The 72,089-nt window shown below is 34.6% G+C and overlaps 2 protein-coding genes, 2 long non-coding RNA genes and 1 pseudogene across 12 annotated transcripts in view; 2 read left to right on the forward strand and 3 right to left on the reverse strand.

The window, feature by feature from the left end:
* The window catches only part of LOC111909134 (receptor-like protein kinase HERK 1), an 11,477-nt gene extending 7,934 nt beyond the window's left edge, over nucleotides 1-3,543 (reverse strand). The window contains exons 1-2 of the mRNA XM_023904921.2: nucleotides 3,390-3,543; nucleotides 1,847-2,779 (exon numbers count right to left, since the gene is read on the reverse strand). Coding sequence (XP_023760689.1) covers nucleotides 1,847-2,758 — 912 coding nt within the window. The 5' untranslated portion in view covers nucleotides 2,759-2,779; nucleotides 3,390-3,543. The remainder of the gene's footprint in view (nucleotides 1-1,846; nucleotides 2,780-3,389) is intronic.
* An 8,513-nt stretch (nucleotides 3,544-12,056) lies between these two features.
* On the reverse strand, nucleotides 12,057-13,264 carry LOC122196699 (uncharacterized). The gene is made up of 2 exons (XR_006188729.2): nucleotides 12,928-13,264; nucleotides 12,057-12,206 (listed from the first exon to the last, which is right to left on the reverse strand). It is a non-coding gene; the product is annotated as an uncharacterized LOC122196699 (long non-coding RNA).
* Nucleotides 13,265-27,057: 13,793 nt separating this feature from the next.
* LOC111909132 (uncharacterized) lies at nucleotides 27,058-35,502 on the reverse strand (annotated as a pseudogene).
* Nucleotides 35,503-38,086: 2,584 nt separating this feature from the next.
* LOC111881015 (uncharacterized) lies at nucleotides 38,087-44,345 on the forward strand. 3 transcript variants are annotated; one of them, XM_052768333.1, is made up of 8 exons: nucleotides 38,140-38,602; nucleotides 41,918-42,391; nucleotides 42,467-42,590; nucleotides 42,675-42,902; nucleotides 43,043-43,174; nucleotides 43,257-43,394; nucleotides 43,472-43,687; nucleotides 43,993-44,345. In XM_052768333.1, exons 3-8 carry the CDS (start codon nucleotides 42,573-42,575, stop codon nucleotides 44,131-44,133), a joined length of 873 nt encoding a protein of 290 aa, XP_052624293.1. In that variant the 5' UTR covers nucleotides 38,140-38,602; nucleotides 41,918-42,391; nucleotides 42,467-42,572; the 3' UTR covers nucleotides 44,134-44,345. The 3 variants fall into 3 exon arrangements, with proteins under 3 accessions (XP_052624292.1, XP_052624293.1, XP_052624294.1); XM_052768334.1 differs by lacking the exon at nucleotides 41,918-42,391; XM_052768332.1 differs by lacking the exons at nucleotides 41,918-42,391; nucleotides 42,467-42,590; nucleotides 42,675-42,902; ... (2 more) ...; nucleotides 43,472-43,687; nucleotides 43,993-44,345 and adding an exon at nucleotides 39,104-41,911 and having other exon boundaries at nucleotides 38,087-38,602.
* Nucleotides 44,346-48,040: 3,695 nt separating this feature from the next.
* On the forward strand, nucleotides 48,041-53,073 carry LOC111909131 (uncharacterized). 7 transcript variants are annotated; one of them, XR_002856092.3, is made up of 9 exons: nucleotides 48,064-48,418; nucleotides 48,547-49,030; nucleotides 49,174-49,209; nucleotides 49,311-49,698; nucleotides 49,884-49,986; nucleotides 50,228-50,294; nucleotides 52,137-52,353; nucleotides 52,606-52,761; nucleotides 52,858-53,073. It is a non-coding gene; the product is annotated as an uncharacterized LOC111909131 (long non-coding RNA). The 7 variants fall into 7 exon arrangements; XR_002856095.3 differs by having other exon boundaries at nucleotides 48,074-48,418; nucleotides 48,547-48,638; XR_002856089.3 differs by having other exon boundaries at nucleotides 48,061-48,418; nucleotides 49,174-49,698.
* Nucleotides 53,074-72,089: the final 19,016 nt, after the last annotated feature.

The raw sequence follows: 72,089 nt of genomic DNA on the forward strand, positions 1-72,089 counted from the left end.
GACTTGTTGTGAAAGGGTACACGCAAAAGTATGGTATGGATTATGAGGAGACGTTTTCTCCTGTTGCAAAAATGACGACTGCTCGCACCTTGATTGTAGTTTCTTCCATTCAGCAATGGAAGATTTATCAAATGGATGTCAAGAATGCTTTCTTGAATGGTGATCTTCATGAAGAAGTATACATGTCTCCTCCCCTGGTATTGCTCACCGACTAGGTGAAATTTGTCGACTTCGGAAGGCTCTATATGGCCTCAAACAAGCCCCTCGTGCTTGGTTTGAGAAATTTTCTATGGTGATTACTTCTCTTGGTTTTCAACCAAGTAACCATGATTCGACTCTATTTATTCGATGTACGAATGCAGGCCGGATTATTCTTTTCTTATATGTCGATGACATGATTATTACTGGTGATGGTCATGATGGTATAGAGTCTTTAAAGCGTGATTTGGCTCACTGTTTTGCTATGAAAAACTTGGGATTACTTCGTTATTTCTTGGGGATTGAAGTTGCTCAATCTCCAAAGGGTTATCTTTTATCTCAAACGAAGTATATTTAAGATTTGTTTGAACGTGCACGACTCACGGATAATCGAACAGTTGATACGCCTATAGAGAGTAATGCAAAGTACTCTCCAACTGATGGTGTCCCATTCTCAGATCCAAGTCTTTATCGTACCATTGTTGGGAGTTTGGTTTACTTGACTGTCACTAGACCGGATATTGCTCATGCAGTTCATGTGGTTAGCCAGTTTGTCACTGCTCCTACTACTGTTCATTGGGGAGTTGTTCTTCGTATTTTGAGATTTTACGTGGTACTCAGTTCCACACTCTTATGTTTCCTTCTTCATCCTCTCTTGAGTTGTGTGCTTATAGTGATGCAAATTGGGATAGTGATATTTATGATCGTAAGTCCACTACTGGGTATTATGTTTTTCTTGGAGATTCATTGATATCATGGAAAAGCAAGAAACAAGATGTTGTTTCTCGATCTTCTATAGAATTTGAGTATCGAGCCATGGCTATCGCCACTTGTGAGATTGTTTGGTTGAGATGGCTTCTTGCAGATATGCGCGTTCACATCTCTCAGCCTACCCCTTTGTATTGTGATAACGAGAGTGCGATAATGATTGCCAAGAATTCAGTGTTTCATGAGCGCACAAACCACATTGAGATTGACTGTCATTTCACACGTCATCATCTCCAGAAGGGCACTATCTCCCTTCCTTATGTTCCTTCCTCTTTGCAGATTGATGATATTCTTACAAAGCCGTTGACTGCTCCTCGATTCCATTTTCTGTCTGACAAACTCTCAATGCTTATTGTTGTTGCATTGTGAGTTTGAAGGGGGATGTTAGCCTAATAATATTTATTTTGTATTGGGTTTTATGATTGGGCCTTTTCGCTAGGAAACCCTAATTAGCTTGTCTATATATTATGTCTTTCCTTTTCATTGTATTTGTACTTCTCTTTGATAATAATATGAAACCCTAGCCGTTATATGTATTTCACTTGTTAGTTTACAGATAATTCTTGCAATTATAGAAGAAGCTAATTCTTTATTAATTTAAATTGATTCTTAATCTTTAATCTTCAATAAAATCAAGTTAAAGTTTACGATAAAACACAAAATTCTTCGAGAATGCTCTGTGCAATTTGAAAATGATTAAAAATCATATCAAAATTGAACTTAAAACGTGAGAAAAAGATTAGTCAAACCAATATGCTTAAAATCCGTTTTTCCTAATTTGATTTAAACCAAAATGTCCAATTTAACCTTTTGATGGTATCAAAATGCAAAAAAGGTAAGAGGGTTGTAAAAATGCAAGTTGAGAGGAAAAGCAATGTACTTGATGTTTGAGAGCACTTGCAAGCATTTTCACGACCAAAGCCATTGGTGGGCGTCGTGATGAGTCCTTTTCCAAACATTGATATGCTAGTTTTACAAACGTATCACGCGAATTCTGTTCCATTTGTTGCTTTAGCTTAAAATCAATAATCTCATCTATATTGTTTTCATGATAGCTTTTTACCAACTCCGCGAGATTTTTTCGCACATCCTTACAACTTAAATCAACACAAGGCCTTGAGCACAAAACTTCAAACAGTACGACGCCAAATGAGTAGACGTCTGATTCTTTCGTTAGTTCATTCTTCTCTATATAGTTTGGATCACAATAGCCAAGAGTGCCCACAGGATTGGAGAAAACAAACGTGTATTGTTGGTTGGCAGGGCCATGTTTTGACAAGCCAAAATCAGCAATTTTGGCATTCCAATTTTCGTCCAACAAGATATTGGCGCTTTTAATATCCCGGTGCAGGACTCTTTGTTGGGTCCCCTTGGGATCATGAAGGCACGCCAAGCCACGTGCAGCCCCAAGACATATCTTTAGACGTTTAATCCAAGTGAGGTTAGATTTATCTAGATGAAAATCAAGGCTTTTGTTTGATGCATATTCATACACAATGATCCTTTCTTCACCCTCATTACAAAATCCAAGGAGTGAGATTATATTTTCATGTTTATGACTGGTAAGCAACATGATCTCTCTCCAAAATGAAATATCTGCTTGCTCTTTGGAACGATCCAAGCGCTTTACGGCACCTATGGTAAGACGCTTAGAGTCAAGGAATTCTCCCCTATATACTTTCCCAAATCCACCTTCTGCGATATAGTTGTTATCAGCGAAGTTGTTGGTGGCAGTATTAATGATATCAAGTTTATATTTGTATTGATCAAAACAGTCCCTGAAAGAGGACATTGTGTTTGTGGTCAACTACACCTGTCAAAGAAAAGTAAACATATATTATTATAGGGACTGAAAGAAGATACAGATACATCTTTTATCGAAGAAAACACCATTAAATTGAAGTGTTGGGAATAGCTAATACTGCATCTATTGTTGCTAAGCAAGCTAGTGATGTATTATGCAAAACCATGAAAAGTATTCATCCATTTTCCAAATTTTGAGGATGAATTTGTACTTTCTCAAACACTACATCAAATTTCCATTTCAAGCAACATAAACTCCACATTTGGGGATAAGTTGGTACGCTTTGTTATACAAAGGTCACTTGAATTCTAAACATAAACAAGACTAATCAAATGATTCATCTCTATAGAGGACTTGTTTGGATCTGTATTGGAGGCAGAAGAGAGACCATATGTAGATATTTGAGCAAAACTAGAAGTAGACGAAAGAAAATTGATCCAAACATAATTTAAGGCAGAAAATTAGCTTTACACCATTGAAGACTATACAAGTTTGTATGTAAAGTAATCGACAAAGTCCAGGCCTTGGTGGATGAAACGTTAGGTTCTAATAGTTAGAAGCAAAATCACTTTATGTGGAAGGAAAATTTAATCCGGGAAGTTAACAGAGAAAAAGTTACCTGAGACTGATGAACGCAGACCTGAGAAAGTCGTCGAACAATAACAACGAACGGGGGAAGAATGTGAATGGGTTATGACGCGGTAAGATAAGAAAATGATGATGGGCTGTGCACTAAAAATGAATTATCCCTTCTTTTGAAAGCCTTTTGCATAAAAGAAAATGACAAAATTTAAAGTTATCAAAATATTAATTTTTTTCTTAATAATTGAGCTTTTTCAAAACTAGTGTTGTTTATAGAGGCGTTCTAAAATAGGTGTTTTTCAATTTTGTGATAATAATAGTTTTTTTTTTTTTCAGAAATTGGGTCCCATCTAACACTAATTTGAAAAAAAAAAAAAAAAAAGTACATACACCCTTCATTATTGGCCTTTTGCCATCTATTCGTTACTTTTTTTTTCATGGGAATATCATTTCTTTAATTAATCAGCCTTTTAAACTTTTGTCGTCCAAAAGTATCTCATATTTTAATATATCTATTTAGATATGTTGTACTGATTTTTGTGGCGGAGCCAGGATAAAAGTAAATGGTATCCTAACCGATGGTTCGGTTTCTCGGTTTTTCCGAACTCGATTTTGGGTTTAAACCCATACTCATTCGGATGTTTAAATTGCTGAGAATTGAGAAGCTTATGTTGCTTATATAACACATGTATATATGAGCTATCTTTCATGTTATGACAGATTTGGAACAATATTTGAATTTAAGAAACAAGTTGAAGGGATATTGGATAGAAACTAAAAAACAAAATAAAATACACTCATGTCAAGGCCAAGATTCGAAATAGGGATATCCAAGTTAAAACATTCAACACTTAGCGCTTGGACAACTAAGAATTTGTGTTTAATTTTCATAACATCATAATGTAATAGGTATAAAATCCGTATAATGCTATATAAAATCCTTTTAAATAGCTTCGAAAATAAAAGAAAAAAAATGTTAGAAAGGATATTCGAACTTGCAAATTTCAGAATAACACCCTATCGCGATACCCACCTGAGCCAACTAAAACTTTTTGTTTTTATTTCCCTAAACATATTTATATTAAGGACCGCAACATAAACGAAACCTTCCTGAAAAATTTATACTACTGAAAAAAGGGAGAATTTTGTATATGCCCTTCCTAAACAGCTAAATATCGTATTTGTCCGGACTAAACTCTAAATATCGTATTTGCCATTCCTAATGTTTTCTAATATCATATATATTCAAATCTACTTTTTTTTATTTTTTTATTGATTTATAATTTTTTTCATAATATTAAATCATTATAAATAAAATACATTATGAATGGACAATAATACCCTTCCTCCTAATCTCTAATACAACACACGATTCACAGCTTTATGGATCGATTCTGCCAAAAATCGTTTTCCCCCATACCTTCTTAAGTCACGATCGATCCTTCCCTTCCTTGAGGCTTCCGATATTTGCATCCAATCGCTACATCTAATCGATCGTTGATTCCAATTGGTGCTTCCCGTGTTATCGCATACACACACGATGACTGCAGCTTCCTTCCGTATCTAGCTTCCTTCTGATCATAGCACAATTCCTTCTTCCCCTTGTTGTCACACACTCACATCATTGAATCAGGTACTAGCGACTTCAACATATACCTATTTTCCATCTCTTTAATTTCATTTTTAGGGTTTTTAGTTTCAATTGTTCAAATTCTTTTTACAATCTGCTTTGTTATGTTGTATTTGATAGCTTAGTTATGTTGGATTTCAGGTACAATCGGTTTTAGTTAACTAAAAACTTTTAATTTCGCCTATAATCTTCAGCCTTATGAGATTAGGAGCTCGGTGATTGATCTTATTCAAAAGCATCGCATTCAACACTTGTGATTCTAGAGATACAGTCAACTACAAGCAGCAAGGTAATCAGGTTTTCATTCTATTTTTTTAAACTGATTAAATTGGTTGAAATGGTATATGTGTAAATAGTGTACTGAACACCAGCATTATAATTTTATAATTTTATATATTGCTGATGGTGGATGCTTACAGGTAAATACATTGTTATTTATGTAATGACCCGGGTTGTACTGTATCATGGTTGTGCTGAGATTTTTTAGGTACTTAATTAAATTATTCCAACTATATCTTTTTTATGGATTTTGTGTGACTATGAAGGATGTACATGGAATTATCAAAGACAATATTACTATGGATTCACACACACGTCCGAATGGTTTATGGGACACAATAATCAACATATCTAGAGGAGAAGTCTTCGGTGGCCAAAAGAAACTTATCCTGTTTCATGCAATCTTTGAAAATGTAGTGGATAGTTGTCACACCCCCGAACCAGACGGCGGAAACGTCCGGGGGCTGTCGTGACTCAATTGAATACCATAACATTGAATATATATGAAACATAACAACATTCGTCACCGTGCATCAATATATTACAACCAGCAGTGTTTACATGTCATACATTGTTTAAACATTACATTCCCAAAAATTAAATTGTTTGATTCATACATAAATAAACTGCAACCGTCACTGAATATGATTTCCCTTGACTCACTGGTTCCCTGAGAATACAAGTATTTTGAAAAACGTCAACATATGAAATGTTGGTGAGTTCATAAGTAGTGTTTGAAATCGAATGTTTGTATTGTTTGAAAAACCACCAGAAAATCCGATATTTTCTGAAAAGAAAAGCTTTTGAAAACGTTTGTGAAGATCCATAGGTATGCTTATTTGTTTCTATACTTGTAAAAAAATTGTTCATTGAAGACGTATGCCTTTCAAATCTGTATGTATTGAAAACCCTAGGAAAACCCGATGTTCTCCTAGTTCCTTGAGTTACATGAAGTTACGTTGAAACCATTGCATAGCGTATAGTGTCAGTCCCAGGCGACGTTGGAAGGTTCTCGAGCAGGATTATTTACTACAAACCCGCGTTACACAAACGCCCAGTTTATAGTTATACTAATGACTCCGAAGGCGTCGTCAGTACTAATCGCGTTATCCAATCGCCCTGACTAGGTGTAGTCCCACATCCGAAGAGAAAGAGGTCACGAAGACCCCGGTAACTCCATTAGCCGGTTGGGGATAAAATGTACGAGGGGTCCCCGACCCGCCTCGCATGAAATGTAGACTTTACTAGCAATACCAAAGGACCCTTGGGGACCGGTGGTATACAAGCCATTGAAAGTCTATTTACGTTGTGTCGGGTCGGTAAAACCCAACACTCCGTAAAAAAATGTCTTCGGGCCTTAAGATCAGGTCATTGGGCTAGCTAGGCTCAACGAACAAGATTTTACACTTGTGGGGCCCAAAGATGGTGCGTAGACGTCTGTGCACACTCGTATGTATATGTATAACCAAACGTTACTTGTATGAATCGCAGTGTCGTAGTGTTAGTAGTTGTAGAATTCTATTGGCTCGAGACCGAGCCAATTCGTTTAACAATGATTTTTGGTATTGTAATGTATTGTATTTCGTCGATAGCCGCGGTGCCATTGTTTGATCAATTTGTGTATATTGAATTAGCCTTGAAATATTTCTGTTCTCAGCCCCTCATTGTTTGTAAAATTTACATTTTCAACCCTTTTATTAAATACTTCCCGGTTTGGTCCTTGAACTAATTTTCTTGACATTTTAACACCAAAAATTATTGAAATTAATATTTTTCAGCATATTTTTCATAGAAAACAGTTTAAGTCCCTGAAAATGCAGTTTTCTCGGTTTTAATCCCTTCTTTTCGCAACTTTGACAATTTTGGCCCAAATTGGAAAATTTTTGCAACTTTGGTCCTTTTTAAATTTAAAAAGCATTTTAAACCTTTGAAAAGGACTTGGATCACTTATGGTCCACTGTTTTACAGAAAATCACAGTTTTGGCCCTCCAAAACAGAAAACTTCGCATAATGGGCCTCATTGGGCCGAAATTTCCATTTTTAGCCCATTAAGCTTGAAATTCATGTTTTTAATCCTCTAATTGAGTATAATTCCAGAAATAGTTTTATGGAAACTGTTTTGGCACACTTCATCCATCAGAATCTGTGAAATGTCAATTTGGGCCCTTAATTTTGTATTTTTCACATTTTTGGCCCAAAATTTGTGTTTTTAGCTTAAAGAAAATTGTTACTAAACCATTTAGCTATCTTTCTTGAAACACTTTGTATTTAGAAATATATTTGAAGCTAAAATCATTTAACACAAGATATATCTCGGTTTTGAGGGGTTTTATGGCTAGATCCAACATTAAAACACATAAAAGCATACATATAAGCATGGAAATCATACAAGGCATACAAACACATATAGATCTACACTTTCACTTGTATTCCCCCCCCCCCCCCCACAAAACTCATAAAAACAGAAAATAGGGGGTATGAAGCTCACCTTGGGGTGTTGATTCGGTTTTGCAAGGAAAAATGGAAGGAAAAATGAAGTGTTTTTGGCCTTAGCTCCCTTTGATGAAGATCTCGAGTTTGAGATGGTTCTAGGGTGCAAGATCACGATTTTTGCATGGATTAGGAAGAGATTTTTGATAAATAAGGAATACAAGTCATAGATCCAAGCAAAACCTTACCTTAGATGATGATTTTTGTGGGAAAACTTCCTTGAATGCTTCCTATTTTTCGAGATTTTGGAGAGGGAAGAAGGGAGTGTTCTTGAGTGAATCTAGAGAGGATTTGAGATATTTTTGTGGTGTGTATGTGTATATGGCCGAGAGTGAGAGAGAGAAGGGAAGAAGAGGTGATATTTGAGGTGATGTGCATGGAGAAATGAGATTAATGCATGGATATCCTATGGGTAAAGATGAGGTGTCATTTGCAAGTCAACTCTCTCTTGGATTTGGGCCTTGGGCCGAGAATGTGAAGGGAAAAAGGAAAAATTTGGGCTTTTGCCCCTAAGCCCACTATTAGAGTTAATCTTAGGTATGTTTTAAGCTTAAAAGAATGTTGTAGGATTTTTTTTTTTTTTTTTTATATTTTTATTGGACTAGTTTAAGTTATTCATGTATCAAGGCTTTTAATTCATTTCATTCTAGGCCCAAAATGTTGAAATAAATACATGTGGGTCCAATTAGGGCCCAATTAGGGTTCTAAGCCCATGATAGTCTATTTGGAAGCTTATTGGTCCACTTGGATCCAATAAGGAAGTTCTAGTCTAAAATAGACTTAACAAGAACTTCTAGGGTTTTCCAATTGTTTGATGACTACTTGTAGTACTTGTATGATGTATTTGATTGAAGTTTTTGATTCACATTAACTTGAATGTATAGATTACATAGCTCAAAATTTTCAGTTGTGACAATAGTACATGAAGCGTGAAGCGAAACTTTAAGAAATAGCATTGTACTTTGAGAAATTTATAATATATAGCATTGAACTTTCAAAATTTTGTAATAGTTAATAACAGTAGCTATATTTTTTTTATCTTTGTATGTTTTAATTGTAATATATACAATTTTGGTCCTTAAAGCATATATTTGGAATTAGTTACATTTTGGTCCCTGAACTTTAAATTTGCACCATATATACCAATTTGACAACAAATGCAAATCCATGAAAGAAAAACTAAAACAGAATATTTATATATGTCACGTACTAACAAAAAAATCCATCAATTCAACCCTAACTAAAAATATTTTCAACTTAAGCTAACAAAGATTTTCTAAAGGACCAACTAATTTCATGAGACTTTTCATGTAGAAACCGAAACTCCCGAACCACCACGCGATTTTGTATCCTTTCCACGTAACATTTTAGATGTGGATGTTTCACTTTGATCGAAACTTTGATGCTGGATTTTTACATGTCCTTTCACAGTGTCCATACTCTCCGCATCACGGACACTTGTGTCTTCTTTTAGACTCATCCGATGATTTTATTCTATTTTTTCTTGGCCGTCCAGGTGGGTGTTTGATAATAGGTGGATATATTTGTTCTCCATTCTTTTGTGCCCATTGATCCTATCCAGGCATCGAAACAATTTGAAAAGCATAAGCGACTTTAAAGTTCTCAATAGTGAAATATAGATTAACATATTTGTCCCAGTTAGCATCCCTTATATAATAAATAAAAGTCGTTGCATGTACACATGGTCAGCCCTGAACTTGCCACACTCGACAACTACATTTTGTTTCATCTAGGTTGACCTCCCAACATGTTGCCTTGTACTTCACTTCAACTTGATTCTCAGAACTTCTAGTAACTTCGTACTCTCCGAAGTTCTACATGAAAAATTATATATATATATATATATATATATATATATATATATATATATATATATATATATATATATATATATATATATTAGCCGTTTACCCGCGCTAGGCGACGGATACGAATAGTTTTTTCGATAGTTTGTTTTTTTTCAGAAAAAACTGATTAGTTTCAGTTCAGCAATTATTTTGTTTTAGGAAAATGACATATTAAAACTAAGACACGGTGTATTGGCAAAGTATCACTAAGCATTAGTTTCAATTTAACGATTCGTTTTCTTTTCAACGGACAATGTTTTCTTTAATGTATTCGTCTCTTTTGTGTATTTTGCAATGTGATCTCATATACTGATCCATTATGTCGAAAATTTTTCATTCTAATTCATGATAACATATTTCAAAATTCTAATGTGGTAACTCTGCGATACTAATGAGGCGAATTTGGGGGTGGGTAATACTTTCGTTTTGCTGATTATTTTCCTTTCAATAGGCATCAAATAGTTTTTTTGGTGAATACTCTCATTTCAACGATTAGTTTTCTTTGGCAAAAATGTTGTTTTCCAAATAACACAAAATAAATCGACAGTATATAAGCATTAGTTGGTATTTTATCAACATATTTGTCCTTAACGATTAATTTAAATATTAAACAAATAACTAATTTTCTAAACACCAACACCAATTAAAAAAATTAATTTTTTCACATGGTGCTACCATTTCTTTTACCTATCCATATTTAATCTAAATGCTATAGTTTTCAAGATTGAGATAATACATACAATAATTTTTTAAATGTACATTAATTTTCAAAAATTTTAAATATGCATTAATTTTTCAAATATACATATGCAGACTTCATCTTGGAACTCCTAACACAACTACCAAAAGCAATGATAAGTTTCAAAACACTAAACTTAAACTCAAACTCAAATCTCAATCTTTGCGAAAACAAATGAAAGTACAAATACAAAATGAATTTCTAAACACCAACCTTCACCCTAAAAACTCAAACTTCCATTATGTCTAAAAGAAATGAAATAAAAATACAAAGGCTTGAAAACAATAGTATTTTCATCAAAACAAAACTCGATCTGAATCTATGGTGGTACCAAAAAAAGGAATACAAATTTACTTTATTTGGGTCCAATTTGGATCTTAATTTTTTTTTAAAAAAAAAACATTTTAAAATTTAAATACCATCTTTCTTCTTTAGTTTTGTCATTGAAGAATCGAAACCTTCACGTAGCCGAGTGAGCAGAATTCTAGATCTGGTGATGGGTATGAAGAAGAACAATGAAGTTCATGGTGATGGGAATATGCCAAGGCAGGTATAAGTTCATGTTGGAACCATATTAGGTGCATTTATAAGATCTAGATGGCAGCAGGAGTTGGTTAGAACCTTATTAGTGGTAAGTTTGTAACAAAAGCCGATTATAATAAAATGAATTAAAAAGCAAGATGATATGATATATATAACCATATAAATAACAAAAAAGATTATCATATATATAACCATATAAATAACAAAAAAGAAAATTAGGAAGCAGGATAACACTTATAAATATCCAATGAAACATAGCATATTAAAAAAGGTTCACCATATACTTATTCCAATAAATTATGTCCCACTGTACAAAATGAAACCAAAACATCTTAAATGAGTAATTATCCTATTGGCTAAAATCAATAAAATGCATGTAATAATGTGATGCAATATAGAATGTATGGTCATAACATAACTAATTATACACACGATTTTAAATAACAGACGTGTAAGACCAGTACAGTTAAAGAAGAAGACCCAATCCTAATAAAATATAGAAACAAGTAAGGATAAGCATATGCCAAAATGGTATTAAAAGTGCTAATTTGGTATTCAAATTAAACACTGGAAATAACACGATGAATATGCAAAAATTAAACACACATCCTTAGTACTTACCCCAAAATATTTTCCTGAAGCACCATTGAGTTCCATGGAAATCATTGGCTACCATATCCTATGTTAGGGTTACATTGAGATATCCTACCACATCATGATGTGTAGGTGTTACCATTACATATTCAAAGCCTTAAATATCCTTTGAGCACTGAAAAACAAACACCATATCTTAATATCAATAATGATAATGTGCGCCATTGATGAACTCCAATTTAAATATAACTAAGAATTTTGATTTTTTATACTTTGGATCGGCCTAGAAACAGACAGGATCAGAGCAACACACTATATGGACTTCACGAGGAATAATATTGAAAGTTATTACGGTAGTGGTAAGCAACAGACGCTAATGGAATACTCCAACAGCATCATCTATCAAATTGAAGTGAAACTGAGTATGGAAAATTGAAAATCAAGACCACAAAGACCATCCAGAGACAATAGTATTCAAAATTTAGCTATTCAAAAAATAGTTCATACCAAATTGCATCTTTAAATATCCAGCAAAAAAGAAAAGGTAAAAAAACCAAAACCACAATCTAACCATAGATTTTACAAATTCAATTGTAAGATAAAATAATGTCACAATACCCTTAAAAGATGGAATAATCAGCAACTTGATACTTTTTTTAGGGATATTATGAATAAAAGTAGCTTTGTTATGTAGTCCACCCTTCGGGGTACCTGCAACACGTAATGTTCACATCAAATCACACAAAAATCAAATCAAATTAGGCCAAACAATCAAAAACATCAAAATTAATAACAAAAATATGTTATTATCGACAAAATACTTAAAACATTTGATTTGACTCCTTTGTGAAGAAAGCTTTTTAATAAACCATAATCAAGCAGTCAAGCACCAAGTCAAGGAATTGTACAGCTATGCACTTACACAAACAATTTTGAAACTACATAAAATAATGAAACCCGGTCTCTAGAAATAAGAATATAAAACAGTTAATGTTATAATTTCCCACTGATCCAAAAAAATTTAAGTTCTTGAAGACTAATCACAAATTTTCCTCGAAACATACGAAATTGAACCCTAACTATGTGTCCTGTCCAGAAAAGCATACTTGTCATTATCATGAACAAAAACAAATTTTAGGAGAGAGAGAGAGAGAGAGAGAGAGAGAGAGAGAGAGAGAAAGTGATGGATGAAGGCGATAACATTATAACCAAGGTTGCATCCCCAGATTTTGTTTCCTTTCACCAACATCATCAAGCACCCCCTTAATTCTCTATTGTTAATGAATGAAATCATAATAAAACATCAATGATCATAACCAAACTTTAAGATCAATAATATTTTGGGAGGAATTTGAATCTTATTTTTTATAAAATCGATAGTGAGGGAGCTATAACTTGATGTGCATTACCGAGAGGAGGGCAACATGAAAACCTGATTCAAGAATGGAGAGTACATATTAGGGGTTTTTGAGGTATTTCTTCCGATGTGATGGTGGTGTGTAGTGGTTGATGGCAGTGAGGACAACATTTTTTATGCCGATTTCGCTTTTCTTAGCCACCGCCCTTCCTAATATCCCAACCATTCTTGGTTCCTTGCACACACGAAGAGAAGATGTTTAGATGAGTGACCGAGAAAGGGAAATAAAATATCGATCATCGATTTCTAGAGAGGAAGGTAGTGTCAGTTCGATCTAGGGTTTTCGGCTCCCCTTCTTTCTCGTGTCGATACCCCTCTTCCAAATCCCAAACTCATATCTCATCTTCATATCAATCCACCTACAGCTTCGTTGGTTTTAATAAAAAAACCAATACAAAATGAAACCTAAAATCACAAAATATTAAAGAAAACATACCTATATTTTATGGATCTACCTTCAAATCTTTTAGAAAGCAACAAAGGTTGTAAGGAAGAAAAAATGGATCTGGCTTTGATGGGTTTGTGCAAGATCTAGGTATAGTGAAGAGAAAATATGAGAGGAATATGTTGGAGAGAGAAAAACCAAATGCAAATGAAGGATCAGAGGGAGACCGAAAGCTTGGGAACTGTAATGGAGGGGGGAGGGGTATAACATCCGAGAATTTCAAAAAATTTTGAAAAAATTACGAGCCAGAATTTAGTGCACTATGTTTTGTTCCGTCCCGCCACTCTTTCGTTGACTACTTAAATTTACATTGTTAGCTTAATAGGATTGTACATGGTGTTATAAGAGTTATACCTCTTAATTTCCAAGAAATAGGGAATATGTTTAATAATATAGTATATATATATATATATATATATATATATATATATATATATGTTATCGAAGTAAGAACTAAAATAAATAATATCATTCAATTGCATTATTTAACATGCTTACCTTAGCGATGCCATTGAGATGATTTTTAGCAATAGGAACCAATGTGTCATTCCATGTATTCACCAAATTTCTTTTCTTATCAAAGCGTTTCATAAACTTTTCATTAATTGCATCAAGGAGATCAAGCACGGGTTTATAGCACAATTTAACAATCCAAAAATTATACGTTTCTGAAATATTATTAGTGATCAATTGCATTATTTAACATGCTTACCTTCTACTCCATATTTTTTTGTGATTGGTATTTAGATATGCAATGACATCTTCATTTTATCACTAATTTCCTGCAATAATATGTCATTCTTGGTAGAACGGTAGGTTTTGGAAGCAACCTATAGTTTTTTGCTAAAGAAGTCCCCACGAAAGTGTTTCTTGAAGTTGCTATATAAGTGCCTCATACATTCTCTATGCTCAACATTAGGATAAACATTCATCATGGCTACTTCTAACCCTTTTTGCATGTCTGATGAGATAACAAGACCATTTGGCGTTCCAATTGCTTTTTTCAGCGAATCAAGAAACCATGTCCATGATTGTGTGTTTTCAAATTCAAGCACACAATATGCTATTGGAAAGATAGAGTTGTTACCGTCAATACTAGTTGTTGCGGCTAATACACCATTGAACTTTCCTTTTAAAAGACAAGCATCAAGACCAATATACGGACGACAACCAGCAACAAACCCTCTAGAACAAGCTGCTAAACAAATAAAAAACCTTTTGAAAAGTTTCTTTCCACCAACTATGTCAAATTCAATTTCAAAAATGCTTCCTTCATTCCTTCTTAATAGTTCTTCTTTAAATTCATCCATCTTCATGAAAGAGTCTTCCCACTTACCATACATGTCGGTATAAGCTTGATCTTTCCCACTAAAAGCTTTTAGGTATGACACATCAACATTGTAAGTTTTCATAATCCAATTTCTAAGCTCATATGGAGAGACCTCCCCATCAAATTTCAACTTGTCAGTAACTATATTAGCAATCCATCCTTGAGTGGCTCACTTATTGCCACCCTTGTTGCTGCGAGTGCAAGAATGTACTTCTACCATTTTCTTAACCTAAAAAAATGAAATAAACATAAATATATTTTTAATATGAAGCATGTTAATTATAACTTAAGGTATACACTTATTTCAAAGGTAAGTGCATCTTGTTTAATAGAAGCATGAATTCTCCACTCGCACTCTAGGTTTTCACATCTTGCTGTGAATCGTGTCGGGTCGCTTTTTTGAATGTAGTAGTTAAATACATTTATGACTGCAAAGTGGCTCAAAACTCTCCTAAAATCAACCACGTTTTCAAATTTTGAGCCGACTTCCATGCTTATACTATTCTTACTAGATGAGTAAACTACATCATCATCATTCATTTTATCATCTTCATTATCAGAACTGAGATTACTCTGATAGCTTTCTTCACTAGGACAAAGGTCTGCATCATACTTATCGTGTGGTTCATCTCTATTGGCACACAAATGGTTAGTATGATTATTGGAGCCAATTCTATGTTGTCACATAAATGGTTACTTGTTTCTTGCTTCCATACATGCTAAGCATAGCCATGAACTTTTCATCAAAATCAAGCATGATAAGGGATTTTTCTGGTGCATACTTGTCAACATAAAAAATAGAAATTTTTGGGTTGTTCTTTGATGAATAACGTTTTACCACTTCATCATGTAGTTGACTAAACTTATATAAAAATGTGTATATGTGGATACATTTTTGAGAGCCAAAGCAATATATTTTCCTACAATTATTCTTCATTAGCCAAAAGTAACCTCCATATTTCAATTTTAACTTGAACTTGGATGTTGGTATACGACTGAAATTGAAAATTAATTAGAGAAACAATCATAGAATTTAATAAATGTCTAATTGAATTAACATTAAGATATTCGCATAAACATACTCGATTATTGGAGACGTAGTCCTGCTCTCCCATATTGGTTTTGATGTGTCATGAAGGGTAGTATCTTCTGTTTGAGAATGATCTTCCGACATTAGTTGTATCGCCTCTAAAATATAATTTTAAGTCGGCGATAAGAAAAAAAAAATATAAAGGTATAAAAACACGACTACAAACATCAACATTGCATAACATTGACACAATAGCTAAGAGTAGCTGATTCATATATAAAGGTATAACATGATTTAGATATAAAGGTATAACAACATGACTACAATTAGTTTTCTTCATGATATAATGGAATCATTAGATAAATTAGACAAATTATATACAGATGCAATAATTTTAGGAACTGGTGAACAAATCAAACAACAACGTAATCAAAATTAGTTTTTAGGTTAGTCTCTTCCCATGAAGTCATGTTTTGACATAAATTAGTTTTCTAGTTAGTCTTTTATGTTTTGACATCAATTAGTTTTCTTCATGATATAATAGAATTATTGACAAATTAGACAAATTATATGGAAAACGAATTATGAAACTGATACAGGGACTTCAACAACTTTAGATTCTAGATGTGTAGGTGACATATTCATCAGTTGTAATCCCAAATTGAATGTTCAATTGACAAAAAAAAATCATAAAATCCTGATTACTGCAACTACAATAAGTCTAGGAATTGTTGAGCAAATCAAACAACAACATAATCAAAATTCTCTCGGAATCCCGACGGCAAGGCATAAGTGCCTCAACGGATCGATTCAGTTTTACGTGATTAAAGAAAAATAGTGTTTTATTGTCCGTTTTCCTTATAACTGTCATATCTTTTCCATTAAACTCCATTTTGGACTTTCTTTATATATTTGGAAACAGGGGAACATGTACTATAATATTTTAATGTTTGTTTTGTTCAAAACTGCTTAATGCAAAATTTCAGTTTTTCAAACACATTAATTATTGTGTCGTTAAAGCGGTTTGATTTGGTTGATGGTTTACACATTTGGAAGTAAAGTATCATTTGACATCATGTAATAATTGAAATAAAATTATTCATTTTACTTAAGATAAACTAAAACTTAATAAGTCAAGTTGCAACGAGATTCGCGGTTAAATGGCCGGTTATAATTTTTGCCCTAAATTCTGGGATGTCACAACAGCGGACTTTGAGGATGAAGTCTGATTCAAGTGGCGAAAAATTCTAACGTTTGATATTTTCCAAGGTATTTATTTTAATATAAGTTATTTAATTATTAAGAGTTGGGCCTTGGACCCTTTCATTGTTGCGTTTTCTTGAGCTTGGAAGGTCTTTTGAGTGCATTTTGGTGTGTTTTGTCTCATTTTCAAGGAAGATAAGGTTGGAGCAAGGTGGTGGTTCAATGATAAGCTCATAGATCCAGATTATCTACTCCATTTCTAGCTTGCACAAGGTATAAAGTCTTGATATTGATATTTAGAAGCTTAGATCTCCATGCTTTAGCTTTTGGACCCTTTTTGGTCCTATTGATGAATTTTTGTGGATTATTTTCATTTCTGAAGCTTAGAGTTTCTACTCTTGGTGTTCTTTGGGTCCTAGAGTCATAAAGTTGCCACCTTTGAAGCTTTAATCCAACCATGCATGAGTAATGGCCATTTTTATGGAAGTAGAATGTTATATTTTGAGTTTGGGCCCATTTGGGGCATGCAAAGCCACCAAGTTGATGACTTTATGGTTTAAGATGTTGCATATGACTTAGATCTATCATTCAGACTCTTGGACTTAAGTGGTTAAAAGATTATTGGAGAAATGACTTAATGGTGAGTACGTTGGGCGTACAAGCTCGCTCGCACAATGTACAACCCATGCAGCATGTACGCTTAGCGTATAGCTGAGTACGCTTTGCATACTCAAGTAGTTGGGCTTGGCGTTGTTTAGGCCTTGGTTTGGGCTACTTTCTTGGACTTTATTGCTTTGGGCCTTTTGGGCGATCTAGAATTAAGCTTTTGGATTAAGGAATCTTAGTGGGCTTTAGGGTAAGGCCTATTTGGGGATTTGGGCCCAATTTGGAAAACTGGGCCATAAGTGGGCATGTGTGGATCTATTGGTTTTGGGCCTTATTGGTGTATGGTTTTGGGCCTTAGTTTTGGTTCAAGCTAGGCTAGGGGTAAAATGGTCATTTTACCCCAAGTATGGATTATTGACTATAGTTTGGAACCCAAGTGTTGATTGTGTGTTATTTTATACTAATAGCCCGGGGAGTCGTTAGGGCAGCAGTTAGGGATTTCTGTTAGTGAGATTCAACATTCGAGGTGAGTTTCTTTACTAGGTTTAGCGGGTCTAAGGCACCAATTCCATCCCTTATTGATTGTGTTAGGATGCTAAGAGTATGTGTGACCCTTGCATGTGTTATGTGCTACTATGTATATCGGGCGGGGCTCGATGCTAGGCGAGGCCCGAGGACCAGATCATATGCTAGTGTGTATGATCATTATATGTGTTAGCATGATTATGTGATATTGATTGTAAGTGTATAACGGGCGAGGCCCAGTGACAGGGGAGGCCTGAGAATAATAGATCTGTATACCGAGCGGGGCTCGATGCCAGGCGGGCCAGATGTCGGGCGGGGGAGCAGTGTATGATTTATTATGTATGGTATGGGGCAGTTTGGGAGACTTACTAAGATTTGTGCTTACGGTTTTCAGTTTATGTTTCAAGTACTTCCAGTGGCAAAGGGAAGAGCTCGGGGTGACTACATTGCACACACTTTATGGATTCTGTTTATGGGACACACTCTGATTTTCTTGATGTTTGACATACTTATTTTTTTGGGTTGTATAAAAAATGATTTGAAATATTGTTTTCACTTGAATGAAAAATGAAAATTTTGGGTTATTTCATGAACCTAACTCCCAACATGCCCAACTATGTAGCTTGTCACATTTGCCACATCGGCTCCACCCCTATTGGCCCATGGTGCATGAAACGAAGGTCTTGGGCCTCTTAGCCTGGCCCACTGTTGTCTGCACCTGCTCTGGATTTTGCTTCGTCCGAAGCTCCCGCTCACGGGCCTTCTCCAGCATATCATTCAGAGTCTTGTACCCTGAAAAGCTCCAAACTTCGAGATGTCATTCCTCAACATGTCATGATATCTCGTCTTGTTCAGCTCATAATGCATAGCGTATTGTGGAACCAATAGAGCCCTCTCCCGTAATTTGGCGGTAATCTCCCCCACAATCTTATTAGTCTGGCGAAGGTCCTAGAACTCCATTGTCAACTGATGCACCTCGATCACTAGTGCACACTCCCTATGGAAAATCAAAACAAAATCCTCCTAATTCATGACTGCCACTGCTGCAGACCCTACAGCTCGGCTAACCTCATCCCACCAGTCACGTGCTCGGTCCCTCAGCAGGAAGGATGTGAATCTCACCTTTTCCCCCCTCAGGGAAAAAACTTGTCCGTTGAGCATTCTCCATGTCAGTGATCCAACGTCGGCTAGTGATGGAGTCCGTAGCCCCAAAGAGCTTAGGAGCTCCGCAAGCCCTGAACTCCCGAAACGAGATAGTCCGTGCTCCTATCTGACACGCATCAATCTCATCCCGGAAAGCCCTCACTTACTCCTCCATAATCTCCATGATACCATCCTTGATGGATGGTACCGAACATCACGGGGTGGCATCTAAGATGTCGCGAGTAACCTTGTCCACTATGAACTCTTGCAACCTCTCATCAATGGGTTCTGTGCTAGAGCCAGAACCAGAACATAAACCAGAACCTGATCCCGAACCTCCTCCTCGATTAACCATCACCATCCTCAAACTGAAACACAAACATATAAACAATCAACATATAATTTGAGGGAAGTCCCTCTAAACAAGTCTCCTTAGCGTCTCCAGGTCTACTCTTATCTCAAGTACAAATCATGTCCTTCTAGTAGTACAAACCCAATACTACCTTTCACACCTATATGTACCTTCCTCAAGAGCCTTCTTGATTCCTCTAAGTTAACACACTAGGACTATATACCAATCATATGCTAAACAACATACAGGTCCTATGCTTTCCTAGGAATCCTCAACCCCCACCACTCGCAGTACCTAGAGCCTCAATCAACATCGTTGGTTTCCTTATACATGCAAGTTATATACAAAATGGAATCACATAGACTGTCAAATGATGACTCTACCCTAAGTCTGCAACCAAAAAAGGAACATGAAATGAGGCTAAATCGATCATTATAGGGCTATACGATTCTAATCATATACAACTTTCAATGCATACACTTAGCAATTAACTGATGCAATATCAATCCCAAGTAATACATAGCATCCAATCCTCCTAGGCTATAAGGTATCACACAAATCAGGTAATACTATCATATGATTCCTAAAGGTATCCTTAGCCCTAATCTAGCATGCAATTATCATATTAAGCATATGAATCATAAAACATAGGTATGGGCAATTTAGGAACCACTTACTTGTGTTCGGCTGATTGCACACATGGCACCCCCTTTTGACGTATTAAAAGTCTTTTTAAAATTCAAATTCTTCTTCTTTTGAAAAGATTATCATTTCCTCAGTTTGAGTTCTGACATACCCGAGAGTATGCGCGAATCCTTCAAACCACGGCTCTGATACCAACTTGTAACGTCCCAAAAGCAGTGATAAAATTTTTCATTTTAAAATCAATAGTTTCAAACATCAAGTTGTTCCAAAACATTCACAATATACAATATCAAAATCATCAGAGTAAAACCGAGTCTAGTGTTGGGGTATATTTCAACCCAATAAACAAATATGGACCCCGCCGTAGGGCCTCGTCATAGGGTATATTTCAACACAATAAACAAATATGGGCCCCACCCTGGGGTATATTTCTACCTGAACATGTCATAATGGGCCTCGCCCTGGGCTGTATTTCAACCCGACATACAATAGTGGGCTATGCATGGGGTATATTTCAACCTAATCACACAAACAAACATATCATCTAGCAGCTAGCATTCTACATAACCGAATAATGGGTCGACATTAGTGCCTTCGACCCATGGATATAGTGAGGAGACTCACCTCACGAATAGACGAGAATAGCTACAACAACATGCTGCTTCGAAATCTGACTCTACCAGTCACGATTACATATAATAGTGACCAAAAGTTAGACTACATCTCAAAATACCTAAAATACCCCTAAGTCAAACTTTGTCAAAATCTTGGTGAAAGTCAAAAGTCAACTGAGTCAACCGGGTCAAATTAGTTGAGTATGCCCTCCACACGTACGTGGGGCGTACTGAGCATTAACTAGAAATTGAGGGGCTGACCACATACGCGCAATGTACCCTTTGGTATGCCTAGCGTACGCGTAGGCCATCCTCACATTCCATTAAGAGCTTAATCATTTAAGCTCTTTCATCCAATATCCATATTTAGCCCTCAATTGATGTCCTTAACCATAAAGTTTCCAACTATATGGTCTTGCATGGGCTATTAAGTCCTCAACATGAAAAACCCTAACTTCTTAGCTTATTAAGACAACCTAGACCATGCATGCAGTAAACTAGGGACCAAGATTGCATTTTCATGATTCTAAACACTTCAAGATATCTAAAAGGAAAGCCCAAATGGATTAGAGTAACCCATACTAAAATACATCAAGCTTATGGGACCAAAATGAACACAAATCATGGCTAGAGAAGATCTAAGTAAAATTTCATCAACATCAGAGCTTTTTACCTCCAAATGGTGCAAAATGGTGATGTGATCATGGATCCAAAGTGCTTCACTCTAATAAGATGTTCTCCTCTTCCTTCTTCCTTCTTCCTCCTTCAAGATCACCAAAATACACACTCAAGGCTCAAATATGCTCTAAAGTGGATTAGGGTTTGCAAGGGTCGATATGAGGGGTGGAGTCTGATGAACGAAAGGATTTTGGGGATATAAGGATGTTTAAATAGGGTCCAAACCCTAAAAATTAAGGTTTGCACCCTGACCACGTATGCCTAGTGTATGCCCAACGTACCTATACATGCCTCAAAAATTACAAAAATGCCTCTCGGGACTAAATTTGCAAACAATACACAAACCAAGGGTCAAAATGGAATACCTGGAAAAATGATATGTTACAATTATGCATGTTAGTATGTTTGTTGTGTGTGCGTGTGTGTGTGTGTGTGTATATATATATATATATATATATATATATATATATATATTGGGGGTAGGGGCGGGCGGGGGGGGGGGGGGGGGGGGGGGGGAGGGGGGGACTCACTAAGCTTTGTGCAAACTCACAAAGCCTTGTGTTTACTCAATTGTTTATTGTTACAGCTACCATTGGTTATCATGGGAAAGTGGAGGCGTGGTTGTACACATTCATCAGTAACAATGTAGATTCCACGTTTTAATATAACATGATTTACAAACGTAATTTGGAGCAAATGTTTTCTTAATACGGTTTATTTATAAAAATGAAAATTTTTGGTTGTGAAAATGAGACGTTACATTGTAAGTAACGAAATCCCCCAAAAAAACTAATGGTTGTATCACCAAATATACAAGAGGCTACACAAACATCATATTCATGTGGTAATCAGATGGACTAACATGACTCAAAATAAATTTTTTCATGAGTATTAATACATTTGACCACTCTTTTTAACACTTAGGCCACTCATTTTTAATTGTAAGTGACGAAATCCCACCAAAAAACCAATGGTTATGTCACCAAATATAAATAAGGCTACACAAACATCATATTTATATGGCAATTAGATGGACTAACGTCATTCAAAATACACTTCTTCATGACTTTTGAAACCATTTGGTCTCTCATTTTATGCCTTCCGCCACCCTTTTGAAATGGATACGGCTACTAACTCGCTAATTGAATGTATGTACTTTATGTCACTCGATCTTCGATTACACAAGTAGTGAAAACGAATGTGTGGTTGTATGCATACAATCACTCATTTGTCGTGTGACGGAAGCCCATTTTTGTACTAATGTTTATTTTCTGAATAAAGTCATCGTTTCATGTGTTCGACTCTTTACTTACTTTACTATAATACTATGAGACTAGGTATACTGTCTAATTGTGTTTTAGTTGGTAAAATTAGATAGGGTTGTAAATTTAAAGCCTTAGTGAATTTAAAACGCATCAGTATGAAAATTAAAATAAAGTACATTGCTATTGTGGTTGAAATGAAAAACATACCATATTTACTGCCTATATATGTTTGTCTTACCATTTTTAGATGCAAAAGTAACGAGAACAAGTTGAATGCATGGTTAAAACCTCCTAACAAACTCACATTGATATAAAAATGAGATGGAATGCAAACAACTTTTTTAAACATTTATGATTATATTTAACACTTTTAATGTATAGAAAAAATGCTTACTGTAATGCTTATTGGTTTGTGGTTGAATGTGAATATTATTATACAGTTAACGCATTCGATTTTTTTTTTTTTTGCATTTTGGGCAGAAAAAATTTGGATTTTTACGTTTTTATAATTTAGAAAAAAGATCATTATAGTGATGGGTTATGATGGAAATATTCATCACTAAAGACTGAAACTTTTTTTTTTGTAGGAAAGACTCTAATCCGGCCAGCCTAGCTTCGTTGTGATATATGTAGTAGGGGTGTTCGCGGTGTGGTTTATAGTTGAAACCACAAATCGCACCGCACATACGGTTTGAGTTTTTGGAAACCAGAAACCGCACCACAAAAGCTCTAAACCGCATTATGTGGTGCGGTTTCATGTGGGCGGTTTCTGAAGTTTGATAAGTTGTTTCAATTTATAACTTTGGTTGTTATTAATTACATTTAAACGCTTTCAAAATTTATTAATTATATTGCATACCATTTGAAAGACATAGATATTACAAACAAAAAAACCACATAATATTTTGCTAAGTTGTTGTGACTTTTGAAATTTGATATCATAGTCTTTTAAGTCATTAATTACCATATTTAACCATCGTGATATAGAATAAAGTTATTGGACAGTATAAAGTATTTGGTGATTGGAAACTTTGATATATATATATATATATATATATATATATATATATATATATATATATACTAGTTGTGAGACCCGTATGTTATACGGGTTGGATAAAAAAAATATACGAAGGTTTAAACAAAAATTTATTTAAATTTGAAATTTAAAATTTGAATTTAAAAGGAAACATATTAAATACTATATGAGTTGTAATATTGTAATTTATTGGTTATTTTCAATTAAGGCAATTATTAATTAATGTGTAAATATGATGTGTTAATTAAAAAAGATAAAAAAAAAATGAGAAAATGACAAATGGAAAAAACATTTATTCAAAAATACCATAAAATGACAAGTGTCAAAATTCATGAGAGATTGACATGTGTCAAAAAAACCTTTATTTATTAAAGAGGATATATATATATATATATATATATATATATATATATATATATATATATATATATATATATATATGGGATAATGACTTGAAAGGGTAACGAACTTTCGACTTTTTTCACATTTAGTCACTAAACTTTTTTTCGTTATCTATTTGCCATTTAACTATTGAAACTGTTCACATTTTACCCTTATGACCGACTGTTACCAGTCATAAGGGTAAAATGTGAACACTTTCAATAGTTTAGTGGCAAATAGATAACGAAAAAAAGTTTAGTGACTAAATATGAACAAAATCGAAAGTTGGTTTCCCTCTAAAAAGTTCAATAACTAAATGTGAACAAACTTCCTCTTGTATTATGTTTTAGCAAATTATTTATTTTTGTTAAATTGTAGCAACATTTGTTGATGAAGAAATCTATGAAATAAAAAAAAAAAACCCTGAAAATATATTTAAAAAAAAACAAAAAACCGAAACCGAAATAAAAAATCAATGGTTTGACATTTTCCAAAATAAAAAATCAAAATTTCCAATCTGATTTTGGTTTTACAAAAAAATGAACCATTCTCACTGATGTGAATTATGACCATTGGTTTGGCATGCGGAATTTGTGACATCCCATGAATACGTAGTTACAACATCGTCTGAACTCTTAATTCATAGTAAGGGGTTAGAGTATCATCGCATGAATACGTAGTTACAACATCGCCTGAACTCGTAATTCATCACCTACAGGTTATGGGCCTGCTGGTGTTTCCACTGGGTTGTCTAGAATAGTCTGTGGTCGCCATCTATACTCTGGTAGATGACTACATCGCCACATTGCCGGTTAAGGTTATGGTATCTACTTTCATCATACATCACTTATTCATCATCATCTATCTACCTAATTATCATCACCTTTCTATCACCACTTATCTCTCATCATTTTATTTCATCACACACCAACTATTTCATCTACCCATGTTTCATCCGCAACATATTTGTAGATATAAAATAAATATACCGTTTAAATCTTTTAAAACATGTATAAAATCGTTCATCCAGCATAGACAACAAGTATTCAAATAATATGCACACATAGCACGTAATTTATATAAAATACTTCATATCTATGTGTAAGATGAAAGTAACTATATATACCATAAAAATCTCATAAATGCTTCCTAACTTCAAACCCCAAGGTTTACTCTACTAAAACTTCATATTCTCGGCTCTCTGGACCTAGAAGGGTCCAGATTCCTAACTTCAAACCCCAAAGTTTACTCTACTAAAGCTTCATATTCTCGGCTCTCTGGACCTAGAAGGGTCCAGATCTATAACACAAACTTGCAAGAGGGGTTTGAGGCATTCAAAACCCCAAAGATGAAGTGATTCAAGCCCTAACCCCAAAATGGAATCTACACAATAGGGAAGGAAAGGGGTTCATTTTTGTACCTCAGAATGAAGCTCCTTGCTTCAATAACTTAGAATAATAACCTTCCTTGGTCCCTCTTGCTGGAACTCTTCTCCTTTCTTGCAAAATCACACCAAAAAGCTCAAGATAGCTCTTCCTCTCACTCTACACACTCAAGCTCGCTAGGGTTCTCACTTATGGGAAAGGTAGTCGCAATTGAAGGCCATAAGTGCCTTTAAATATGGCTCGAGCCCAAAGATTTAGGGTTTCTGCCAACAGCGCGGACTCGTCGAGTCGTCTCACCGACTCGTTGAGTCCATTCATTAATCCGAGTCATCAGTCGTGACCTTACTCGACGAGTTGAGGCGACAACTCGTCGAGTCTCTCTTCTTAACTCAAAAGAAAAATACTTAAATTTTGATACCTGGAAATCCGGATGTTACATTTTGTTTTTTTATTTCATAGATTTCTTGATCAACAAATGTTGCTACAATTAAACAAAAATAAATAATTTGCTAAAACATAATACAATAGGAAGTTTCTTCACATTTAGCCATTGAACTTTTTAGAGGGAAACAAACTTTTGATTTTGTTCACATTTAGTCACTAAACTTTTTTTCGTTATCTATTTGCCACTAAACTATTGAAACTGTTCACATTTTACCCTTATGGCCGGTAACAGTCGGTCATAAGGGTAAAATGTGAACAGTTTCAATAATTCAATGGCAAAAAGATAACGCAAAAAAGTTTAGTGACTAAATGTGAACAAAGTCAAAAGTTCGTTACCCTTTCAAGTCATTATCCCTATATATATATATATATATATATATATATATATATATATATATATATATATATATATATATATATATATATATATACGACGCGGTGCAGTTTTAACTGCGGTTTGGTAACTATAAACCGCAAACCGCACCGCATAGTGCGATTTGACAAAAATTACGAACCGGAAACCGCACCGCGGAATTCTAAACCGCATTTTGCGGTGCGGTTTGGTGCAGTGTGGGCGGTTTGTGCGGTTTAAGAGGTTTTTTATGTAGTATAAAATGAAATCAGGTCAAGCCCGGTCAAATATGGTCAGTCGGAAATAGTTAAATCGGGATCCAGGCACATTCGTCAAAAACCATGTTGATAATGATCCTAAAGTTTTTTGTGTTTGGTTCCGGGTCATCTATTAGTAATGTTTCCAATAAATGGGTTTAAGACTGTTTAAGATTTTTGTAAGGTTATTATATATATGTAGTAAAAATCAAAATCAGATCAAACTAGGTCAAAGATAGTTTGGAATAGTTAAACCAGGTAAAACCCTTTCCGCCGGTGATTTTCGGATGGAATATTCCACGGTAGTCTATCATAAAATCCGTCTATAAACAATTTGATGGATTTCCGACGAACAATGCCGTCGAATATGTTTTTTTCTAGAAGTTAATGAAGATTTAATTACAGAATAAATATCATTAATATAATAATAGAAGAAAGTTTTACATAGACATAACGGATAAACGAACAAATATCATTAATATAAAAATAGAACCAAATATTCAAAATATCACTAAAGGAATAACGATGATAAATGAAGGTTATAATTACGAGTAAGAATCATGAGACAGGATTATGCAATTTAGCTTGAAAAAAAATGTAGTAAGGAACTAAATTCTACAAAATCTAGAACTAAAATAAGACATCATGATCTGTAAATGCAACGAAAAAAATTGCATCATTATGATCTGATAAAAATTACTTTACTGCAATTAACCTATAGAAAAAAAAGGTTTTAGGTAATGTGGAGGATTTAAAAATAGACTTTACCTTTGATATCAGTGGTCTCCTTTGACCTCCTGCATAAGATATGAAAATATAAAGGTGGAAAATAGACATTAGTGACAACATTTCAGATGTACCTTAAGAATGATAAAAGCAACAAACATCAACATACCTATTCTTTATTCTTTATGAAGGAGTTGATGCCTTCCCCTGCATACAATGAGCCAACACTTGTTTCCATTTCTTTTAGCTCTGGGGTTGCCGAATTTCCCTTGGTGAAAATTCTTATTGCACCACATCTCTCGATTCTAAAAGTATTCAATAATGGCAAGGAAAAATCCTTATTTCCTAAGCAAAACCCCTTAAGACATGGAAGCTCATCAAGTATTAAGGACTTAAGATGTGGTAACATAATCTCATTCATTTTTCCTTGAGATATATCCTCTTCTTCTTTTACAATAACATTTTCTTCCTTAACGACTACCTCCAACTTGTTGCAGCAACTTATATGCAGCTCTTGGAGTTGTAATAGACTACCAATCATGGAACTAGTAAAAATGTGTTCCAACTTATGACAGTGAGAAACAGAAACTCTTGTTAGTTTTGGAAACTCAAATGTGATCCACCGATTACTCTTCCATATATACCTGAGATTTTGTAGAAACACCAACTCAACTTTTGTTAGGTTGGGAAGTGTCACGACAGTTTGTGAATCATCAGAACCACTAGTTTTCCCTTCCAATGCTTCGAATACCTCCTTTACCAACTTACAGTTCCATACATGAATCTCTTCCAGCTTTTGTATTTGCTGCAATGCATTGTATGGAATAATCTTTCTAATAGTCCCATTATCTTCTAGATGGATTTTGGTGTCATTAAGGAAAGATGAAGGGATATCTTTTGAAGTACCAGGGCTCGAGCTTGTACTTCTTTCACTCTGTAAAGGCCAAAATTTGAATACACAAGGCATATGTTAGTGGTAACATAGATCCTAGTTCCAACAGAATTATATACGTGGACTCATATCTTGATGAACAACTTATGCAAGTAAAGAAAGTCAAAACCATCTACATATATCTAACATATTCAAGTAAAGAAAAGAGAATCGTCTATAGAATCCCTCTGGTCGATAAAACTAGCAAAAAGTTTAAGATTTTTAATTATTGCAATCTATAAGCAAAAAATATGCTGTAACCTTTGCGCACAAGTAAACAGAAGAGGAAAGGAATAACGGGGGAACAAAGTAAAACTGGAAACTTGGGAGTAAAGAGACTAGCTGCCTAATCTTTATCTTGGTAATAATAATTGACTCCTATAATAATAAAAAAAAAAATTAAAAATAGCGTCACACATTTCTTCGAAAATAGAAATAGTGTTCAATACTAAAACAGAGGATAAAAAACAATATTATGGAGAGTTTCCTAATATGCCCTTCAGCCTTTATTCTAAATTACTCCAACACAATCGTGTCCATGTTCGTTAAAGGATTGATGGAGGATTTAGATTGGTAATTCAAACTGCCACAATTGAAATAATTCTACTGCTATAGGTTATACATCAATTTGAAATCTATTAGTGCCATGACATATACGAAAAAACAATTTTGTTTAATTTTCCTTTTCTTTTATGGCAAGGCCACCTAAAAATTATAACCCTTAGAGCTCATTATTCCACAAATGAATATATAAACATGCATCTGCCTTAGGCTATTTCTAAATAAAACCAAATAAATTACTTAGTGTTGTTCTAATGAAATTGGAAGACTATGTAGAAGATGACTCTAAATGAAGAGACAATAATCTTTAAAGATCATAAATAACTCCAACCAAAATATTTTGTTGGATTACTAATTGTTGACCTCATCAAATAAGTTATGTAAGGTTATTTCCCATTCACAATTGATTCAAGTGACAACCTAAAATTTTACAAAAACTATTGTGAATGTGTCATGCTTTTACTTAGCATGATTTCTTCATTAGATGACTGGAGAAAAATAAAAATTATACCTGATGAAAGTTAAGGTTGCATTGTTTAGTATCTTCGCCTAAGCTTGTTTGCATATACTTGAGCTTCGGAGCTGTTGACCAACCACGTGTGAACATTGTCATTTTTGGGCAATCACGAATTGTAACGTTGTCTAATATAGGCCACAAGAACTCATTTATCCCCAAGAAGAAACCTGCAAGGTATGGTAGATTAACCAATGATATTGACTTTAGACGAGGAAAGACCACAATATTAGACGTGGGGTTTTCTCCATTTTCTTCCCTCGCAATTACATCCATTCCATTGCAATTTTCCACTATTAACTCTTCAAGTTGTCCAAGGCTTTCTAGTGAGGAAAATGTGAATATATGTTCCACAAGGTCACAGTCTTTAATTTCCAGTATCTTCAGGTTGGGAAGTCGAAGAATAGTAACATTATTGAATTTTTTTATAGCACCATTTCCTTCATCAACGTGAGTTTCAAAGACCTCCGTCATCGAGTTGCAAGACTCTATTTTCAGTATTTGAAGCTTTTGCATTTTTCCTACCGCATAAGAAGGAATCACACTTGATAAGGCATCACAATCTACTATTGTTATCTCTCTAGAGAATTGGCATAAGGACCATGAAACACCATCCACCTGAGCAAAGTAAACCAAAAATTAAAGTGAACATTATAACTTACTTTTGAACAATACAAATAAGACAAATTACACGATTGGTCCCTGTTGCTGAGGATTGTTAAAATTACTTAATCTCTAGAATTAGTTAATTATGATCGTTATTATGTGTTAACTAATATCCTTGAAGCGTTGTGATGATTCAAATTATGTGAAGAACTCTTAATCCGATCATCATTTTTTTAAAATGAAGACAACCATTAATCTCCAAATGTTGCATCGAAGTCATATCTAGCCTAAAAAAAGATTTGACAAACATTGTTTTTTTTTTTTTTGAAATATGCATATATGGACATTTGAATGTTTATATATTTTCATATATGCACATTAATCTAATACCAACGTTTAAGAGAATCGCAACTTGAAAATTTAAAACCAACCTCGGAGGATTAATAGAAGGGTGAACATTTTCTAATTACAAATAAAAACCTTAGTACTAGATGGTATGATAGATAACATTCAAATGAATGACCCTATGTTATGCGTTAATTTGAATCACAATCGTGAATTTGCATAGTAAATGATGAGTCGATTGGGTGGTATAGAAATTACAACCTCTTGTATATCTACTGTCGTGCACTTTTCTAGAATAAGATAGATACTGAGAGAATATTGTAAAGATGAGCACCAATTAAGGAAGTTAATCAAGAAAATAATTACTTCAAGTTGTAGAACATATACCTTAGATTGATCCTTAGTACGCTGGGAACCACCACCACCAATATGATTGAGATTTCTTAGGCAAGCAAGAGTTAGAAAACCAAGAACAGGGAACAAAGTGGCGCTTGTGTGTGTAGATCTAGTATTTTCTTTTCCTTTGTCATCTCTATTTGAAACAACTTCTTCAATATCATCACAAATTGCTATCTTGAGATTCTTTAGGTTTGAAAGAAGTTTTGCCATGAGAGGTGAAAACAAGTACTTAATGCTTTTACATGAGCTCATGTGTATGGTTGTGAGGTTGTGGAATGATTCTTGTTGTTGAAGAATTAAAAAATTATTCCAATTACACTTCCACACATGACTCATGTTGTCCATATGCCTAATATCCAATTCCTCTAGGTAGGGAAGTAGTTGTTCATTATCATCAGTTGTTACTGATTCTATTGGCTCTATCTCAAACACCACCTCCACTTCTTTAAAATTCCACAACTTAAGTTGACGGAGGTTAGGAAATGAATATATATTAGATATGCAAGGACCAACTTTTGATGCTCCTTCATTTGATTTAATATTCTACACATATCCCCACAAGAAAGGTAATTAGTAACTTCAATTTTAAATGTGAGAAAGATTGTCTTGATTCTAAATAATGCTTCAAAAATTATCTGGAAACAATGAATATGGTCAACCAATTAGACATAGTTAGATTATTCCCCTGTGAACTTTTAATAATTAACATATAGGAAGGTTTCAATTCTCCATTCCTAGTAATAATTTTTTTGTATTTAATTAATAAGCTACTATTGGTTCTCTGCAACAATGCAAATAACTAAGATGTGAAAGCCATACCTCTTGCTCTTGTTTGATACTCTTCATCACTTCATTGTTTCTCCTAGTTTCCCCATCGTTATTTATCCATATCCCCTTGAGTTCCCTCAGATCAAAATTGGTGGTGACCGGTGTGAATATATTCCTGAAGCTCTTACATGTTGTTATCTCTATGTACTCAACACGGTGAAAGCCATCTATGAGGAGATGACGTTTCGATAAATTATTTACACCTTTTATACTCCATAACTCTCTTAGATTTCCTAATTGATTCGCTTGAATGCTTCTCAAGCTGCATTTGCTTTCTCCAATTCCACCATCACAGTCCATGTTGATGTTGAATAACACTTTAATGGAACCACATCTCTGTAGTTGAAGATCTTCAAGTTTACTCAGCAATGGCAAGGGATTGCACGGAAATAGATTCACAAGATTATCACAATCGGTTACTTCAATAGTTCTCAACAATGAAACATTAATTTTTTCAATAATACTTAATTCACAAGGCCATATCTCCTTCAAATTCTTCATATGACGAATATGTAGTTTCTCCAAATTAGGAATCACAACCTGCAAAATAGTCAAACTTTAGCCCTGTCAAATCAAATCACAAATATTTTTGTTGGGGAATTTCTCTAATTATTCAAATGAATGCAAAATTTTCTGGAAAAAATGTAACTGAAAAAGATTGTTTGAATTCTTTTTCACAAAATATAAAGTGTTTACCTCTTCCCTCAAGAAACAAGATGTTTCCGAATTATTCTTCGGAAATATGCTTGTGAATTTTGGAATGGTGGCAAGCCCCAACTCCACGAGTTGAGGTAACTGAATTATGTTGACATTACTGGAAAAGCCCGATAGATTTGGTAGACAAATCAAAGAAAGAAACTTCAACTTCGGGAATATAATTGTCTCTGCTCCACTACTCTCACTATGTATGAGTACTTCCATATTATTGCATGAGTAAACTTCGAGATGCTCAAGATTTTTCAAATCTTTTGCCACGCCAAGTGTGAAAAGGTGTTTCAACTTCACACACTCAGAAATGACAAGGACTCTTAAGTTGTGGAATGAAGAGAATCGAGAAGGATGTAAGGACGATTTCACATCAATATCTTCAAGATCATTCATATCATGCACACTTAAACAAAGCTCCTCTGTTTTCTCAAACAACTCATTCAGTCTAGTTCCCAATAGTTCTTCTTTTTTGATGGCCAACTTTAATGTGTTTTGGGACGAGTGTTTTCTTTTTCTGAATGCTCCTTTCAAAGAACGTCCCACTGAAATCTTGAATTGTTCAAGATTCTCGAACGAAATATTTTTTGGTTGAGAAGTATTCTGGAAGAACTCAAATTCTAATATAGAAACATGCTCTAATCGTTCTTCCATTTCATTGTAGTTATCACCCATGAAATTAATCTCCTTGCGGTCGTCAACCCTCAAAAAAAATGAATCTCTATCATCAACTCTCATATAAAGCTCTTCAAGTTTGACCAAATTTCGAAAGACACCATTACCTATACGGAGACCAACACAATTCGTCAAATCCATGAGCCTTAGCTTCTTTAGATTCCCAATTGTGGGAGGCAAAAATTCGATGGCAGAATTAGCAACACTGAGCACTTCAAGATTCAAAAGATTTCCAATAGAAGAGCAATCAAACATTAGTGAGCAGTGATGGAGATGAAGCACTCGAACATTGGAGCATTGAAGTAATGATGGAAGCTACGGATGTTTCATGTTATCATATGATATAACCTGAAGGTTTTCCATTTCTCCATAAAAGCCTTCAGGAAACCTCAGTGACTCCTCCCCTTCCATTAGTTTCAGGATTGAGAGGTTTGGAAACTTGAGATTTCCAGGAAACTCAGACATCCCTTTGCATGTTAACGAAATTCGTTTGCACAAGCTGCTCATGTCATTTGCAGTTGTAGGCCAGCTTGAGATATCACCATGGTTGACAATTGATGCATGCTCGACTTCAGAAAACATGTCCAAAACAAAAGCACGAACCAACTTGTGCATCTTGACAAACCCAACATCATCACTTTCGATCAACAAGTTGGCATGCATTAGCCGCTCAATGCACGTGTCCAACTTATTTCTTGCATGTCTCATAGTATACACTTTCTTAAATATTTTCAATCCCCATCCATACCTCACCAAGTCTTCGGTAGGAACATCAAAGCCTTCAGGAAACAAACCACAAAGCAAAAATATGGACTTTGTCTCCTGGTCTTCGATATTATTGTAGCTCATTTTTAAAACATCAGCCACAACATTGTCAGTGTCATGGTGCTCTAAACGAACAAGTGCATCTTGCCATTTATCCTTGCTTTTATTTCTAAGAGCATAGGCCATGTTTTTTATAGCAATGGGTAAACCACCACACTTCTCCACAATAGCTTCTGCTATCTTATTGAGCTCCTGATCAGCATCATAAGATATTTCTACATACCGTTGGAACAAACTATGTGCTTCCTCTTCTGTTAAGATGTTGATGTTGAGAATTGAACTAGCTCCCATCATATTGCATACATTTCTATTGCGTGATGTCAGCAAGACCTTGAAGTCGATACCTTGATTTGGCAAAGGACTTAAACCAAGATCATAGAGATTAACAGGCTCCCATACATCATCAAGAATTACTAGGAATTTCATATCACCTCCATCTGAGAGGACCTTAAAGTGTTCATTAAGCTTATGAGCTCTTGCAGTTTTAGTGTCTTCTTTTAGCTCTAAGCTGAGGTACTCTGCAATAGATTGCTGAATAGAAATGGGATCTGTTTTTACCCCTATAACTACCTCGATAACAAAATTGAACATTTTCTTATCTTTCACAACCTTCTTCAACCGTTGTGTCATTGTCGTCTTCCCCACTCCACCCATCCCCACTAAGGCTATCATGTGGGATTTGTTGTTTGGTCCGAGTGCTTTTAATGCATTCATGAAAATCTGCTCTCTTGATTTGAATTCATTGTGATCACTTGATGGGGTAGACGTGGATTCCTTCATGAAATCAACTTTTCCCAAAGGAACTGGCTCATCACTCCAAGCCATCAGAGATTGTTGTATTAAGAGACTTTCAATCTCCTCAATCATCTTGAAGGCTTTCCTTCCGAGCTGATGCCTAATCATTAGATTGAGAGAAATGCCAATGTCAATAGGAGTGGTATCCACCTTGGTTTTAATCTTTTTTACTTCTTCCAACCAACCCACGACTTCGGCTGGAACCTCAAGATGACTTCTTCTATTCCGATCCATGTGTTGTTCTACATCTATTCTTGCATCATTCAACTTCTTCATTTTGATATGCAACTCCTTCAAATATTTTTTGTAAGATATGAGGTAGGGGAGGTGTTTCGTGACTGGAACCATCCAAACAATAACAAACAGTAACAGAACCCCAAGTCCCATGAGAATCGGGTATGGGGGGAAGTAGGATGTTGGCCAGCCGATGTTTATGGTGATTGGAACCATGTCATCATGTTTAATCATGGCAGCATCCATTGCTCACTATTCTTAATTCTGTTAGCACCTACACATAAATCAACAAATAGCTAGACCGATGATGCAATCTGTACAAAGTGTGTACCTCATATAAAAATAATTTTGAAGATAATGTTTTGACAATCAAAATTAAAAGATAAATAAATAATGATTTTTACAGGTCATTTATGGAACAGTAAAAATATGATTCACTTTTGACAATTTTAAACATGATTATGGTAATAGAAATCAAGAAATAGGTTTTTCATTGCTTAATTATATAGAAACACCAAATTTTAATTAAGTTTTGGTGTGTGTGTGTGTGTGGATGGGGGTATTTTTATTGTGTTGCAACCTTGTTTTTTCTTTTGGAATGAAAAGTCGTTTTTTTGCAAATTACCTAAGTGCCTTTTTGATTGATTCTACTGCTTCGGAACAAATATGAGTGTTTTTGTACTACATTAACCTTAAAAAAGAGATGAATAAGCTAAATATCTACTAAGAGAATGTGAAATTGAATGAAATTGTAATAAAGAGGAAAACAATAAAGAAATTAAGATCAATTGCAAAGATTGATATTCAACACTGTCTTAATACTTTAAGCATCAAATTAGACAGATTAAACTCGTAATTACACTACTAGAAAACATGGTGTTTTCCTACGGAAAATAGCCACGGAAAATTTCCGTAGCTAATTAGCTACGGAATTGCTATGGATCAGCTACATAATGGGATGCCCTAGTTTGGTAACGGAATAGCTACGGAATAGCTTCGGAATAGCTACGGAAGCGGGTCCGTAGCTATTCCGTAGCTAATTAGCTACGTAATAGCTACGGAATACCTACAGATGCAAATTCGTAGCTATTCCGTAGCTAATTAGCTACGAAATGGCTACGGAATACCTACGGATACTAATTACCTACAGATTAGCTAAGTAGCTACGGATTAGCTACGAATTTTTCTTATTTTCATTTTTTCGGGCACTAAACGTCGTTTTTTTCGCTTCGTTTTTTTCACACCTCTACTATACATAATTATCTTTATTTTCACCAACATGTAGCTATTAATATCGTTCACAAAGTTGTGTGCCCTTTGGGATCAAGTACTTGTTTCACAGTTTAACATTGTAATGCATATACTTTTCATCAACTTGTGATGAATTATGTTTTTATATGTATATTTATACACATGAATGAGTTATGGTATATGTGTACGTGTATATGTGTATGTATATATACGTGTTTGTGAGATGTATGTGAACGTATTCATACGTATTATAGTGTTAAACCATTAAACGAACAATGGATCATGTATGTGCACGCGACTTTATCAATGATATTAATAGCTATAAGTTGGTGAAAATATAGATAATCGTATATAATAGAGGTGTGAAAAAAACGAAGCGAAAAAAACGACGTTTGGTGCCCGAAAAATCGAAAATAAGAAAAATCCGTAGCTAATTAGCTACGGATTAGCTACGGAATTCTAACGGAAAGCATATTCCGTAGCTATTCCGTAGGTAATTACCTACGGAATAGCTACGGAATATGCTTTCCGTTAGAATTCCGTAGCTAATCCGTAGCTAATTAGCTACGGATTAGCTACGGATTTTTCTTATTTTCGATTTTTCGGGCACCAATTGTCGTTTTTTTCGCTCCGTTTTTTTCACACCTCTACTGTACATGGCTATGTATATTTTAACCAACCTGTAACTACTAATATCGTTCATAAAGTCGTGTGCCCCTTCGGGATCAAGTACTCGTTTCATTGTTTAGCATTGTAATGTTTATACTTTTTACCAACTTGTGATGGATTATGTTTGTATATGTATATTTATATACATGAATGAGTTGTGGTATATGTGTACATGTATATGTGTATGTATATGTGTTTGTGAGATGTATGTGTACATATTCATAAACATTATAGTGTTAAACCATTTAACGAACAATAGATCATGTATGTGCACGTGACTTTATCAATGATGTTAATAGCTATAAGTTTGTGAAAATATAGATAATCGTATATAATAGAGGTGTGAAAAAAACGGAGCGAAAAAAACGACAATTGGTGCCCGAAAAATCGAAAATAAGAAAAATCCGTAGCTAATCCGTAGCTAATTAGCTACGGATTAGCTACGGAATTCTAACGGAAAGCATATTCCGTAGCTATTCCGTAGCTAATTAGCTACGGATTAGCTACGGATTTTTCTTATTTTCGATTTTTCGGGCACCAATTGTCGTTTTTTTCGCTCCGTTTTTTTCACACCTCTACTGTACATGGCTATCTATATTTTGACCAACTTGTAGCTATTAATATCGTTCATAAAGTCGTGTGCCCCTTCGCGATCAAGTACTCGTTTCATTGTTTAGCATTGTAATGTTTATACTTTTCACCAACTTGTGATGGATTATGTTTGTATATGTATATTTATATACATGAATGAGTTGTGGTATATGTGTACATGTATATGTGTTTGTGAGATGTATGTGTACATATTCATAAACATTATAGTGTTAAACCATTTAACGAACAATGGATCATGTATGTGCACGTGACTTTATCAATGATGTTAATAGCTATAAGTTTGTGAAAATATAGATAATCGTATATAATAGAGGTGTGAAAAAAACGGAGCGAAAAAAACGACGTTTGGTGCCCTAAAAATCGAAAATAAGAAAAATCCGTAGCTAATCCGTAGCTAATTAGCTACGGATTAGCTACGGAATTCTAACGGAAAGCATATTCCGTAGCTAATTACCTATGGAATAGCTACGGATTATGCTTTCCGTTAGAATTCCGTAGCTAATCCGTAGCTAATTATTTAATTTATACACGTATATTATTTTAATTGTTTGTTTGTGTGTTAACCACATTTTTAATTTTTTTTTGATATTATTATTATTATTGAAAAAAAATAATGAAAAAAATAATAATAATAGTGAAAAAAAAGTTTTAAGACTTGAATATTGAAAAGAAAATAATAATAATAATAATAATAATAATAAGCACACACATACATACGATATATAAAAAAAAAAGTTTTAAGACTTGATTATTAATAATAATAATAATAATAATAACAATAATCGAAAAAAGACAGTGCATAAAATTAATAGGAGACAAACTCAGCAAGGATGTGGCATTCCCGGCCAGATGGTAATTGTGCTGCTTAGTTACGTAGGAGACTCGAGTTCGATTCTTACCCCACCCGTGTTTTTCTTTATTTCTCCAGAAATAAATTAAAAGTAATTGGAGTCTAAACATTTAAGGAAGTGGCATACCCGGCCGGTTGGTAAGACCATTGGTTTGAGACTTGTGAGACTGGAGTTCGATTCCTGCTGCAACATAATTTTTTTTTTTTTTTTTTTTTTTTTTTTTTTGTTGCTGCTGCCGTCTATAACTTTTCTCCCATTTTTCTCCCCTTTTCCTGTCTTCCTTTTCCCCCCTTTTCTGTTTCTTCCCCATTCTCGCATCTCCTTACAAGAACAAAAAAAAAAAAAACCACGCTACAGCATCGCAACTCCCTCTCTCTCTCTCTCTGGTGGTCGACGCCCCTTCCTCCTGCACTTTTCCCGTCACCGCCGGTGCTTCTTCCTGCTGCGTTTTCCCGTCACCGAGCCAAAGGTAAACAGTAGTTTTTTTTTTTCTTTTTTGTTTCTTTTTAAAAATTACTTTGTTTTAGGTGTAATTTTGTTGAATGTGAGCTAGCAAGGTTGATTTTTTTTGTTGAATATGAGGTTTTAGGTTGATTTTTTTTGTTGAATGTGATGTTTTAGGTTGATTTTGGTGTTTAAGATTTGTTAAAATTACTTTCCCCTGCACTTTGTTGAATGTGTGGTTATAGATTTGTTAAATATGAAATATAGGTTGGATTTGAGGTTTTAGATTTGTTAAATATGATATATATGTTATATGAAAAATGTTAAGTTAATTTGTTAAATTTGTTAAAAATGTTAGTTAAATGTTTATATATGGAATTTTAGTTAATTTAAAATGCATATTATCATATTGATCATTTGTTGAAATGTTATGTATCGTTAGTCATACATATTAGATTAAATGGGATGTTACACTATTATATTGAAATGTTATGATTCTAATTAACATTTTTAAATGGAAATGTAGTTTTAGATCAAAATGTTGTCTAATAGAGAATGGATGTACACGAAGAGACTTGATAGTCGTCGTTTGTTTAATCCGCAATGGCCACATTATGTCAATTTGTTTTTGGATTTTGCTTACACGAACGCAACAAACATCCAACGTATTATTAGGGAAGGGGTGGAAGTTTTTGAAATTAGATGTCCGTGTGTGAAATGCAAAAATATTTACTACCACCCGAGAGAATCAGTTTTTAACCATCTTATTGCCCGAGGATTCATGAATGGTTATTCACTATGGTATTTACATGGCGAAAAATATCCAACACTAGAGATTGGTCAATGTTCAAACCCTGAAACGGGTCAACACATTGATAACGATTTTGGTGATTATCGTAGATACGAGGAGATGGTCATCGAAAGCATGCATCAACCCGAGGCTTCTTATTATCAACAAACACCACACAACCCAAATCTTGATGCCCAAAATTTTTATAAAATTTTGAAACAAGCGAGTGAACCTTTATGGGATGGGTGTACAAAAACTTCCACACTCGCCGCGACCATTAGATTATTGGACTGGAAATCACAATCTAATGTTTCAGACACGTCATTTGATAAACTACTTTCGATTGTTAAAGACATTCTACCATCTGGCGAGAAGCTTCCTAACAGCTTCTACGAGACCAAGAAAATGTTGAAGCCACTAAAATTGCCTTCAGAACGGATTCATGTGTGTATAAACCATTGCATGCTATTTAGGGGCCAATTTGCTGATCTGGATCAGTGTGTAGTATGTGGTGAAAATAGATACAAAGACAGAGGGAGGAAAGTTCCTCATTTGGTCTTGACTTACATGCCGATTGGACCGAGACTTCAAAGGCTCTTTTATTCAAGGAAGACAGCCAAACATTTAACTTGGCATGCAGATCATTCAATAGATCCAGAAAAGATGATACATCCCAGTGAAGGTAAAGCATGGAATCATTTTGACACAACATATCCTGATTTTGCAAATGAGACGCGCAACATTCGTCTCGGGTTGTGTACTGATGGGTTTAGTCCTAATAATTCAAATACAACTCCCTATTCATGTTGGCCGGTGTTTATCACTGTTTACAACCTACCCCCTTGGTTGGCTTTTAAACATCAGTACATACAACTTCCATTGATCATTCCTGGGAAGAAGAGTCCTGGACAAAATTTGGATGTTTTTTTACAACCTCTGGTGGAAGAGTTGAAGATGTTGTTCACAGATGGCATTGAAACTTATGATGCTCATCGAATGACCAATTTTCAAATGAAGGTTGTACTTCTATGGACAGTTAGTGACTTCCCTGCTTATGCAATGTTGTCCGGATGGAGCACTCATGGTAATTTAGCGTGCCCATATTGCATGCACCAAACAGAATCATTCCGGCTTGTCAACGGACAAAAACCGTGTTGGTTTGACTGTCATAGAAAACATCTACCCGAAAGACACGTATTTCGAAATGATACGGTTAATTTTTTAAAAGGCAAGAAAGTGAAAGGTCATGAAGTGCCTGTTCCGTACCCAACCGGAGAATATATTTGGGAGAAAATCCAACATTTTCCCACTGTATACAACGGTACACCCTATGGTCCAAATTATGCAAAACCACATGGTTTTGGTATTACACATAACTGGGTAAAGAAGAGCATCTTTTGGGAGCTTCCATATTGGCGTCACCTGTTGATCCGACACAACCTTGATTTGATGAAATGGTCATGAAAACAAATCCAAACGAATCAGTTTCAGATTTAAGAGATAAATACTTTGCTGAATGGTTTGAGGACAAAGTAAGTAGAAATAGTTAAATCATACTGATTATTACCAATGCATCATTAACCAATATAATGCGTATATTTTCACTGTAGGTAATGTATAAGACACCTGATGGAAGTGCTAGACACTTAGAAGTTATAGCTAATAAACCATCGAGACATGCTCATTACTATAATGGGTATTTTGTAAATGGTTATAAGTTTCACACTCAACAATACGGTGAGGGTCGTGTGACGAATAACTTTGGAGTATGTGTGAGAGGGGAGACGTATAATGCCGAACAAGAGTCAGACTACTATGGCATAGTGCAAGAGATCATAGAGATTAAGTATTATAGCAACGGACCCTCGACTGTTGTACTGTTTAATTGTATTTGGTTTGATAACAAAGACGGTGTAATAGTCAACAAAAACAAGTTGATTGATGTCAAATACAACTCTCGACTTCAAACTGACGACCCTTTTTGTTTGGCATCACAAGCAGAACAAGTGTTTTATACACCATACCCTTCAATGACAAGGGAGACTAAAGATAAGTGGGCAGTGATCAAGACAAAACCAAGAGGGGTATTTGAAGTTACCGAAGCTGAAATGGAAGCAGATGAAATCTTTCAGGATGAAGAACGATTTGAGTCACCCCTTACTGTAACTCGTGCAGAACGATTGTGCCTAGCCTCAACTACTAATACGTATGAGCAAATATCTGACGACGAGAATGAGAGAATTAGGTAGGAAGACGAAGAAGTGGAAGATTTTGAAATCGAAGATGATGAAAACGAGTTGTATTATTCAGAAGAAGAATTTGAAGATGAAGATGATGAGGACGGATGTTAGGAGAATTGTCTTTTTTTGATGATAAGAGCATTGTATTTGTTGATGTTAAGAGCATTGTCTTCTTTTTTAAAACCTTAAAATTAAATGTTGTTTTTTTAATGATTTTGGTTTGGACATATTGTTATTTTAAACATTTCTTTTGTCATAACTTATTAATCATATATTATATAACTGACCATTCTTGTTCTATTAAATGCAGCATGTCGGGTAATAGACGCAAGGATAAAGGACACAGTAACAACTCTTTTTCTGGTAGTGCGAGGCATAGGGTGGGGAGGGCATCCCCTAATTCTACCGAAGAGCCACGTATGGCTGATCCTTTAGCAGACTTGGCCGGGATTCTTCGCCGTCGGGCTCGAGAGACGGGTCAGATGCCCCAGGTCCCACATACGGATTATAGGCCTCAGCTCCCACCACAGACGGATTACAGACCTCAGTCCCCACAAATGTTTTTGAGGACAGGTGGTAATGATGGGTTTGAGGACTATTGTTTTGAGGGTGCAGATGCAGAGGCAACTTTTCGGTCACCACATACCCCACACACACCGATGGCACCGAACACGCCATTGACGCCGCATGGCTCCGCCTCTAGAGGCATTTCAGGAGGTCACGACTCGAATGCGAGTGATTTTCACGCCTCATCGTTGCCCCTCATCAGACGACATGGGGAAAAGTTAGTGTTTTCATCATTTAAAGCTTAATTTCTTGGTGTTATAATTATACTTATATAGTTTTTTCAATATTGTAGGTTTGGGGATCAAAAAATCCACAGCGCGTGTATTCATCTCTTTTGGGAGAATTTAGATCATCCGTGGGCCTAGTTCAGTGATATTCCAAATGAGGCTCTTCTACAGATGTTTTCGCGTTTCGGGGTAATATATTAAATACTTGTTATTATATCTTATACTCATTTATTTTTAGTTTGTATTTTTAAATTTACTTGTTATCTTTTACAGACAATGTATAGGTGGTATTCACAAGAGAATGAGAACATATTTGATGCATTCAAGTGTGTCCTCAAGGATAGATACAGAGATAGGATGAAAGGTATCAGGAAACAATCTGCCGACATGGCACGAAATGATGGGAAATCCCTCCCCCCAAAGTTTTGTAGCTACTATGATGGGATGCATAACTACCGCCCCGAACGCGTACCGGAGACTGTGTGGCAACGTTTGTGTGATGTAACGGATATGATACATTATTATTTTTTTGTTAAGTTTTTTATTTCTTATTATATTATTGTATTATATATATATATATATATATATATATATATATATATATATATATATATATATATATATATATATTCTTTTCACAGCATTGGTCCACAGAGAAGTGGCAAAAGAATTCAAAAATCGCTCAGCAGAACCGCAACACCGCAGATTCTAGTGGGTCAACAGCAAGACACACTGCGGGTAGTATAGGATTTGACCAGCACCGTAGGAAATTAGTAAGTATCACAATAATAAATTTTATTATTCTTATTTTGTTATAACACTAACTACATTAATTGTACGTTGACTTTTATGTAGGAAAAATTGATGGGTAAACCACCCACACAATATGATGTTTTCGTGCAGACGCATGGCACCGCCGAGTCAAAGAAAAAATATTTTGAGGGAAATCATGAAAATATTGAATATTGCTCGCAGACGGCCAAAGAAGCACTAGTAACTTATCTTTATCATTTATGTATATTGATTGTCTCATTTTTGTATATGACAATCATGTTTTTTGTAATTTGTAGGAGGGGTATCTGCATGGGTTGGTCAACAAATTTGGTGAAGATCCTTCAAATCGTAAGGATGATGTAGATGTATGGGAGGAAAGCCAACTTAGAAGAAAAGGAAAGAAGAAGGGTGCTATCTATGGGATAGGAGCATCAGATATACATTTTTTGGTTTTAGGGACTCCATCTTCCCAATCCACCCAGTCCACCCAGTCGGATAGCACACAACAAGAGGTATGTTGATAATACTAATTAAATTGATAATAAACAAAAATATGTTGCTAATATGGTTAAAAGCTAGGTAGTTTGGTGAGAATATTGATTAAATTGATAATAAACAAAAGTATGTTGCTATTATGGTTAAAGGTTATGTAGTTTGTTGATAATATTGATTAAATTGATAAAAATAAATATATGTTGCTATTATGGTTTAAAAGTTAAGTGTATTGCTATAATTATAAATTAAAATACATTCTTACAATAAACTAAAATAAATTGCTATTATTGTTTAAGTATTGAATTGTGTCACCATTTTTTAGGTTGATAGGTTGCGTGCACAAGTTTCTGTCATGGAACAACAACAACAAATGAAAGAACAAATGGAGATGGTTATGAGGATGATAAATATGTCTGGAAATCAACCCCATGGTCCCCCCGATAATCCACCCGAGGACAATTGATAAGTATTTTGGAACAATTGATAACTATTTTGGAACAATTGAATTTGTAAACACTTGTATTGTTTGCTTGTTTTGTTATGCCTAATTTGTATGGTACTTGAGACATTTGTATGGTATTTAAGACAATGGAATTGAATGTGTCAAAGTTGGTATTAGGGACATTTTTTGGTGTATTTTGGACAAATTGAATTGATATGGTATTTGACAAAAAATGGAAATTTTTAAATTTTTAAAATTTATTTTTTTTGATAAAATGAAATTAGCTACGGACTAGCTACGGAAATCCGTCGCTAAATAGGTCCGTAGGTATTCCGTAGGAAGAAAGTCAATTTTAGTCAAAATTGAGTTCTGTCGTTAATCCGTAGGAAATCCGTAGCTAAACAGTTCCGTAGCTATTCTGTAGGAAAACACTTGCGTAGGTAATCCGTAGCCATGCTATTCCGTAGCTATTCCGTAGGAACATACACCCGTTGGCAATCCGTAGGTATTCCGTAGCAATTACCGGCCGTAGCTATTCCGTAGGAACATACACCCGTTGGCAATCCGTAGGTATTCCGTAGCAATTACCGGCCGTAGCTATTCTGTAGGTATTATACCTACGGAAATATCCGTAGGTATTCAGTAGCTAGTCCGTAGCAATTCCGTAGGTAAAAATTTCCCACGGGCATTTATGCTACAGGACATTTTCCGTAGCAAATCCGTAGGTATCGCCTTATACCTACCGAATAGCTACGGATTGTGCCGTAGCTATTACCCTAGTTTTCTAGTAGTGTTACCAAGTTAATTTGGACAAAAAATGAAAACTAATTTGTTGATATTAGCTTGGTGCTTTTCAAACTGTAAAAATCACAAAACTAGTCTAATAATAACAAAAAGAGATCATAGGTTACTACTAAATATTAAAGTGAATGAACATTACAGATACTTGAGCGCTTGAACAAACTGAGGCGTTGGAACTTAACTAGTACTGAGAGCCTGAGCAAGACGAAAGCTCTTTAAACCACAAATTGAAGAAAAGATAAAATGTGTAGCACATTCTTTAACAAAATGCTCCACTGACAGTCGCTTTGTTCTTTGGGTCGCCCCCAGCTGTCTGCCATCTTTACTTTTCAATTATTCCAGCATCAACACTTTTTAGTATTTACTCTTTTTACCCTGCAAATAAAACAATTTCACCAATTCAATATAGAAAGTAAATATTTTTCTATTTTTGTTTTTATGCATCTTTTTAATTATATAAACTAATAATATATTAAATAATAAATATATTAAATTTCTTTCTTGACATTTACCATAATCTAACGAGCAGAAGGATGGATAAACGCAAAAGATAAAATAGTATTTCAATTTTTATCGAATACTTACTAACATTGGATCACAAGATAACCGATGTTGAAAGAGTCTATTAAACTTATTCATTTTATTTTTGTATTATTATAATAATCTTAAAAGTTTTTCAAAAGTTTAATCACAAAAAAGACATGTCGTTACTAAAACTCAACTCTATTTTATTTCTCAAAAAACTGTTACATTTTTATTTTTTCGATTTAGCCTTTACCTTTTCTTTTTGTCGATTTACCCCGTACATTTTTTCAGATAAAACTTCAACTTTATATTTTTATTATCTAAAAAAACTCTTACATCTTTATTATCTTGGAATATTCCTTGCATTCGGTTCCATAATTCCATTGCAGATTCTTTCAGCTTGATGGTGGGTTGGAGTAAAGCAATAGAGGTGGTCATGTAAATCCATTGGTGGAAGATTGCTCAACAACATTGTAAGTTCATATAATCACACAAGACGTGCAACAATCATCAGTTTAATTAAGAGTTATCTTTATTGACTTTTTTATGTTGGTCATAGTGAAAGAATGGTAAAAGTTGTTCCCATTGTTTTTTTATTACCAACTTAATCATCTCACTTAACTATATGATGTAGTTGAAGCATGTGCAATCTAAATTTGATATGTTAGAAGATCACAAGCCGCAACGATATAGGCGAGTTAAGCGGACTATTATTATTTATTAAAATTTCCTTTTTCTCAAGTATTATTTGTATTTTTTTTTTCATCAATATAATGGTGCTTAGATCTATTTGGAAGAAAGGGTCCAAGGATAGATAGTTTAAATTCTAAAATTAAAGAGCTTGATATGCAATTGTCCATAGAGAAAGAGGAATGCGGAAGGTATTTCATGGATCTTAGCCCATAATTTTTTTTACTAGAATCTTTTCGGCCACTTATTTTTTATTTCTTTTTACAAATTTTAGTTTTTATTTCAGAATTTTCTCCAAAATTAGGGAGTTTGTGAAGGCATATCATTGCCACTTATGGATACAAGATGAGCAGAAGAGGCATAGATCTATTTCCATTTTCTTATATTTTTTTTTCCCATCTACTGTTCTAATAATTGTTACAATATTTAGGTCATAATCTAGTCTTGAAAGACCTGGATCAGATTGGCTTTGATGCTAGAGCTGTTGCTATTGAAGAAAATATTAGCATCAATATATTTATTAAATGATGAAGAGACTTTAGGAAATTTCTTAATAAGCCGCAAATATGATAACAAGGGTTCCCCAAGAAAGAAGGAGATGTTTAGCAATCATTTAGTAGGCACATTGAAGGACCAATATAAGGATTCCCCTAGCAAGAAAAGGATAATGGTTTATGTTGAAAAATCAAAATAAGGTATATTTTATATAAAAAGAACATTTAAGGTTTATTAAATTCTCTTCTATTTGAGACAGTCTAATAAACTTATATTCTTTTGGTGCAATAGGAGAATGGGTTGGTAGTAGAAATATGAGATTTGAAGCTAAAAGGCCTATATCTATTTGAAATAGTTTAATAAAGTGATACTCTTTCGAGCTTCCTCTTATTATTGGATATATTTAGCACCTGTTAGTTGTTCTTAGATAATGATAACAAACTAATGGTTGATGTTACAAGACCAATATTATGAATTGGTAACTATTCTAAAAGTCACCGATTTTCATCCTCATGTAAAAAATCATGATTATGTTTTGATGTAAGAATTTTGAATTATTATTAATAAAAAAAATTATTACATTGTATTGTATAGTTTCATTGTTTGGTGCATTTGTAATAATAATAGGTGGGTAGTTCCTGTGACCATTAGATGAAAAATAGTTGCTATTTAAAAATAAATAAAAAAAAAAGTAAAACAAACAAATAAACAAACAAACTTTAGTGTATAGAAATAATTTTTAGGCACACTTATTGAACAAAATGTTTTATTACAACTACACTTTTTAGCAAAAATTAGAATAAAAATAAATTAATGTGGTCATTGGATAAACGATAGTCACTATCAAAAAACATGTGTGTCTAGAAAGACTTTATAGACACACAATTCGATAAAATGTTTAATTACAATAGCACTTTTGCCACATTTTTTTTTAAATCGATTTGATTAAAAACTCAATAAAAAACAATTTATGTGGCTAAATAATAACTATGACACACTAACAATAAATTCATGTGGCTGTTGGATGAACAATAGTCACGAGATAAAAATGATTGTGTGTCTACAAATCATTTATGAACACACTTATTTGACATAATGTTTGATTACAACGATACTTTTTCCACGTTTTTTTTTAAATCGATCTGACTAAAAACTCAATAAACAATATTTTTATGACTAAATAAAAGAAAATGGCACATTGAATATAATTTCATGTGGTCGTTACATGAACAATAATCACTATAAAAAAAACAAATATTTCTAGAAAAGTTTATAGTCACACTTAATGGATGGAATCCTTGATTACGACAAGAAATGGTGGTACCCTTTAGCCACTCTTTTCCAGTAACTACGACCACTATATTTCAATGTGTTTGTATGATACCTAAGATGACACGGCCTTTCATCTCACTTCACTACTAGAAACTTGAGTTTCAGCTACGGATTCAGAGAGGGATTAAATCTGTAGCAAAATTTAGGCTTATAGAGAGGGAATTACGAGAGATCTGCGATGGTTAAAAAAATTTTATTTATTTATTCAACATTTAGCATATTAGAGAGTGTTTAGCGAGGTATCAACTACAGATCTCACAAGTATTTATCGACGGACTCTTATCCCTCGGTAATCGGTGGAAAACGAAGGCATTTGGCGAGGGTTCAACGAGGGAAAAAAAAGATCGAGTTTTTGGCCATCTAGTACGTGTTTAGCGAGAGAATACCGACAGACCATATGCACGCTATGTTTTTAACATTGACGATCTCTCGCTGAAATTGATGCTCCAATTCCAAACTTCGTGTAAGTTTTCTTCCATCCCAAATCAGATTTGTCACTCCAATTGAACACGCTCTCACCCAAATCTGAAATTGACGACACTCTCGAGCTGCAGCTTGCTTAACCCAATCTCACCCTCTCTGTTCAAACAGATGACGACAAGAACGGACCATTGCAGCTTCCGATTTCGACAGCCTCCACAATTTTAAAATCTGAAATTATTCTTCTTTAACTTCCGATTCAGGTAAATCTCTTGATTTTATTTGCTTTAGTCATATATTAGGTTAGGTTTGATTTAGTTGCACAATATATTACGTTAGGGTTTAATTTCTCCATTTTCTTTCCTTTTTCAATCGTCATTCCTCCACACAATACAATGCCCCTGATATGCAAAGTTGTTAAAGCTGGAAAATCCCAAGGTGTTTTGGGCGTAATATTGCAAGCTCGAATCACAATGCTAGTTAGTGTGAAATGTTTGAGTGAATAAGAGGTAAATAGGAAAGGAGGCAGAAGAGGAACATGGACATTATGAGCATAGGCAGGGGCATTATTACTCTGATAGCCATTGGAGTCTTTCAAGTTCTGTTCCTCTCTGAATATACAACATATGGAATTCAATGAAATTAATGCACTTTGGTATGACCATAAAAAGCCTTCTGCTCTTACACTAGAGATATACACAGACACACAAGCACACACACACACATTAACTCTCCATTCATTGCCAATTTAAGGGCATTCATGTATACATAAAATCGACTATAAGGGTTCTCTAACAGGTTGCAGAGATTGAACAAGCTGAATAGAGGAGAAAGGTAGACAATAGACATAAGAAAATGTTACAAAATGTTACAGATACTACTTGTTAAGTTGTTTATGATTATGAGTGGAGCTTACATCTTCAATCGGAGTGCAGGCTTATCATTTGGTTGTTGTGCAACTTTTGTGGATAAAAGCTTTGCCATCTCTAACCCATTTGTGACAAACTCCAACATTTCTCTCATTAAACAAATACTAAAATACCCTTTTAACCCTACAATTACACAAGAAAAGTTTCAATTCCAATTCCTTCAATACCAACTCTTTAGACAAATTCCATTCCTTCCAAAAAAATATTAACTCTCTTACCATACCAATGCTGCAATCAACCTTCTTGTCCTTAACTCTCTTAGCCTTGTTCTTCCTTCTTTTCGGCTTCTCTTCGGCTTCAGTGTCATGTCATTCAAAGAGAGCTCCTCGGCATTATCCTCTTCAACAAACCTGTGCAAAAACTTGGGTCATTAATCACTCATATATACGATAATGTAAATTTCCATTATTTGGTTAATTAACCTTTTTTGATAGCTCATATTTTCTGTGTGTAAGCATGTTTCATTTCTGTAATTTGATAACTCATATTTTCTGTAAAACTTCATTTCCTTTCTGTATCTGTAATATAATAATTACTTTTTTTAACATCTCCCTAATTGCCCTGATTCTGTGGGACCAGTGAGCTTCTGAAAGGAGAATCAGAGGGACTTTTGAAACTTCCTACAGACATCGCATTGTTGGATGATCCTGCATTCCGCCCTTATGTTGAGCTCTATGCAAAGGTATATTGTGAACTTATTATTATTATAAAATAATAACCAAATGTGATGCCAAGTAAACTTTGATCTTTTATTCACCGGGTAGAAATTAGAGAGGTTCCTTCCACTGGAGACCTAAAAGTGCACACTAAACGTGCACTTTTAAAACAAAGCCATTCCCATTGCTTTAATTAAGTAGAGTTTTAATATAAAATGTTACGTTTTAATAGAATTTAGTTTTAAGCCATGTCATGGTTGTTTATAGGTTTGAATGAAAGGGTGATCCAAAGTTCCATCAGTGAAAAACAAGTGAAAAACAAGCTGAACAGCAGGTAATCTAACTCTTGTCCTTAGTTACTTTTTATGAAATCTATTATCATAGAAAACAACTATATTTTACATAATAGGGAATCATGTAAATTATAAATCAACATTATTAATTTATAATAGTTGCAAATTGTTTAGCTATATATGAGCCTTTTGGTAAAAAAAAAATATAACCATTTTTTGTATTGTTTAATAAACACCTGATATGATGTGTAGGTTGTAGATTTTGTCAAGAAACATATGTGCACATATACTCCTCTACTTGTAGGAAATTCAATTTATGTCGATTTTCTTTTCATTACCATGTCTCTTTTCATGTTCATTTTGTTTGCCCTGGTTTGCTTTTCTCTTTTCTGACCATTTTACCGCTGGTTTGCCTTTGTTTTATTAAAGAATCTTGAAGTGATATATGCTATGTTTTGTTTGCCACTGGTTTCATATTGTTTTGGATTTATATGGTAAAATGACGAATTTGCCCTAAATTTTGTACATTATGAAATACCAAGAAAATAAAGATTACCATAAAAATCTTCATACTTTACACCATATATCATAACATGCAAATTAATTCATAAACACTCTTTACACAACACGCACATACAATATTTTTGTCTTCAATGTCAATCTAAAGATATAACTATGTGTAGCATCCACTAATCACTCTTATTATATGCTAATATATTAATATTTTAAAATACATGTCATGAAAATTACAAAAAGAAAAAAAAAAAAAAGACGTCTGTTTCTCAGGCAAGCTTACTCCTCACTAGTCCTTTGAAGAAATCAAAAATATAAATACCACATGAATCTTTTTAGTTATTATCAGTTTCATATACTTCAAAAGTAACAATTCTTATTAAAAAAAAAAATTTAGAGTTAAAAAAGTAACAATTCTGATACCTATTATCAGTTTCATAGAACCCCTGCAATTAACAACTCAAATTATAAAGACTCCAAGTATGTTTATTGATATATTTTATAACACTTTTTAATAAAAAAAAAATGTCACTTAACAATTCTTGATTTGCTCACCTGAACAGTGACTACATTTTCTGTCGGCAAATCATGTTCTTGGTTTTTTTTCTTGAATAGTAACCCTCTGTCCACTGCACAAATTAAAACCATAATAAGGGAAATTACTTTTTTACCCTTTTTAACAAGAACAATAACTAATATACCTATGGAGCCATGTCTTGTAATATAGCTCCTCAAGGGGTTGGAATCATGCATTTTAAATTAAAAAAATAAAATAAAAACATGAATTTTGTTTTTTAAAATATAAAAAACAAATTAATACTCATCCTGGTGGATCAAAATATGGAAGAAATGCTCGAATTTATCAAAGACAGTTGATGTAATGTCTGCTCTTTGTAGTTTGTAATCAGAATTTAATTTTTGGAGCTCTGAATTCAAGGATGTTGTTGGCTTATTATTGTCAACATTCAATCCTACTCCTGCAATTGGAAAATTTTAACAAATTTTTTTAAAAAAAATTGAAATTTTATTCTAAAAGCTAAAAGTTTATCAATTACCAACACTAATATCGAATATCTTGGATTGATATGTTGATCCACACAAAATTCCTCCCACTTTAAGCCCATTTAAGTAAAGATCATTTGGCCATTTTATTCTAACATCAAGAGGAGGAATACCCTGATATTAATATTACAAAACACTTGTTAATATTATAAAATAACAAATTCATATTTAGAAATTACTTTCTCTCCCTTCCAGTTCTTGTTTATTCCAAAGGATTTATTGTCATCCACTGCTTCTTACTTGGTTGTAGTTAGTTTTTATCTAATCTCTATCTAAGTTTTGAATAGTAGTTATATATTTTGTTGTAGCTAGTCATTTTGTCAACACGTAGTGATAGAGACGGGATGTACAAAAGGTTAGATAATGGGTATCTTAGCACAACATATCATGCATCCCCTCTTGAATAATGAAACATGGTGTGATGTTTCCGGAGGAGTCAAGAAAGGAAGAATATATGGATTCGGATTTGTGTCTGATCCAGCGAGCTTTTTGGAAGGAACATCTAGTACAATAACATCCCAAGAGGTTCGTTTAATTTTGTACTTCATAAAAATTTCCTATCATAGCATTGTACTTACAAAGTTTCTTATCATGGCATTGTACTTACAAAGTTTCCTATCATGGTATTGTACTTACAAAGTTTCCTATCATGGCATTGTACTTACAAAGTTTCCTATCATGGCATTGTACTTACAAAGTTTCCTATCATGGCATTGTACTTACAAAGTTTCCTATAATGGCATTGTACTTACAAAGTTTTCTATCATTGTACTTTAGGTTGTCTATGAACGTGTACGAAACGAGATGCGTGGGGAAATGGATGCTAAAGCTGCAGCAATAGATGCCAAACAACAACAAATTGATGCAAAATATGAAGCAATGGAGAAGATGTTTGCAGCCTTGCAAAATATGATGGGAAATTGAAAATTAGAGGTAATATGATGTTAACCATTAGTATTTGATGTTTTTGAATGACTTGTTAACCTTTTGTGTTTGATACTTTTGATTGTTTTGAATAATGTTTTATAGGAATGAGAACCGAAGATTGAAGAGAGCAGCTAAAATGTTATTTTGAAATTATGTTTTGTGAAAACTCATTTCCCGATGCTTATTTTGAAGGTTAAACTTTTTTTTTATTTGTACCTATTTTGCATACTTTGGATTTCTTGGTGCTAGAATGTTATTTTGAAGTTAAACCTTTGGGAGTTTGATGTTATATGGATAGTTTTGGTTTTGGATGTTTTTTTGATAGTTTTGGTATTTTAATGTTTGGTTGTATGTTATTTGATGTTTTTTAGTATTAAAATTTGATGATTGTAGTATTTTTTTCTTTTAGAATCATAATAAAAAAATATATTAGAAGTTTGCGACGGATTGGTGAGAATAAAAAAAGTATTTTAATGCATCAATTTTGCGAGGGATTAGCTACGGAAAAAATATCATGTCTAAAGTTTGCGACAGATCAGCGACGGAACAAAAAAAAAGTCATGTATAAATTTTGCAAGGGATTAGCTAGGGAAAAAACCATGTCTAAAGTTTGCGACAGATTAGCGACGGAAAAAAAATATCAGTATATGAATTTTGCAAGGGATTTGCTACGGAAAAAAAAAATTGTTCACGGGAATTTGCGACAGAACAGTGACGTAATGGCTTTATCGAATTTTGTCGCTATGCCCTGAGTAAATGTATTGAGTGACATTTAGCGACGAATATTCTGTCGCTACATTTGTCGCAAGGAAAAACCTCTCCGTCGCTAAAACCCTCGCTGAGAAATTAGCCACCTATTAATTACCTATGGAGTGAATCCGTCGCTGATCCATCGCGAACAACATTTAGCGACGGAATAGCGACGGAATAGCGACGGATATTTCCGTCTCTAAAACCCATATTTCTAGTAGTGTCTTGAGCTAAAAAAAATAACGTGTGTCTAATGACATATGGTTACACTTTTGTGGTGTGGCCAATGTCGATTTTTGTACTAGTGTAGAAAGAATCTTTCTTTGCAAAGAAAAGTGCAATTTATCAATATCTCTACTTATTTTTAAGAGATTAGCGTAATCCGTTGAGGTATATATGCCTATTTAACATCCTTGAATGTCCATAAACTTTGGATTGTAGATGATAGTTGACTGATGTATTAATCTTGATATTGGGTATAATACTTTGTGCCCATATTCCGAAGACGTCGTATTACACCCACATCCTTTTTAAAGTGATTTTCAAAGCTCATTATATATGTAAGATTTTGGTCAAAAAAAACGTAAGTATTTTGTGACATGTATCTCACGTCCTAATTAAGATGTAATTGTGGTCAGCTAGCTAGTTCAAAACTAAACAGTGTTAGATGAAGACTTATGATGGATTATTTTTTTTTTTAAAGTTTGAACCTGTAGACAAGTGTTTTCCTTAACTTTCGTTTAAGTTTTGTCTATCCAAGTGTTTGTAGCGCCATCACTAATGAAATTTTTAGGAGTTCCCTGTGTATTTACATTATGTAGTTGTTTATATTTGAAAGTTTGTTGTTATTTCCATATATATCATGGCAAGAGTTTCTCTCGAGAATAATTACAAGATGCTTTATAAGCATTTTATCTCAGTATCATTTTATCTCAATATCGTTACAATTTTAACCTTATACGGATTTAGGTTGGCCAATCTTAACAAATTCTTAATGTCTAGTTTGCTATTGTAAGAGTAGATAATTACTAATTATTTATTAGAATTTGATTGCTAATAAATATTATAAACTCTTGTATTTAATTGGAAGATTATAATTTTATAAAAATAACATTTTCTAAGAAAGAAAACAACTAGTAACTTATCTTCTCTAATAAATAAAAGTTTTTTTTTTTTTTTGTCACTTGTCACACTCTCATTCATTTTGCTACATGTCATTTTGTGGTTATTTTAAATTAATTTTTATTCCATATGTAATTTTGTGGTTTTCCTATTTTATTAAATTCCATATGGTATTTAAATTTAATAATAAATGCATATTAATTTCATTAATGAACTTTCCTTATAATCTCAAAATTTTAAAATAAAATGTGATTAATTTGCTTTGATTATTTTATCTAAATGATTTGTTTAAATTTAAAAGAGAAAAAAAAAACACTTTAATTTTAGTAATTCAATATTTTTTCATTTTTCTTATAAATTCAAATTTCTTAAATGTTTATACATATTTAATTATTTTAAATACACCCATGTAATACATGGGGCTCACACCTAATAAGGCATGAATTTATAAGTTTTGTACATATTGGAACTATTAACATTCATTAATCACTACTACAAAAAGCTACCCGCAACATAGGACCCGGTTTCTCAAAATAACCGGGTTATATTATGTAGAAACCGGGTTTTATAAAAGGAAGAGTAACAAGACACGGTTTAAAGTACGAAACCGGGTTAAATGATTAAAATAAAAAATCAAGTTCCACACTACAACCGGGATTTTTCTCCAGAGAGTTATATCAACTGGTTCTATAACTACGACTGGGTTCTATTGCTATGGGATGCAAATTGTAGAGAGTCATATGACCCAACTTTCAACAACATTGTTTTTAACATATGACTAGGTATTGAGATACATTATTCAATGTTTTTTTCTGACAAATCATGAAACAAAATTAAAACTTTAAGCTTAAAGATAATTATAAAATTATTTCTGAGGATAACTAGTTAACTACCACAATTTTTTGAGATTATTTAGTTTATTGCTATTTATTCCTCCATTAACACATGATAAAGAAAGTTAGTAACATATATTGGTAGTGTTTGTAATAGAGTTGAACTCTTCAGTTAATTTATAATTGGTCATGTCCTCAACAATATTGATGTAAAGAAAAGATGATGTGTATTAGATCCCCTTCCAAACAAAACAACCAAGTAATACACCTTTTCCTTCCTTTGACTTAATTGTTTCCTCAAGTCGACCTTTAGCTTTTCTTATTTTACTTTCTGAAATTTTTACAGCCAACTTGCCAAGTTGCCAAGTAACTTGCTGATTACAATAAAATGTCAACAAATTTTGATTACTTCCAAATCTTCTTTTACTGCATTCTTCTTTTGTTTCTTTTAAAGCATTCTTTTACTACATCTTTTTCTCTACATCAAATTAAATTATTCCCCAATCAGTTTTCAAGAATCAAGATATTCAACAATGTTTTCAACAAGATCATCACAATTTGTAAGAATCAAAATACCAAATCAAGATATTCAACATAGTATTCATCAATAATCAACAAGTACTCATCAGAAATTCAAGAATCAGAATGGTTCAAGTAGTTTCAAAGTATTAATCATAAAATCAAAAAAGCAGATTTAAAGAAGTGGATTACAAATATTCTTCTTCCTTAAGTCTAAGTAAGTATCTTTAATCCTACTCCTGTTTGTATTAGAATAATAAACACATGATGTTATTAGTGAATTGTCAAATTAAGAAGAAAATAACTTTGCTTTAAAGAAAGAAACACTACACAGATAAACAACCACTGCTTCATCCCATACATTAGTTGAATATTTAGTCACAGGTTTTAGAATATTTTGGGATGGGGCACAAACTAAATAGTGGCTCATCAAAAAAGGAATTTAACTTTTGTTTAAAAATATATTAATTTTATTCATAAGTGTTCAATCTCATTTTTTTTTTCAAGTAGAACAATGTATTGTAACATATCAAAGGACTTGATCCCTGGTTCTTTGAATAAAATGGTCCAACCGAGCAATCTAACATGCACCGTAAAATGTTTCTACTTATACTTGGAAACAATGCTTATATAACTAGAACAGGGGTTAAAACTGATTTTCAAAAAGAGACAAAAATGTTTGAATGAAGACTGGAATTATTAGTTGTTTTAGATATGCAATTGTATGTGTATTAACAAGAACAGTACTTGAGTTATTCGGCTATGTAAGCAAGTTTCTTTTACATACAGTGAAAAAGAAATACTTAATAGAGATTTACAAATAAATATGATTGTTTATGTCAAGTAGTGACCTTTTACAAATGGGCATTCATTTATTGTTTCCTTCATTTTTTTAGAGTGTGCCATAAAACATCAAAAAAATTGCAAGTTACATTGTATAACCGAATATTAGGCTAAACACCAAAGCATCAAAAGAAAATTAAAATGCATGGACTAACCAATCATATTATACATGAGTTGGAGGTTTGAGATTTGTCTCATTTTAGGGAATAAAAGTAAAAATTAGATAATTATACATGCAACAATCTACTACCACAACCATAAGCATACCCCGCCTAACCTTCCTTGAAATCTAACCTCCAAATAAACCCCACATTGTAAATTTTGCTAACCCTTGTTTTTTTACAAACCTGGAGTGAGGGAAACAGAAATCATGAGTGTTGGATGAGAAACTGGGATACTAAACATAAAGAGCGAAGCTCTTAGATTGCAAAGGGTGTAATCGTTTTCTTTCTCTTCTCTCTTTTTATGTTTTCCATCATCTCTATCTCTCTTCTCCTGTGTGTATATCTCTTCCTGCAACAGCCATCTCGACTTCTTCCCCTTTATCGAACCCTATTTTTCTCCTTTGTGTGTATTAATGATTGCATCGATAATAGATTAGATTACTAGGTGTGAGCCCCATGTATTACATGGGTATATTTAAAACAATTAAGTATGTATAAAGATTTGAGAAATTTGAATTTATAAGCAAAATAAGAAAATATTGAATTACTAAAATTAAAGTGTTTTTTTCTCTTTTAAATTTAAACAAAACATTTAGATAAAATAATCAAAGCAAATTAATGAGATTTTATTTTAAAATTTTGAAATTATAAGGAAAGTCCATTAATGAAATTGATATGCATTTATTATTAAATTTAAATACAATATGGAATTTAATAAAATAGGAAAACCACAAAATTACATATTGAATAAAAATTAATTCAAAATAACCACAAAATGACATGTGGCAAAATGAATGAGAGTGTGACAAGTGCCAAAAAAAACTTTCATTTATTAGAGAAGATGATTGAGTTTTTGGCGGGAAAAATATGTTATCGTGCCTTAACTGAAAAATAAATAAAAAAATAATATGATGAGAATTGTTACCGAGATTTGAGAAAGCAAAGTTTGATTTGAGTAATTGAAGATTTAGAACACGATGAGTAAATATTAATCAGATCTCATATTGATAAAGACTGATTACAACATAAGCAGAAAAGAGATATTTGTTAAGAAAAAGTCTCTTTCTACTTCTAACCTCAGTCCCTATTTATAGGGAACATGAGTGTACAAAAATATACTAAGTCTAGACATTTAACTTCGCATAAAGATGACTTAGTAAAATAAAATAAAATGCGAAACTATACAAAACACTATATTCGACTTTTACAATTTTACATCTATATTCTCCCCCTTTGTAAACAGTCGAAGCTATTCAACCCATATGCTTTTGAACAGCTGAGTGGATTGTCTTTCGCACTTCTCCATACCAGGAGATCACCTTCTTGAGATCTTTCTTGTCTCCTTCATTGTTCTTCTTGCAATTGTTCATACGAACAATAAAATGCGTATATTGCGAAGAATTATATCTTTCCACCTCTGAGACTTTAAACAAGAACTTATTAGGTTTCCCTTTTGTATCTCTTCCAGAAAACACCATGCTGAACGGTTTCAGACATATCCAACAACATATTTCGATAATGCTGATTGAGATAAAGTTTCTTCCCAAGGAACGTTTACTTCTCTTCCCAACACATTAGCCAGTTCTTCATCTGTAAGGGCCAAACAATCGAAGTAATTACCGATGTATGTCTTAACATGTGCGAAACCTATCTTGCACACTTTAGTCTCAGAGCCTTTGAGATTATTTTCTTCCATATGCTTCAAAATCAAAGCCACTTGAATTAAATCATTGCAGTTCATCAGAGGAAAATCTGCTACAGTGAAGTCATACTGCTTGTTGTCTGCTCGGATAACAAAATAACAAAAATTTTGAAGCATGTCTTCAAACAATATGTCTTTCTTGATTGTCAGCACCTTTTTGATCTTCATTAAAGACCAAACTTCATCTGGATTCTTCCCCAAAACAGCATGAAATCTGATTTTCATGTGTATATAATCATCAGGATTATCAAACTTCTCACTAATCTTGTACTGAGCAGTGATGAATAGCATTTCATTTATTGGAAAATCCAGCTGACAATTGTCTGAATTCGCAATATCATAACTTCTCTTTGGCTTCTTCTCGAATTCGTACATTTCCCTCCCCACCACTTTTGACTCTATAGTTTTGTAAGAGTAAAGCTTCACAGGATCTCCTTTGTTCATCGTGGAAAGATCACTTGCCCTCTGCCTCATGATGCTTTGTACTTGCCTCATCCTTTCCAACTCTGCTTCAGCCTCAGCTTTCTTCTCCTCCTTTGATTTTTCATATAAAATCCCTTTTCCTTTTCCCACCATATCTGTTTGAGGTTTTGAACTTGAACCTCCTTCTTTTTCTCCAATAACGATTCCTTTGGCAATCGTTTTTGTGGTTACTGTGGTTGAGGAAATTGGCTTCGTAAGTATGGGAAGAGTAGTTATAAGCTGAGTAGATATAACTTTTCCAACTGTCTTCGCATCCTCTTCTTTACTTAAACTTTTCTCTCCCCCTTGCACCCCTGTGAAAGCAGGTGGGGCACCCTTTGGTAGTAAAGTAGTAAAATTGGCGAGTGGAGCAAGAGCTTTCTGAATTGCTTGTTCTAAAGTATTAATCTTTAGAGACAAGAACTCAGGAGTGAGAATTTGTGTAGTTGAAGATTATGAAACCACCATGTTAAGCTCAGACACCAACTTGGTTAGCTGATCAAGCTTCTCCTTTGTTTCTTCGTTATGGGCTTCAAGAACAGGAACATCAACAAACTTTTGTACTCTTGAAGAAACCTCCGCAATCTGCTTTTGAACTTCAGCATTTTGAGTATGAATATCCTGAAGCTCCTTCGCAAGTTCAGATTTCAACTCTTGAAGCTTATAGTTGACATCTTCCCGAACTTTCTTCACATCCTGTACAAAAAGAACATGACGTTCTTTTGCAACAGCTTTCAAATCCTTGACCACTGAAGAAAAATTGCTCCCTTGTGCTTGAATGCAAAGCTCATTATTCTTGTCAGATTGATCAACCTTCTCCATAATACGCTTCTCAGCACCTTTGATCATTACATCAATCTCCATTGCTGATATAGAAGACATCCTGCCGAAATCAGCTTGTGACTGAATAATAGCATTCAACTTCTGATTCAGGATTTTAAATTATTTTCCTGTCATAAGCATATGATCAGGAATATCCTCCTCCTCTGAATCAAAATGAATGTCTTCAATTATCCCTCCAAAGACACCTCCTTCAGCTTCATTATCAGATAAAGGTTGAGAAAGTTGAGGATTTTCGGGTGATTGAGATGGAAAAAGTGTTGTAAATGGGTTTTGAAGAGCATGATCAAAAATTAATGAAGTGGTGGATAAAGTTGTAAATGGAATTGAAACAATTGGTAAAGAAATAGGTAAGGAGATTGGGATTGTGGTTGCAACACTCAGGATAGGTGCCCTCGTATCAGATACGTTGACAACCGTATCAGAAATAGGTACCTCCTCAGAAACTGATTTGGTAGTGACTATTTCGAGTGGTTTGGTGAGTGGTAAGGTGGTAGAGATTTGCGAAGTATGGATGATAGGTAATGAAACATTTACCATAGATGTTACTGGTGGAGTTTCTGGTACTATTTCTTCATCAGATGATTCATTGCGAATCACCATCTTCCTTCTTTTGATGAGAGTACGTTGCATGTTCTTGGCAACATCTTCAGCTCTTTGCCTCTTCTTTCCTGGAGAAACCGGATAGAATACCAACCATCTTGAGTACACAGCCTGTCAAGTTTCCCGTTATAGAATCTGAACCGTTAAAACCCTTCGCATGGAGTCAAGGCTCTTTCACTTTTGGGATATAAAGTGAAGTCATATGCCAGATTTGCGAAATCATCAGTCTGAGTTGGTTTTACTCAGAACCTCAAGGATTTCGTGTGTGCATTGTGTCAATAGAATAAGATGAGAAACAAAAAATTTGGAATTTTGTGATGTCAAAAATTTAATTTGACATGAATGTAGTGAAACCCCAGGCAAAGGTTGCTTCGTTAATCATCAAGATAGATAATCAACAGCTTGTGTAGTTTCCCGTGAATTACAATCGAATATTTGTAGAGAAGTATCGAAGGGCTTCTTTTAAAAGACATTTTGGATTGGTTTTAAATTTCATTACATATCAGCCTCAACATAAGGTGAGAAATTGTAAATGAAATTACTTGTTTGACCAGTGTATTCAGTGACAAGTTGGCTTGTGAAAATATTTATCATGACTAGGATTTGCGAATGAAACTTACACAGAAATCATATTCAAAAAAATTTGTTCTGGATCTTGTTGGGTAACAAACATTATTGGTTGTGAATATTTGATCAAGACCACACATGCGAATTGAATATGATTTGAAGTTTCGAAATTTTTGATACTGAAACAAAGGTTTTGTAAAAATCTGGAACAAAGTTCCCTGTCAATTCATTAAGGTTTATGATTTTTGGGTTTCACTTCCATCACGGACTCATGATGGTAGATCATAAACACAGACGTGTGATTTTTGTAGGTTTTGATTGGTTTGATCAAAGACCTCAAGGACAAATCTCTTCAAAAATTTGGAGTGTAAGAATTGTTTGGTATAAAAAGATTGGATAAGAATCAAAGTATACCTCTGTTATAATGGAAAAAACAGAAAACTCTTAACTCATTTGAGAAGAGTAAAGTAGCTCTTTTGACTTATGCGAATATAAGCCTTTTTGGGAAGAAATTTTCATGTGATAATTTCATTAAGGCTTTCTTTTCACACATAGAGTCTTGTTGAGGCTTTTGGTCTACATACAGCAGCATGCTTCTAGGGACATCCTAACTAGTTTTTTAAAAGAAATTTGATACCTTCCCGTAGAAACACATAAGTATGACATCTTCGCATTTTAGCCCTGTATTAAATTCCCAGCACACAAAGTTTAAAGAACAAAGAAAACAAAAATATTTTTGTGATTTTTGAATTTTTCAAAATTAAAAAAACATAAAAATAAAATCTTTTTGGATTTTTAATTTTTCAAAAGTTAAAAAAAATAATAATAATAATCGTAAACCTTACCTTAGTTGTTAGGATCTCAGATGGGAAAAGATGTGGATGCGAAGCCATGCGAAGTCTCTGAATGAACAGTAAACTCTGAACAAATTTGACTCATAGCTGCTGAACCAGACTTTTAGGCATGAGTTTTTGAAATTGAATTCGCATTAATCATCCCCAAACCTGCTAAAATTCTAACAAATGATTTTACATCAAGAGGTTTTGTAAAAATATCAGCAAGTTGTTCAGTTGTTTTAACAAAATGAATTTCAATATTCCCATCTTCCACATGATCTTTGATAAAATGATATCGAAGAACAATGTGTTTTGTCTTTGAATGTTGTACTGGATTATGACAAATGCGAATTGCACTTTGCGAATCACAATACAAAGGAATCTTTTTCATGTTTATTGCATAGTCACGAAGTTGACTCTGAATCCAAATAATTTGCGAAGTGCAAGCAGTAGCAGTAATGTATTATGGCTCAGCGGTTGATATAGCCACACAAGTTTGTTTCTTTGATTGCCAACTCACCAACTTCCCATCCAATAGTTGACATCCACCACTTGTACTTTTCCTATCCAAAGTACATCCTCCTAGATCAGAATCTGAAAAAGCTTGAATGAAAAACCCCGTTTTCGTAGGATACCAAAGTCCTAAAGAAACTGTTCCCTTAAGATAGCGAAAAATATTTTTCACTGCAGTCAAATGAGGTTCTCTGGGATTAGCTTGATATCTAGCACAATTGCAAACCGAAAACATAATATCAGGTCTACTTGCAGTTAAGTACAATAAAGACCCTATCATGCTTCGATAAAGTGTTAAATCAACAGCAGGAGCATCTAACGAAGGAGTTAGTCTTGTTCCTACTGCCATTGGTACTCTGAGTTTCGTGCTATTAGACATTCCAAACTTTTCAAGCAAATTCTTCGTATATTTTTCTTGATTGATTAAGATTCCATCCCCGTTTTGTCTTATGTTTAAGCCAAGAAAATTATTAATTATTCCCATCATGCACATTTCAATCTGACTTTTCATTAGATTTTCAAATTCAATTGACAATGCTGGATCAGTTGAGCCAAAGATAATATCATCAACATAAATTTGAACAAGCATTAGATGACACCCAACTTTCTTGCGAAATAATGTGGGGTCAACTGATCCTTGTTTAAATTTAGATTGTTTCAAGAAATTTGTAAGTGTTGCGTACCAGGCTCTTGGTGCTTGTTTTAATCCATATAAAGCCTTATCTAGGACGTAAACATGATTAGGATGTTCATTGCTTATAAATCCTGGTGGTTGTTCAACATACACTTTTTCTTCTAGTTCTCCATTTAAGAATGCACATTTAACATCCATTTGATAAACATCAAAGTCTTTGTGAGCTGCATAGGCTAAAAATATGCGAAGTGCTTCAAGTCTTGCAACAAGTGAAAATGTTTCTTCATAGTCTATCCCTTATTGGTGCAAATAACCTTTAACCACTAGTCTAGCTTTATTTCAAATAATATTGCCATCTTTGTTGCTTTTGTTTTTAAAAATCCATTTTAATCCGAAAATTGAAACATCAGAAGGTTTAGAAACTAATCTCCAAACCTTGTTTCGTTCAAATTCAGCTAGTTCAGATTGCATAGCAACAACCCAATCTGAGTGTTCCATAGCATCTTTTACTATCTTTGGCTCTATTTTCGAAATAAAGACATTAAACATACATAGTTCTTGGTTCGCATTCAGTACCTCATTTTTCGCATGAATTTGAGCTCTAGTCAACACCATCTTGTGGATTACCAATTACCTATTCTTTTGGATGATTTCTTGTCCATTTCTCAAGTGGTGGAAAATTATGATCAAATTCTAATGGTGCATCTTCATACATATCTTCATTTTCAGATCCTGCAACAGAAAAATTATCATTTAGTTCATGAAACTCATCATTTTCATCAAGATTAATTGTCTCTGTTTCATCATGCTCCCCCTCAACATGATCTTCATCTTGATGCTCCCCCTCAAAATGATGTTCCTGTTGATTCTGCGAATGCTCCCCCTCAACTTGATGATTCATAATTTCATTCTCCCCCTCGAAAGTTGGCTGACTATCTTCATTAATACTCGTATGTTCCTCCTCCATACGAATATCAGGCGTACTTTCACAAGTTATTGATGTTGTAGTTATTGTCGAATCATCAGTATGTTTTGAGGATTCTGATGTTTGATTATCAGGAGCATTATTTTCTGCTTCAATTGCCCTATCAGGAATTCCGAAAATTAAGTCATAATCATAATCATTGATTTCAGAATTATCAATTTGAGTATTTGAATCCACAAGTATTGATTTATTTTCAAATTTATTGTCTACTTGTTTAAGATAGTAATCATCAAACGTTAAATTGAAAGTTTCTTCAATTTTTCTTGTTCTTTAATTAAGCACTCTGTATGCAACTGAATTCTGTGAATATCCTAAGAATATGCCTTCATCAGCTTTAGCTTGGAACTTGGACAAATTATCTTTGAGATTCATGATAAAGCACCTGCAACCAAAAACATGAAAGAATTTTACATTAGGTTTCCGATTATTGATTATTTCATATGGAGTAACATTGAATCTTTGATGAATGAATGATCGATTCTGAGTAAAACATGCAGTGGACACTGCTTCTGCCCAAAGATATTGAGGTAGATTCGCATATGTTAACATGGTCTTGGCTGCTTCGCATAGAGATCGATTTCTTCTTTCAGCAACACCATTTTGTTGTGGAGTATATGGTGATGAGAAATTATGCGAAATGCCTTTGCTTGTGAGAAAAATATCAAGAGTTTGATTTTTAAACTCAGAACCATTATCACTTTTAATTTTTGGTACATTCTTCTTCAGACTAAGTTCAATCTTTTTAATAAAATCAATCATCGTCTGAGCAACTTCAGATTTCAACCTGAGAAAAAACACCCATGTGAATCGAGAGAAATCATCTACAACAACTAAAATATACCGCTTTTTATTGATTGTAGCAACAGCCGACGGTCCACATAAGTCAATGTGAAGAAGTTCCAATGGTTCTACGATTTTTGAATCTATCACAATCGGATGACCTTTTCGATGTTGTTTTCCTTGTTCGCAAGCTGCACACAAAGAATCATTGTCAAATTTTAGTACTGATAACCCTCGAACTAGATCTTCAGTGACAAGTTTATTAATATTTCGAAAGTTCAAGTGTGACAATCTTCTATGCCAAAGCCAGCTGAGATCATTAGATGCTTTTGATAGTAAACACACAACAGGTTTTCCCACAATTGGTTTGATGTCCAGTGTAAACATATCACCATATCTTTTGGATTTGAGAAGTATTTCATTTGACTTCGCATTTGAAATGATACTTCTATCTTCATTAAATACAACTTGATTTCCAATACCAACAACAAGTTGTGACACGTTTATCAAATTGTGTTGAAGTCCTTCAACATAAGCAACTCTATTCACAATGAATTTTCCATTTGTGACTTTCACATAGCCTTTCACTTGACACTTGTGATTATTCCCAAATTTGACTACTCCTGCATTTTCCAAGCTTCTATAATCTCGCAAGTTTTCCTTTCTTCCAGTCATATGACGAGAGAAACCACTATCAATATACCATTTCGAATCATATTGCTCGTCACACATCACCTGCATTTATTGAAAGAATTTAGGAACCCAAGACTTGTTGGGTCCATCATTAGTAGAATGAAACAAATTCTTTGAATTTAAAAACCATGTTTTCACTTTGTTTGTGACAGAATGCATTATATCAACATCATCATATCTAGATATTGAGATATAGTCATTCAATAGTTTTGGATTTTCATTGATTGTAATCTTATCCTTCACAACATTCACATTATTGATAACTGGTTTCCATTTTTGAACTGGAACTTGCGAATGATAAGATGATGAACTAGTAGTGGAAGAGTTATTTGCGAACTTGTCAAATGCATTCTTGATTTGTTGCTCTGAAAACTTCCCACTTTGATATTTTCTTCCTTTCCCTTCAAATCATCGATTGATTGTACTTACATCAGATTTTCCTTTTGTATATGAAACTTTGGTCTGTTTTGAAACTGAAGGATTTGGAAAATTTGGTAGTTTTGGTGAAAATTTTATTTTTGCTTGAGTTGAATCTGTCAAACTTGATGAAGTTTTCGTGAATTTGCCAACATTTTGAAACTTTTGATTATTTGTAAATTTTTGCGAATTCTCAAATTTTCGATTGTTGTCATATTTACGAACATATGGACTTTTATCAACAAAATTTGTTTGTTTATTATTGCTCTGAAATTTAGATGATTTTGTTTTTGAAATTTGTTCTTTTTCATCTCTTGGTTTGTCATTTGACACAATTTGCCAGAAAACTGCTTTTCTTGCTTTCCTTTTTGAAACATTATTTTTTGTTGAATAATTTCCAACCATCAATTTGAATTCATGAGAATTTAATTTCATTTCAGCCTTTGATTTTTCAACTTTTTCAAAAATTTTGTTTGGTTTTTCACCTTTAACCACCCATTTTTGTAATGATTTTTGTTTTTGAAACACATAAGAATTTTGAGTTAAATTGTTTTCTTCTGTGTTTTGATTTGCGAAAAAACCTTCTGTGGTTGACTTTAGATTATGTTTTTCAATCATTTTGTTGAATTCAGGATGAACTTTCTCAGCATTTCCAGTAGTGACAAAAACTTGATTTGGAAAAATGGTTTTATCAGTACATACAAAATTTGGATATACCACTGTGTTGGTTTCCAAATAATGTGCGCCTTTGTCATTTAAAATTTTGTCAAATTCTTTTGTATTTTCAAACACTTGATCAACCACAACTCGTTGAGGTGTTTCATTTGAATCTTTCTTTTCTTCTCTATTTTCTTCATTATCATCAGATTTCCAGCTTTCAACTTCCACATTATCAAACTTACAATGTTGTGAAGTTAAAGGTTTATCAATTTCATCCTCTACTATCGAATCAACAATAATTTCTTTACCTTTAATCTTAGATGTGATATTAATTATTGACAATTGAGAACAATCTACCTCTTCTTCCTCTTCTATCTCACTGATTTCACTCATATTATCTAAATTTTCATCAATATCAGCATAATTGAATTGAGAGGCAAGAGTTGAATTTTCTGTTTTCTTTAAGATTTTCACTTGTTCACTCTTTGTCAAACTTTCATTGACAATGTTAACTAACTCATTAGCATTCAGAAATTCATCAATTTTGACAATACCATATGTATATCTATCATCAGGTATTTTGTCAAATTGAACAATTGTACTTTCACAATCATAAGAAACAACATCAACTTTTTCACGTTCATATTCAAGAAAAGGTAACAGTTTTCTATGTTGTTCTTTGCTAATGTCAGAAGAATGATGTAAAGCAGTTAATTTTGCATATAGCCGTTTGGCAGAATTACAATATATGTTCCTTTGTGCTAGCAACAACCTAACATCATTTGTAAGATTATTCCTATCACAATCTATATTTTTGATCTGCATTTCAAGTTTTTCTACTCTGCTCCTCTTTATTTCTAATTCTCTCCTTGTCTCACCTAGTTGCATACTTAATTTTTGAGCTTCAATACTAGCAGACACAATAACAGAATCAAAATAAGCCACAGTTTCATCAAATGAAACAATTTTAGCATCATAAGCAGATAAAGGAATATTAAAAGATTCAGGTATTGCACGTACCTTGGTTGTCATGGGTGATTTGTCTGTGGATTTGGATACGAAGCACCTTCCTGAAATTTCCTCTTCGCAATCTTCAAAACTTGCGAACATTGCTCCATGTGTGGGATGCCTCATTTCCTCGTCATCAGATCCTGAAGACCAGATCCGATACGTACCACTTTCTTCATTGTCAGTTTCACCTTTCGCAACCAAAGACACTCCTTTGGTCTTAGCACGTTTCTCTTCAATCTTTTCAGAGTAGTATGCTTCATCTTTAACTTTTTCCTTCTTCTATTCTTTCTTTCTCAACATGCAATCAACTGCAAAATGATTCGCACCGTTGCAGTAGTGACAGTAAATTCCTGAATCACCTTTCAGCTTCTTCACTTCTTTCTCATATTTTTGTTTCTCATCAGCTTTCTCCAATTTCTTCCTCTCCTCCCCTCCAGTTCTTGTGACTGCATTCTTCACATCACTAGCCTTTCCTTTTGGATTAAAAGGCTTTTTGAAAAACTTCTTAACTCTGTTGTTTGAACAGAATGCCACAGCTTCATCATCAGAGTTCAACAAAAATCTTTCATCATCTGAACCATCTTTTTCATTAACATCAGTTTCTGATACCTTTGAAACAAGAGCCAAAGGACCTCCAATACTTTGTTTTGATTCTTCATACATTTTGTAACACCATGAATTTCAAAATAATTTTTCGCATAATATAAAAACAATTTCATTTAATTTTCATAAAACATCAAGTTTAAAACTCCAATCCATATCATACAAAATCCCAGGATCACATATCATAAAAATCCCATGCATGTGTACAGATCAAGCCGGCGCCTTCCCACAGTCATCACTAGTACCTGAAACAAACAACACTAACACTGTAAGCATAAAGATTAGTGAGTTCCCCAAAATACCACACATAACATCTATTTGCCACTCGAGGCTATAACTCTGTGGGTCCGTAGACCCTGCTCTGTGAACCCGCTGGTTCTAACTCTGGGAACCTTCTGGTTCCAACTCTATAAACATGCACAACATAAATCACATAGAAATAATGCAGTACAACACATAACAGACATATAGCATGCAAATACTCTATCACATAACTCTGATTACCTACTCAAGGTAAAGTATAGTGAGAAGACTCACCTCGTATGTCTCGATAACTCGCAAATCCTGGAGATCACTCGTGCTCGATCCTCCGAGCTATAATCCTCCTATGACATCATATATCTCTAATTAACACTTTTATCACTAAGGTTGACTACCCCTATCAAGTCAACACTGGTCAACTCTGGTCAACAGTCAACGGTCAACTTTGACCGGACTCGGCGAGTGCACTAGGGCGACTCGTCGAGTCTATACGTGTCCACTGACTCCCTAGGATCCTCTCCTGACACGTCGAGTACACCCCCAACTCAACGAGTCCCACCTGACATGAATCGCGGGGCCACCACGACTAAACTCACCGAGTCTTAAGAACAACTCGGCGAGTTCCAGCTCGACTCAGTCCACCTGTCAACCCTCTCTAACTCTCCCTAACTCACTGAGTCAACCCTTAACTCGGCAAGACCACTCGCTGAGTGGTTAAGGACAATCTTCATGCTACTCGCCGAGTCTGTTCTTCGGACTCGGCGAGTCCATGCCATGCATCAACTCAATCTCGCTTCTGAAGTCAGATCCGCTCCATCAACTCATAGGTCTGGCCCTTCCAAGCTCATTCATCACGTAAAGTCACAGTCTTGGCTACCATGCAACACCTACAAGGCTTCTTTTGAAGAAACGACCTCTAAAATGGCAACCTAAGTCTCCAACTCAAAAGGAAAGACATAAAGCATGTAATTTGGGACTCTCTGGACCTACTAAGGTCCAGATCTAGGTACCATATCCCCATGGGACCTCTCACACTCCAAATACAAGGCAAACAAGGCATGGAGAAACCCTAGATTTGACCATATCAACAAAAACACGAGAATAAGCTCTGAATGATACCTCAAGAAGCTCCCTCTGACGAAATGGAAGTAGATCCAAGCTCCCCAACTCTCCTATCTTGACTTTCCCCTTCTTTTCTTGCAAACACACACAAAATTGATGAATAATGGCCTCTTATCTCACTCACAAGAACCCTCAGTTGTTTTGGTGCTTTCAAGGTCAAGGTAACCGCAATGAAGGGCCATAAGGTCCTTTAAATAGGGCTTAGGACCGAGAAACTAGAGTTTCATTAAATAGCGCGGACTCGCCGAATCCATTCCTTGGACTCGCCGAGTCCAGGCGCGAACCCGTGTCCAGAACCACGATCCTACTCGGCGAGTTTGAGCTCCAACTCGCCGAGTCCCCTCACAAAACACCAAAAATATATGAATAAAAGATACCTGGAAATCCGGGCTGTTACAATTCTCCCCAACTAGAACTAGACTTCGCCCTCGAAGTCTCGCTCTGCAAATAGCTCCGGATGCTGCTCACGCATCTCACGCTCCGGCTCCCAGGTCATCTCTGACCCCTTCCGATGCTGCCACTGAACCAAAACCAGGGGTACCTCCTTGTTCCTCAGAACCTTGATTTTCCGATCTCTGATGGCCACTGGTCTCTCAGCATAATTCAGGCTCGCATCCACCTGAATATCCTCTAATGGAACCACTGCCGACTCATCGACTATACACTTCCTCAGCTGCGACACATGGAAAGTGTCGTGAATCTGCCCCAACTCTGCTGGAAAATCCAAACGATAGGCTACCCGACATACCCTCGCGATCACTCGGAAAGGACCAATATATCGGGGCCCCAACTTGCCCCTCTTCCTGAATCGAATCACTCCTTTCCAAGGATATACCTTCAGGAGTACAAGGTCGCCGACCTGGAACTCAAGCTCGGACCGGCGCCTGTCTGCGTAACTCTTCTGTCGGCTCTGAGCGGTCAACAACCTCTGTCTGACCTGCTGGATCTGCTCTGATTTCTGAAGTACGATCTCTGTACTGCCCATAACCCGCTGTCCAACCTCTCCCCAACAAATGGGGGTCCGACACCTTCTCCAATACAACAGCTCAAAGGGTGGCATACCAATGCTCGAATGATGGCTGTTGTTGTAGGAAAACTCTGCCAAGGGCAAATATGCATCCCAGCTACCCCCGAAATCCAACACACATGCCTGGAGCATGTCCTCGAGCATCTGAATCGTCCGCTCACTCTGACCGTCTGTCTGGGGATGATATGCGGTACTAAAATGCAGTCTAGTACCCAACTCCTCATGAAACTTCTTCCAGAATCTGGAAGTGGAGCGCACATCTCGGTCTGAAACAATCGAGATCGGCACCCCATGCTGAGATACCACTTCCCTCACATACACCTCCGCCAATTTCTCTGTTGAAGCACTCTCGCTGATAGCAAGGAAGTGAGTGCTCTTCGTCAATCTGTCCACAATCACCCAAATTGCATCAACTCCTCTGGCAGTCCTTGGCAATTTGGTGATGAAATCCATAGTGATCTGTTCCCACTTCCATTCGGGAACCTCCAATGGCTCCAACTTACCATGCGGCCTCTGGTGCTCGGCCTTAACCCTACGACAGGTCAGGCACCTCTCAACAAACCACGCGACATCCCTCTTCATACAGGGCCACCAATACTCCTTTCTCAGATCCAAATACATCTTAGTGGCCCCCGGATGGATCGAAAATTTATACCGATGCGCCTCCTCCATCAAAATGGTACGCGTTCCTCCCACAAACGGTACCCAGATACGCCCCTCAAATGTCATAAGCCCCCGACCATCGGTAACGAACTCTGAAACCAAACCAACAACCCGTTCCCTCTTCTGCATCTCAGGTTGCACAGCCTCAGCCTGTGCCCCACGAATGGCGTCCAACACTGGAGCTATCACGGTCAATCTCAAACATACATCCCGCAGCGGGGTGCTCTCCGCCCTGCGGCTCAATGCATGGGCTACCACATTAGCCTTGCCTGGGTGGTACAGGATCTCACAATCATAATCCTTGACCACATCCAACCACCTTCTCTGACGCATATTTAGGTTGGGTTGATCCATCAAATACTTCAAGCTCTTATGGTCCGTGTATATCATACACCGAACTCCATACAAGTAGTGACGCCAAATCTTGAGGGCAAACACCACCGCCCCCAACTCTAGATCATGGGTGGGATATCTCGTCTCATGAGGCTTCAGCTGCCTCGATGCATATGCTATCACATGCCCTCTCTGCATCAGCACCGCTCCCAACCCCAAAATCGATGCATCACAGTATACCACAAAGTCCTCCATCCCTTCCGGGAGGGCTAACACCGGGGCTTCGCACAACCTTTGGCGAAGTGTCTCAAAGGAGGCCTGCTGCTCGGGACCCCATGAAAAAGCAACACCCTTCCGGGTCAATCTGGTGAGTGGCACTGCGATCTTAGAG

Source organism: Lactuca sativa, chromosome 2, assembly GCF_002870075.4.
Source record: "Lactuca sativa cultivar Salinas chromosome 2, Lsat_Salinas_v11, whole genome shotgun sequence".
Classification (NCBI taxonomy): domain Eukaryota; kingdom Viridiplantae; phylum Streptophyta; class Magnoliopsida; order Asterales; family Asteraceae; genus Lactuca; species Lactuca sativa.

What these genes read in the sequence shown, in the direction of transcription:
- LOC111881015 (XM_052768332.1), top strand. Translation starts at nt 39,116, where the DNA reads ATGTTGTCTAATAGAGAATGGATGTACACGAAGAGACTTGATAGTCGT.